Source organism: Panicum virgatum, chromosome 9N (assembly GCF_016808335.1).
Source record: "Panicum virgatum strain AP13 chromosome 9N, P.virgatum_v5, whole genome shotgun sequence".
Lineage (NCBI taxonomy): Eukaryota > Viridiplantae > Streptophyta > Magnoliopsida > Poales > Poaceae > Panicum > Panicum virgatum.
Genome location: NC_053153.1, coordinates 71,314,276 through 71,384,132, shown reverse-complemented (window position 1 = coordinate 71,384,132; position 69,857 = coordinate 71,314,276). Strand labels below are relative to the sequence as shown.

General features: G+C 46.1%; 7 protein-coding genes across 12 annotated transcripts; 2 read left to right on the top strand and 5 right to left on the bottom strand.

Annotated features, from left to right (window-relative positions):
* Window positions 1-5,635: 5,635 nt before the first annotated feature.
* On the bottom strand, window positions 5,636-6,907 carry LOC120692638 (probable carboxylesterase 8). Its single transcript, XM_039976019.1, has one exon. It carries the CDS (start codon window positions 6,746-6,748, stop codon window positions 5,750-5,752), a length of 999 nt encoding a protein of 332 aa, XP_039831953.1. The 5' UTR covers window positions 6,749-6,907; the 3' UTR covers window positions 5,636-5,749.
* A 3,975-nt stretch (window positions 6,908-10,882) lies between these two features.
* On the bottom strand, window positions 10,883-15,717 carry LOC120691273 (long chain base biosynthesis protein 1a). The gene is made up of 13 exons (XM_039974313.1): window positions 15,479-15,717; window positions 15,018-15,176; window positions 14,841-14,935; window positions 14,635-14,726; window positions 13,574-13,667; window positions 13,403-13,475; window positions 13,190-13,322; window positions 12,740-12,914; window positions 12,462-12,602; window positions 12,181-12,276; window positions 11,944-12,085; window positions 11,453-11,580; window positions 10,883-11,364 (listed from the first exon to the last, which is right to left on the bottom strand). The coding sequence occupies exons 2-13, from the start codon at window positions 15,127-15,129 to the stop codon at window positions 11,188-11,190; spliced, it is 1,458 nt and encodes a 485-aa protein (XP_039830247.1). The 5' UTR covers window positions 15,130-15,176; window positions 15,479-15,717; the 3' UTR covers window positions 10,883-11,187.
* A 3,126-nt stretch (window positions 15,718-18,843) lies between these two features.
* Window positions 18,844-19,870, bottom strand: LOC120692250 (protein RADIALIS-like 3). Its single transcript, XM_039975511.1, has 2 exons — window positions 19,296-19,870; window positions 18,844-19,183 (listed from the first exon to the last, which is right to left on the bottom strand). Exons 1-2 carry the CDS (start codon window positions 19,553-19,555, stop codon window positions 19,156-19,158), a joined length of 288 nt encoding a protein of 95 aa, XP_039831445.1. The 5' UTR covers window positions 19,556-19,870; the 3' UTR covers window positions 18,844-19,155.
* Window positions 19,871-30,383: 10,513 nt separating this feature from the next.
* Window positions 30,384-34,843, bottom strand: LOC120690735 (phosphomevalonate kinase, peroxisomal-like). Its single transcript, XM_039973520.1, has 10 exons — window positions 34,680-34,843; window positions 34,409-34,559; window positions 34,180-34,277; window positions 33,950-34,062; window positions 33,785-33,837; window positions 32,612-33,007; window positions 32,400-32,501; window positions 31,520-31,747; window positions 31,063-31,185; window positions 30,384-30,895 (listed from the first exon to the last, which is right to left on the bottom strand). The coding sequence occupies exons 1-10, from the start codon at window positions 34,685-34,687 to the stop codon at window positions 30,629-30,631; spliced, it is 1,539 nt and encodes a 512-aa protein (XP_039829454.1). The 5' UTR covers window positions 34,688-34,843; the 3' UTR covers window positions 30,384-30,628.
* An 18,814-nt stretch (window positions 34,844-53,657) lies between these two features.
* LOC120693089 (serine/threonine-protein kinase WAG1-like) lies at window positions 53,658-55,587 on the top strand. The gene has a single exon (XM_039976495.1). It carries the CDS (start codon window positions 53,707-53,709, stop codon window positions 55,279-55,281), a length of 1,575 nt encoding a protein of 524 aa, XP_039832429.1. The 5' UTR covers window positions 53,658-53,706; the 3' UTR covers window positions 55,282-55,587.
* A 6,014-nt stretch (window positions 55,588-61,601) lies between these two features.
* On the bottom strand, window positions 61,602-65,860 carry LOC120689599 (protein MOS2-like). 6 transcript variants are annotated; one of them, XM_039971914.1, is made up of 4 exons: window positions 64,400-65,859; window positions 63,842-63,965; window positions 62,210-62,312; window positions 61,603-61,949 (listed from the first exon to the last, which is right to left on the bottom strand). In XM_039971914.1, the coding sequence occupies exon 1, from the start codon at window positions 65,768-65,770 to the stop codon at window positions 64,454-64,456; it is 1,317 nt and encodes a 438-aa protein (XP_039827848.1). In that variant the 5' UTR covers window positions 65,771-65,859; the 3' UTR covers window positions 61,603-61,949; window positions 62,210-62,312; window positions 63,842-63,965; window positions 64,400-64,453. The 6 variants fall into 6 exon arrangements, with proteins under 6 accessions (XP_039827850.1, XP_039827848.1, XP_039827851.1 ...); XM_039971916.1 differs by lacking the exon at window positions 63,842-63,965 and having other exon boundaries at window positions 61,602-61,949; window positions 64,400-65,860; XM_039971913.1 differs by lacking the exon at window positions 61,603-61,949 and having other exon boundaries at window positions 62,061-62,312.
* A 164-nt stretch (window positions 65,861-66,024) lies between these two features.
* On the top strand, window positions 66,025-67,152 carry LOC120691964 (ubiquitin-fold modifier-conjugating enzyme 1-like). Its single transcript, XM_039975168.1, has 2 exons — window positions 66,025-66,444; window positions 66,568-67,152. Exons 1-2 carry the CDS (start codon window positions 66,112-66,114, stop codon window positions 66,781-66,783), a joined length of 549 nt encoding a protein of 182 aa, XP_039831102.1. The 5' UTR covers window positions 66,025-66,111; the 3' UTR covers window positions 66,784-67,152.
* Window positions 67,153-69,857: the final 2,705 nt, after the last annotated feature.

The following is a 69,857-nucleotide window of genomic DNA, read 5'->3' as shown; positions in this document are numbered from 1 at the left end:
GGGTAGATTTTCAACGGATTGGGTTGGGCGGGTGAGCCAGCAACTAATCGGCCATTGGCTTGATTCGGCTCGCGAGCCAGCTCGAGCTGGCTCAATAACAAACCGAGCTAAAACCTTGGCTCGGCTCATTAATATTTTTCAACGAGCCAAGCCGAGCCGAGCCAATAATGAGCCGAGTTGAGCGAGCTAGCGAGCCACGAGTTTTTCGTCCAGCCTTAACCGTACCGCCTGCCGCGTCGCGGATCTCGTGGCTGTCTTGCTCCGATCAAAGCCCACGCCCCTTGCTGACGTCCGCAGATCCGTTGGAGCTGAAGAGAACCTGAGGGCGCGAGTCACCGCTGCGGAATCATAGCAAACTAGCAAGGTGGCCCGCGCTAATAGCGCGAGTAGCTAGTTTTTATTTAATTCTTTAAAAAATTACATTGACAGAAGAGATGTATTTCGTAATTTATTTAACTCTCATTTGCTCTTGTTGACTACTACCTGCAGCTTTCTATGCATAGGAATTCATACCAATCATCAACTTTTATGTTGCATTGTTCTATATTATAGTTGCATACTTTAGTTTAACTTGCAAAATCTAAATTTGAGGATTCAATTTAATTTTGGGTCACCTTGAATATGGATGCCTACTGTACATATATGTATTTATATAAAGTTTTTATAAGTAGTTATAAAATATATTTATATGTATGTGTTAGTTATGTTTGCTAACAATCTGTAACTTAGATATTTGAGTTTGATTTGTATCTTACAATATTTTGATTATTATTTAGTGAAAATATATCTAGTGTAGTTGTTAGAGAACTTAAGTAGCATCTAGCATATCTAGATCTGACTCATCATGGGTGCGAAATAAAAATGATCATGGATTCGACAAAAAAAAGTTATATTTAAAAATAAGTTGGGGCCTCTTGCTGACTTTGTTAAATAAATGTTATGCAAAACTTAAATATAGTGTGCTATATAAATGCATATATATTTTAAATTTTTTATTTAACCGAACCTATTATTATTATTTTTTAATTTTTCTTACTGCACAATTTATAAGTTTTTAGCCCATATGACTACATAAATTGGCTTACTTTAGAGTTTTGTCATCTCGGTGATAGATAGTTTCATATATATTTTTGCTGTTGTTTCTAACTCTTTTCTTTATCTTCCATTTTATCTAGCTATTTCTATTGATTTCTCTGTCTTCCATTTTGTTCCTCCATATATTTGAAATCGATTAGTGTGTATCGCGTCTGATGTATCTAATGGAGAAGTTCTCTGTTTAGTATTGTGCCTCAGGGCTTTTGTTTTTTCTAAGCAAAGAGGAGCAGCGACAACGTACATTTGTTTGAATTATTTGTTTTGTACTGTAGGCAATCGAGTTTGGGATAGATAAGCAGGGCTCCAGGCCTATAGCTGTGGCTAAAATAACTCCGGTTGTGGCTTCTTTGATGGAGCGGCTTCTCTTATGGATATAGAGCCGTTTTGAAAACCGTTCGGTAGAACCGCTTCTCCTATTTTTTTCATGAATATATGAAAGATGTCAAATGTCCAACGTGCCATGGCTATAATTTACTATTTTTCTCATAATCTATATATGATTTCGAAGTAACATAACTTCATATAAAATCACATAGTAGTGACTAATGATATTATTTATAGACTAACCCAATAAATTCACTTTTGTCCTTTTCTTTTGCTTTAATTTTCTCATTTTTTCAGCCTTCTTTTTTCTATTCTTCTTTTTTCTACTTTCCTTACCCGTTCAACCCTGTTGTTTCTTTATCTTTTTTTTTCTACTCTTTCTCTATACTTCTTTAAAGGTATAGATCACATTTGTGTTCCGTGCCTAGTATTTTTTTATGTACTTATAGAAGATTAGACGGGGATAATAATGTTAAGAATTATTTATGCTATTTGATTCCTCACACAACTAAGTCCCAGATTTTTCCCCATGCATCTATTTAGATTGAGCTAATAATAGTCACATTTATTTGTAGGTTTCAGTGCTTTACTCTTTATCGCAACGATTATTACTTGTATGGAACTATTTGTATGCCCACATAATCATGAATCTTCATTGACCACCATCAAATTAGTTTGTATAACTGAAGTTCTTCAGAAATGTGCAATATTTATGATGATAATCCTTGTTTGGAGAAAGCATTAGTTCTTCAGCGGATATTTCTCTCACATTGACTGGCCTACGTATTCATTGGCCCACACTAACAATCATAAGGTGCCAATGGTCTTGCAATAGATTGCAATATCTGAAACTCTACACATCATCATTATTTTTTCATCCCTATCTTGACGTTTGGTTGCTCCAGAAGAAATTGATTGATTGAGCTCGGCAATGATTTTGAGTAGAATCCAGTGTGCTTCATGCAGCTGCATGTATTACAGGATGTTCTTAAGACTCAAAAAGTTGTGATTTGGAATCTCGGGCAAAGACTATGGTCGCACCGTAGTGCAGGGCGCTTCGAAGATTTTTAAAAGCAATTATCTCTTCCTATAGTATAGATATAATACAACTATGGTCACGTTGTCACGCTTATGCTCCTGCCATTTTTTTTTACATTTTTAAGGAGGGTTAATGCGGGACACAGATGGTAACGTGAGTTTTTATGTCATGCGGACTCTGTATTTAACTTTATTTGGATACAGACACTTTTGGGTAGTTTAGAATATTGCATCTTCATTAAATTGGACATGGACTCTTTTGGCCAATTTAGACTATCATATCTTCATTAAATCGAACGGTGTAAATCATATACACAAATACTATTTAGATCTTCATTAAATTGGAGTATTTATTAATTTTATTTGGCATGAAACTCAAATTTGGGTTTTTTATTAATGCATTTGGCCTATACTTTTTATTTAGCGATTTTCCTTCTTAATATGCTTCTAAATCACTACACACATCAACAATAAATTTTTTTATTCTTATTCTTGCATTTATCTATTTATTAGTCATATTCGATGCCAATTCTTTTTATACTTTTAATTTTTAATTTAGATATTATGCTAATATTAAATTTTGGTAGAGTGCTAATGCTATTTTTCTTAATTTTATAATTCTAAATTTGCCTATTTATTATTTGTATTCAACATGGATTCTTTGGTTAAGTCCAAATTTCCTTATTTTTGAATTCCAAATTAAGCTTTTCTAATCGTATTCGGCATGGACTCTTTGTCATGTCCTAATTTTTTTAATTTTAAATTCGAAATTAGCAATTTATTAATCGTATTTGATATGAACTTTTGAGTTAGTTTGAACCGTTAGAACTTCATAAAATCCAACGGTGTAAATTCTTTTTATTTTTAGATTAACGTAGAAATTTCTAGACCGTCGAGATTCTTTTTATTTTTAGATTAACGTAGAAATTTCTAGACCCTCTCGATGAACGTGGTGACTTCTTTTAATACTCCTTTAATAATATAATAGATTTTTATACTTTTAATTTTTAGTTTAGCTATTGGGTTAATATTAATTTTTTGTCGAGTGCTAATGCTAATTTTCTTAATTTTATAATTCTGAATTTGCCTATTTAGTAATTGTATTCAACATGAACACTTTGGTTAAGTCCTAATTTTTCCAAATTAAGATATTTACTAATTATATTCGACATGGACTCTTTGTCATGTTCTAATTTTCCTTAATTTTTTAAATTTGAAATTAGTTATTTATTAATCATCTTTGATATGGACTCTTGAGTTAGTTTGAACCGTTAGATCTTCATAAAATTCAATGGTGCAAATCCTTCTCTTTTTAGATTAATGAAGAAATTTCTGGACTCCCTCGACAAATGTGATGGCTTCTTTTAACACTCCCTTACTAATATAATAGAATTTTATACTTTTAATTTTTAATTTACTATTTGGCTAATATTATTTTATTGTCGAGTGCTAATGCTAATTTTCTTAATTTTATAATTTTGAATTTGACTATTTAGTAATTGTATTCAACATGGACTGTTTGATTAAGCCCTAATTTTCTTAATTTTTAATTCTGAATTAAGCTATTTACTAATCATATTTGGCATTGACTCTTTGTCACGTCTTAATTTTTTAAATCCGAAATTATATATTTATTGATTTATTTGATATGAACTTTTGGTTAGTTTAAATTGTTAGATCTTCATAAAATCCAACGGTGCAAATTTTTTTTTAAAATTAATGTGAGAATTTCTAGACTCTCTCGACGAACGTGGTGGTTTCTTTTAACACTTTCTTAGTATAATAATATAATAGATGTTCCGGGCTCCGCGAACTATGCTGCTTTGTTTAATGCAGTATCATGGGCGACGATGTTACTGTCAACGACCTAAATGCATTTTTAACTCGAAAAAAAACGACCTCAATGTATTGCCGCCACCTACTGCGATCACCATTATTGTTTTTGGTTGGTGCGTCCCTCGCCGATCTGATGTCTGTGTGACCCCGAAGGAGCGGCCATGCCCCGGTATCTTTAATTTAATTGGGCTGTGCCTGATGAGAGAGGTGGTTATCACATCAAATCAGTCCGGCACTGTAGTCACACTGTGCATTGATATTTTTTTGCAACTGTGGAAGGAATCCAATTGTACGGGAGCGAAGAGTCAGCCACTCCTAGAACTACTAGAAGAGAAGATTCTTTATTTATTTTACGAAGACTATGCGTTTATTTACTTATTCGCGTCTTGCATCAGAGATCGAGAATGATGGGAACGTTTCCTTTTTGTTCTCGTTGGCATGTTTGAGAAAGCATGGAAACTTTGCCAAAGGTATGGTTTGAGAAAGGATGGATGCCAAGCTCCAAGTACACAGACCGAGCACCACTTGCGATGAGCGAACAAGTCTTCACTTTTTGTATCTCTTATGTAGATGAGTTTTGAAACAATAGAAGCGATTTCAGTTATTCAGAACGTATAAACCAATCTCTATCAGCCACACCTTTCAGAGATTGGTTTGTACATCTGAGTCGCTGAAATCTCTATTCAGTCGTTCGTTCAAAAAAAAAATCTCTATTCAGTTATTTACTTATTTCAGTCTGACTTGCACTGCAGGGCAGCGACAGATCTGGACCTCTCTCTCTCTCCGTGTACTTCCGGTGGCTCGGACCCATGGTTCACAAAACCGGACGGGAACCGACGCGGTTTCCGCGGTTCCCGTTTCTCGTTCCGATTCAAAAACGAAAACCCAGTCGGAAAACGCCGGAAACCGCACGGAAACGCCGGAAACCGCCCGGTTTCCCGTTCCCGGACTTCACCGGGAAATAACTTCCCGACGGGAAGTTAAACCCTGCTCGGACCACGAATTCACGTCGAGATCGACTCGACGGTAGGAAAAAACAAAACAAAAAAAGAAAAGAAAAGGCGGCCAACCGGCGGCCCTATCCGGAACCTACCTGTCCGTTGGACGTCGTCGGCGAGCTCGCGCCAGTCGCCGCCAGGGTTTAACTTCCCGTCGGGAAGTTATTTCCCGGTGAAGTCCGGGAACGGGAAACCGGGCGGTTTTCGGCGTTTCCGTGCGGTTTCCGGCGTTTTCCAACTGGGTTTTCGTTTTTGAATCGGAACGAGAAACGGGAACCGCGGAAACCGCGTCGGTTCCCGTCCGGTTTTGTGAACCATGACTCGCCGCTCGGCATTGTAGCATGACGATGATGATATGATTGAGAAATGCCATGCCCCCCATAACCATCGCTGCAACTTGCACCAAAAGCGCCGTACAGCAACCTCCACTGCGGCCGCCCGATCGGGTTGACCGTCTGTCACAGCTTGCTCACACCAACCACGTCGCCGTCGCCGTCGCCGGCGCCGGCGGCGGAGTGGCGGCGGACGAAGTCGGTCACCTGCGCGGTGAACTCCGCGGCGCAGTTGGGCTTGAACAGCTCCATGGCGTGGTACCCGGCGCCGTCGAGCCTCGCCTCCACGGCGACGCCGGCCTTCTGCAGCGCGTAGACCAGCGTCCTCGTCCGGTCCCGCGGCGGGTCCTTGCGCCGGCCGAGCACCAGGCAGGGCGGGAGCCTCCGCAGCCGCGCCGCGCCGACGCGGGTCAGCATGGGCTCCGGGTTGCAGTACTCGTGGTCCCGGTCGGCGCCCACGGGCAGCGCGAGCTCCCAGAGCAGGTCGTTGGCCGGCAGCGGCAGCACGCGGTCGTCCACCGAGGCCGCCTCCGCGGGCGACCGCGCCGCGCCGCCGAGGTGCGGCTGGTTCAGGATCACCCCGCGCAGCTCCACGCCGGCGTCGGCCGCCGCCAGCGCCGCGCGGAACGCGATGCTGGCCCCGTTGTGGCTGCCCATCACGAACACCGGCCGGCCGGCGGCCACGTGCGGGCGCGCCCACAGCACCGCGTCGGCGGCGTCCTCGAACGCGGCCGGGAGGCGGTGCTCGGGCGCCAGGCGGTAGTCGACGGACGCGACGGCCGCCGGGACGGCGGCGGCGAGCGCCGTGCAGGTGTTGTGGAACGGCTGGGAGGCCGCGCGGAAGAGGACGTACCCGCCGCCGTGGAAGTAGACGATCAGCGGCAGCCGGGCGTGGCCGCCAGACGGCACGAAGAGGCGGAGGCCCGTGCCGGCGGCCTCGCTGAGCGGGACGTCGTTGGAGTGGACCACAATGCGGCGCGGCCCCTGCTCGCCGTCCCCGCTGCCCTCCGCCGCGACCGCCACGGGCTCCCCCGCCGGCGCCGCCGGGAGGAGCGGCGCCTCCCCGTACCGGTACAGCGAGCCGTCGGGGTTGAACCGGATCTTGAGATACTTGTACGGGTCCATCGGCCCCCACCTCTGCGCTGCGCAGCTCAAGCTCGGCGAGGGGCGGGGCGTTTACTCGCACAGTAGCCTGTGTCTGCTGGAAGCGAGCCGCTCGACCCGAGTGCACAACTGAGCTAGAGCGCGGCGTTTATATACCGCGCAGCCCGCTTCCTTGGCGAGCTGCTGGTTGGGTTCAGACGCGCGATGGGACGGTGCGATGAGAGCACGTCCAATAATCGGCGTAACGCCGAGCACATGACCTGCTCTTTCTGACAGGAAGAGAAAAAAAAAGGGCTGTGTTTAGTTCCCTGAAAAACACTGTAGCGCTGAAAAATGCACTTTAACACATTATATCACTTTTCGTTTGTTTGTGGTAAATATTATCCTACCATGACCTAACTAGACTCAAAAGATTCGTCTCGCAACGTACATCAAAACTATGCAATTAGTTTTTTATTTAACTATATTTAGTACTCCATGCATGAGTCATTTGCTACATTTAGTACTTCATACATGAGTCATTTGCTATATTTAGTACTCTATATATGAGTCATTTGCTATATTTAATACTTCATTATTTGCTAGACGTCGCAGGCCGCGCCGATCGCTTGCACCTGCCACCCTCTCCTCTCCTCTCCTCTCCTCTCCTCCCACTCAGTCTCTCTCTCTCCTATGTGCGCGTAGAACGAGGGAGTGTGAATGAATAAAAAAAGATAATCTAACTACTATACATTATCAGACAATATTTGACTTATAGCCAAGCTTATTGGCCATGCTCTGAAAGGGTCGCCGGCCTTCGCGCCAACGAACACCGGGCGCGTGCGCGCCGCCGCCCCGGGCGCCGAGTGGCCGCGGAGAGGCCACGCGGGGGCGTCCGACAGCGCGGGTACAAAGTGTACAACCCAGGATGATTGCGCGGGTGCCTCCCTGCTCTAAGCACTCCGCCCCGTCCTTGAACCAAGGCAGAACAGAACGTCTCAGCGCGCGATCGACGATCGAGGGGACAGTTTCCCGTTCGACGAGACGGGGACGCTGCACCGTAGCAAAAAGTCATGCACGGCCGGAAAAAAAAAGTGTCCTCTCTCCCCGTGGCAGAAAACAGTTAGCCATGAGAAAACAGTTGGTAAATTCGCTTTTAAAACGTGCAAACACAGCAAATTGTCTTGCCAATACGACCCCTGCTGGCGTGCCATTTAGACTTCACGGATATTTGGAGGGTTAAGTTTAGCTCCGTCAAATCCAATGTTTGGACTTTAATTAGAAATATTAAATGCAGACTAATGATAAATTAATTGCATAAGTGTAGGGCTAAATTGCTAGATAAATTTATTAAATCTAATTAATCCATAATTAGTATATGTTTTCTATAGAATCACATGGACTAGTTATGGACTAATTAGAATTAATAGATTTATCTCCTGAATTAGCTTAGGGGTTATGTAACTAGTTTTATTATTACTCTATGTTTAATATTTTTAATTAGCATCCAAATATTCGATGTGATAGAACTAACCAATGAAGTGGCACGATGTGAGCGGCAACCAAGATTTGAGGTGGCAGCATTATCAGCAGATCTAGCACTTCCCCGATCATGAACTAAAAACGAAAGCTTGCACTGTTTGGAATCGTTCAGAGTTCTCGCGGCGCGAAAGCAACCACCAAGGCACCAACCACAGAAGTATGGAAAGGAACTGGACGGAGCACGGTAGTAGGATCGATCTGTCCCGTTGCGATGTCAACCTTTTTTCCACGGAAATGATTCCAAAGCCGGCTGACCGAGGGTGTACCTGCGTGCGTGAGTGTTCGGTCCGGATAGCTGACCTGTCAGCGCAACGGCAACTGGGCTGGCCGGGGTGGCTTTTCCGGCCACTGCCGAAGACAACGCAAGCGACAGCCCGATCTCTGCAGCTGCACATGCTCGACGATCGCCTTATATCTGATCATCTCCTCTTTCTTTTCCCACCGAGGGAGAAAAGAGCCGGCCAGATGTCTCCGCCGGCAGGCCATGCGCCCGTATGGAATGGGTGGAGTCGCCACCGCCACTCACCGGCCGCTCCGAGCGCGGAAGCACCACCGCCCGGCCCGGCCGCCCCCATTTCCGGCATGCGGCCGTATCCTTTTCACGGGGGAAAAAAACGACGGGCGGGCTCGCCGAGTCCACACCGCCGGCAGTCGCCGCGGGCGAGACCGGCCGGTTCAAGATTTTCCAGCAGTCGCCGTCGCCGGGAGCGGCGGCCGCGCCTACTGTGGAACGCGGCCCGTGCGGCGCGGCGAGGACGACGACCACCGGCCGAACTCGTGCGCCATGCTGCGGTGTTCGGTTCTCTGTTCTCTCCTCCGGCTCCGGCATGTGGAGTGGAACAGAACAAGGCCACGTCGCTGTCGGAGCCGAGCGGGGGCACCACGCGCGGGCCGGAGGCGAGATCTTTTTTCGCCATGTGCAGCGTCGTAGCCTAGTAGCCCACATGTGCCGGGTCATCCCACTACGATGAAAAAAAAAGTCCACTCCTTTTCTCCTTTCCTTACCTATAAAGTGAAAAGGGCAAAGAGTTTGGTATATTCCACGTTTGTGTTTTCAGCATCTACTTGTATAGCTATTGAAATGATGGTAAGAATCTGCAATGAATCTTGGAAGATCTCACAAAGATGAGGTCAAACTCCCAAGTATCAAAGCATTGCAACTATGCACATTGCTTAGATGCCATAATATTTTCTTCGCTCACATGGCTGTAAATCAGAAATGAGAGGGGGGGGGGGGAATATATCATCATGAAGATACATTTTATGCATAAAATCTAATAATCGGAAATTGCACGATAACATTGGAGTGGAATTATCTTGTATGGTCCTTGTTTTGCGTCCATTAGCATAGACACAACATTCATGCAAGGAGTAAATTAGCTTGGGACTCGAAGAATCAAATCCATGATGCTATGCATTTGGAAAGTTGTATTAGACTTGTTTTATATGGCAGGTCATTTTAGAGAGTGCATGATACAATAGATAGCATTGGGGCGAAGAAGTTTCGTATGAATAGACACAACATCGTCCAACTTAAGTAGGTTCTCCAATAAGCAAGTAAAGATATCTCACATTGAGTCGTATCAGACCTGTATTATATGATGCTGCAGTTTTGGAGAAGCTAACATAATACAACAGATTACGAAGTTAGGATTGCTAAGTGTTTTATTGATGGTGTAGGATGCCATTTACTAAGTGCTTGCGCATCTAAAATTTCTGTTTTTCTGAATAAATTTTTCTAAGACCTGGGCCATCTTTGTCAATGAGAATATGTACACTCTTATCTGTTATCCCAGAAGAATTCGGAGCGACAGGGTGACTCTGCCGTTTTACACTATCGCTTCTTGACATGCGTCCCCGTCGGCCTCATTGGTGGGCAGTCCTCTGCGGGCTGACGTCGACACGTCGTTGTTTGCATTTCACTCAGCTTGCCTCTATGTTGGCCCATTATTTGTTTACATCGTGGGCCACGTTACGTTGATGTCCCGCTAACAATTTGAGCTCCTGTCATTGGATACCCGAACAGGCTTTTCGGCCCATAGGCGGCCGCCTTGCTGATGCTTTTCGTGTTCCTCCGTAAGTTTAATCTTTCTAGGTGAGCATGTTGGTGGTACTCCCCTTGATTGGAGGTTCTTTGCGTTCCCTGTAGTCCTGTACTGTGCCCGCGCGGTTAGGGTTCCAATGTTCCCTCAGGCCTCAGTGGTTCTTGATTTGCTTCTGATTTTGATACTTCCCTTCTCTGTGCTCTGCTTCATTATGCGATAATCACATTTTTTTCGATCTTCCAATATTTTTCTACAGTGTTTTCTTCACATTCCTTATGTATATTGATTGTGCACCTGTATAACTACTGTATTCAATAAATCATTCGATCTTATGAATGTGTTTGTAGCTTATGCATGCATAGTGTACCAGCGTTTTGTGATTAGTAATATAATATTGCATAGTGTTCTATGGTGTTTTGGTATTAGCAATACCAGGTGATTTGCAAGACAGCCAATAAAAAGAAGAGCAGTTGCTCTGCTATTAGCAAGAAATAGCAGAGGATACGGGCGCAGCGTAGCGCGCAGGCCGTCCTAGTAAATATCATCACAGGAGAAATACTGCATTCGTCTGAAAGTGTTGTCGATGGTCTTCCAATAAAAAGTAACAGCTCACTATATGGACTCAGATAGACAACGGCCAATGAGTAGGCTCAGGTTACAGGGAAAATCATTACTACATGGAAATCGGCAAGATGTACAGCACAAACGCTCTATTCTTCGACAACAGTTACTACAAAATTTTATTTGGCAAGTACTGTAGGTATGAGCAACAACAAGATCAATTCATCAGATGTAGAAATGTACAGGTTATGTACATTTACCAAACGCACACGGCCTAGAGTACACATCACGTCGAAAGGGTTCCATTTCGTCTTCAAGGGAATCTGGCGTGGATCAAAAGTGGTCTGAAAGAACTGACGCAGAAACCCTCTTCAAGGATGAGGAAAGTGTGGAGATGTCTGATTCTGTGTGGCCAGCTGATACAAACAGGCGGATTCCAATGGGAAGTTTACACCTATCAAGATTTGACTTCTTCGATGTCACAATGAAAACTGAATCTTCCTTCAAGACCTGTTGGGGAAAGAATGTATAAACAGGTGCCTGCAAAAAGTCATGTAAACTGCAGCTTGAAGTTTTATTAGAGTTGACTCAAACTTACCCTCTCAGCAATAGTTTCAAGAAGATCTAGGTCGGTGGTAGGAGAACCTGTCGATTTTTTCAGTTTAAGGAAGACAATAGGTGACAGAACATGGCTGGAAATTTCAAGCCCCGGAGTATCCGATAGTCCTGCAGAGTGAGTAAGAAGGGTGTCAAGATGCCACTGGTACGCTGCTTAAAAGTTGGCAATCATCTTGCGCATGGACAATAGTAGTTAATGCATGCCGTACTATAGTTAGCTCATATAATGGATTATGTATATCTATTTCACAACTAAATTCTGTTTTACCTTGTGGTTAGGAACCTAGGGCTCACAGGGGCAAAAATATTGCATAGCAAACTCATATAATGACTTGTGTATAGTTTAGAAGTCTACACTTATGTAGCTGACTAAGTAGCGTGCCCATATTTTTCCTCATTAACCCAGGGAAAAGAACAAACAAATAAGAATGGATCAAGCAAATAGTTTAATGACAATAAAATCATTTTTACCTTTATGCAAAAGAGCAATATTGCTCCTTAGGTTTGCAAGAACTGACGGGTTTTCCTCCAGGTAGTTGACGGCAGAAACAGCGGCACTGGCAAGATAAGGTGGCAGCGAGGCAGAGAAAACATACCCAGAGCTACTTAGACGCTGCAAAATTATATCTCCTTGATCAGATAAAAGATTAAAATGCAAGAATATCTACGTAAAAAATCGATGTTCCATCAATCTGGTATTGCATCTACCTGATGATCAACAACTCTGACACTTCCTGTACAGAAGCCACCATCAGTGGCCAAAGCATTTCCCATCCCAGCAGTGATGATATCGATTTTTTCAACCTGCACAAGCATGGTGGAATCTCAGAAAATGGAAGAATATGCTTAAGTATCCAGTTAAAAGTACTAGATCCATATTCCATGAATCAATTGGTGACGGTCCAGGAAGCTGTGGACTACGAACACTTTTTTTTTGTCTTTGTGTCACAGCGAAACATGTTTAAAATAAGCCGAAGCAAAATACTCACGGGAACTCCATAATGTTCGGCAAGGCCACGCCCAGACTTGCCAAGCACCCCAAAAGAATGACTCTCCTCCAGAATAACACGGAACCGATATTTCTCCTTCAACCTGACAATCTCATCCAAGGGGGCAATTTGGCCAGAATTCTGCATTCACAAATCACAACAGCAGTAAGATACGTTTCATGAATTGATTAGGTGTGCTGTCTCATGTTGCAAACTTTCAACCCTACATACAAAAAAGACAACACATATCTACACAACAATCGCAAACGGCACCACACCTGGTAAATGGATTCTACAACAATGTAGCGTCTGATCTTTTCAGCACGTTTATTTCCACGAGTAAGTTTTTCCAAAGTGCTTGCAAGTGAAGCCATATCATTGTGCTTGAAGTACACCACAGTACTTCTTGATAGATGGAGACCATTTTGCACTGCCCAGTGAACACCCTCGTCGCTGCAATCATATTCAATAATCAATATACATGGAAATTCAGCAACAGAAAAAATAGAAAGAAATAAATAAATGGAAAAACTAGCCAGATGGAGTGAGGAGCAATATCAATTAATAGACAAGAAAAAGGTGACAACTTTGCTGAAGCTTATGAGCTATAGACAGATTCAACGTGCCTAAAAGGTCAAGCATGTGGTCATCACTACAACAAGAATGTCAAAGTTTCATGATTAATTGTACATTTCATAAATTTTCATCAAAGAAGAAGGTGAACTTACGCGACTATGATATCTCCTTTCTTACAAAAGGCTGGTATCACACTAAATATTGTAGAAATCCCATAAGAATACAGAATGGAGTCTGGAGTTCCGAGGAATTTAGCTATTTTTGCCTCACAGTCAAGGTGGACATCTGCAAGGGTACACTGAAAAGTTAAGTTCCTACTCTATATTTGCAACCGAGGACATTTTTCTGTGAAAGATGGTACTAACCAATTGTTCCATAAAAGCCACGTGGACCACAAGACCCAACACCATATTTCTCAAGTGAACCAACGCAAGAATCCTGAAAGTCAACCACTTCGTTTAGATATTCCCCAAAGGCCCAAACAAACAAACAAAAAAACAATTGTTGAAACAGTGTCAAGCAATGGACTTTCTTACAATAATCTTCTCATTGCCAATTAAACCGAGGTAGTTTGCCGACGCAAAGTTGACAACTTCTTTACCATCAACGATTGTATGCGGTCCGGCAGCACTGTATAAAAGCAGAATAGAAAGGTTAATTCTGATGCTCAGAAGTTCAAATAATATAAGATGTCGAACAACAGCAGACATACTTCAATCATAACTACTTCACATCGTATTCCATACTGCATGCATCTATTCTGATAACAGAAAACCAGAAATGTCTCGAGGAAAATTTCTGCGAACTAGATAAAATGCGTAGATAACTTAAACGAAAGAATATTCCATGCACAGGAGTGACTTCAGATATAGCACTGCCATCATAAGGGATGCTCAATAGCTATTCCTCCAAAGAAAATATAAAATGCAATTATAGCATGCAGCTATGCGTGCTGGAGGGAATTGCTGACTAAGAGAGCGTAAATTGATGAAATTGACGTGTTATTAGTGAAATGTAATCATAGAAACAAAATAATATTGGCAACTACATGAAGGCAAGCTTATAACCTGATGGCAAGAAATCCTACTATTAGATGGATACTATCCAGCAGCATACATTAGGTGCACTGATGATTCTACTGATATCAGAGAAGCGAGAAAACAATCCAAGAAGCATGTAGGCATTTGGGTAGCAAGGGAAAATCATACTGTATGTGGTTCGTGGTGTTCTTTGCTGCTTATTCGTGAGTTCATGGTTTCATGTAGCATAAATGTATAATCTAGTGACAAGAAATGTTCCAGATCAATATTGGTCCTTCACATGGCACTATTAAGTTAAGTGAAAACCAATGTAAGAAGAGCACCAACGCCCCCACAATTTTAACAACGAATCCATCAGGTTATAATCCATAGATATGAAATAATATGTAGGCCTACTCATCATGCAACAATGATCTGGATTGAATTGACCCTAAAAGTACTTGTGAATTCACTTTTGAGAAATAAAGCCATTCCACTAGAATGAAAAATCTTTGACACCATTGGTTCAACTACTGTTTTAACTAGTATAGTCATGGAAAGCAATCCATCGCACAAACCTTTCCAACATTGGAGTGTCAATCCTGGCCCCGTCCTTGATCGGAGGACATAGCAGCTCTGGCTCCCATTCATCACATAGCTCATCAATCTCCTGCAGAGATCAGAATGCTAACCTTCAGTTATATGCTTCATGAAGCAATGACCAAACAAATACTATGTATCCACTAAGTGATCCCAGTAGTTAGCAATGAGAAGAACACCTCACCTTTTCAGTGAGTGGCTTCTTTGGGGGTTTGTAGCTCTTCCTGGTGAGCTGGAACACTATGACTGCAATAAGAAGCCCTTCCACGACCAAGTGCCCTGGCAAATCACAACGCCAGTGAACGTCAGACACTAAACCCAACCTAGCCAACTCATCCATCCAATAGGAAAGAGGGATTACCATCAATATGTACCCCGAAGACGACGGCACGGGCAAAAGGGGCATTGAACGCAGCCGAGACACGAGCGAGCACCGCCGCAGTGGCATTCACAACTGGCAATGCCATGTCCATGTCCCTCCCCCCAGGAGCTTCTCCAATAAACTACCAGCGCCTTGAATCTGCCAACCAGACAGTGCCAACCAGTCAGATCGATCGCTGGATAGCCGAATCCAATGCGGAAAGCAGGGGCCGTGGCGGCCAGTGCGTGGGAGGACTCGTGGGTTCAGCTGAACCCCTTTCGAATTCTCGAGAGATATAAACCACTGTTACTATCCCCCGCAATCAGCAAGGAATCCGCTACAAATTGGACGGCTTGGAGCGCCCGCCCCAGCAAGGGAGATTCGGATTTGATTGGCACCAGCGGGAAGATCCAGCGGGAGAACGCAGACAATTCAACCAAGCCAAGCTAGGGCTTCCTTACCGAGAGAAAGGGGGGGGATCAGCCCCACCTCCGGCGGGATCTCCGCCCCGCGCCGTCTACAGGAGGAGGACGGCGGCTACAATTCCTCCGAGGTGGCGCGCTTCGCTTTCAGCGGGAGGAGGCGGCGCGCCTTCGCTGGCGACGGGTCGGCGAATGGGCCCGGGAGCCAGGCGGCGGTGAGTCGGATTCGAGCAGTGGAGGGCGGCGGGTCCGAGGCGGCGAGGCGGTGGTCAGTGCAGATCCAATGACTATTATGATTAGAGTAGTCAAATGGATGGTCAGATGTTTCTAATTTTTGCGAGAATTTTTAGAATTTCTCTATTTTTTTAGAGTGTCCACCTAGGATCCTAGGTGGCTTCACGTGAAGGCTTCAAAGGAGCCTCCAATTAGTAATAGTAAGATTTTTGTGTTTTGAATATAACATTTGGACCAAATGCATTATTTCAACACTGTGAATATACATGTCCAACGTTTAAAATATATTGTTTTGATATTTTCATGTAGATGTTGAACTAGTTTATCCAAAATATTGAAGAGTAAATTGCACCCACCATACAACAACTTTTGTGGGTGCAAATTAGTCCAATAACTTGTAAAATGCTCAATTTAGTGCAATAACTTGACAGGTGGGTGCAGATCGGTCCAACAACTTGTAAAATGCCCAACTTAATGCAATAACTTGATAAATAGGTGCATTCACAGTCTAAACATTACACGACAATGTAGCCAACGCAAAGTCTCAATAAAGAGTATATTCATGTTAGGACAAATTATTAGATATTATTTGACCATAGATTTTTTGTGCTGCGCCTATGTGGCAATATATTTGGTCAGGATAAAAACCCTCACAGTTTAGAAATTAATGTTATGTCTTTATATTAATTATTTTTGTATAGTGATTTAATTTAATTTAAAACTATTTAAATTAATATTCAGTATTAAAATAATTCACCCTAACTGTTTCCGATATGTTTGATTATATGCACTATTAAACTAAAAAAGCCAATATGTTGATACAAACTATTGATACCTTTTAGGAGCTTGGTTCATATATTTTAAAGCCTCATATATTCATTAGAAAGAAAAAATGAGCTAAATAAACAGAAACAAACATAAGCATTGTTGAATACATGAGCAGATGTACAGAAGAAACCTAAGGTTTTAGGGTCTCTCTTATTGACTTCAGTGTTTGAGTGATGCTAATGGTGTAATTCTAAAATTTGTTTGTATTTGAACTAATAAAAAATTGTACATAGTTGAAAAGCAACAATCAGATCACCATCAATAATTTTCATTTATAAAATTTAAGAATTATTGACGTTCATCTACTTTGATTAATATGTTGCTGTTGTAATAGTGGTTAAATAATATATTATTTTTATTAAACCATAATTAATTTATTCTGAGAATAAAATTGTTGGTGTCCATTGTGACACAAAAATCTACAGTCAAATAATACGTTCCGACGTGAATATACTCTTCATTGTAACATGACATTAGCAAATATATTTCCGTGTAATGTTTGGACTTTGAATGCACCAATTTACCAAGTTATTGCACTAAATTAAGTATTTTCTAAGTTGTTGGCTCAATCCGCACTCAGCTATCAAGTTATTGTACTAAATTGAGCACTTTACAAGTTGTTGGACCAATTTGCACTCGCCTGCCAAGTTGTTGTACGGTGGGTGCAATTTACTCAATATTGAATTAGGTTCTACAAATTATTAGATCAAATTTGATAAACCATGTACAAATGTACAAGGCATGCATAATCTTGAGCAACTGGAATAGAAAATACAAATCATAAAAAAATAACAAACTAATCTACTTGTTTGTTTCGTGGTCTTTTGTTGGTGGATTGTAATAATTAGACCCAATGGATTATTGGCAATCTGATGTAAGTAGACGATCTTCCACAAGATAGATAACATAACCCAGCTAATTAGCGTAAAAGAGCACTACTTGCAGGTGATACACTACTACTTGCCCAATCAAACAAACAATGACTTTCATTTAGAATTTGTAAATAAAATTTAGAAATATTCTGTGTCAATCTCATATGTGTCAATTTAATTTATGAATGTTCCGCTCAAGCAGAAAAAGTTCTGCTCAACAAAAAATAAATGTTGTGTTCAGTCCCATCCGTGAATAGCTCAAGAAAGAAAATATTCCTAATTTAAATTATGAATGTTCTGCTCAAGAAAAAAATATCCTAGCTGCATGATAAAATGCTCCAATTTGAATAAAATGATCTGTTAAAAAAATGGTAAAGTAGTCATTTTGGTTTCTCAACTTTATTGAAAGTGTCAAATTCGTCCCTTAACTTCCAAATTGGTCAATATAGTCCCTCAACTTTTATTTTAGGGTCATACCCATCCTTATGCTGATATTATACTCCATAATAATATGAGATAAATGCAAGAAATCCTTTTTACCCTTGGTTTCTTTTTCCTCTCCTTGATTTCCACTCTTCATACGCCGCAATAAAATGTGATGCATGGATAAATAAAATTCTATGTTCCAAATTTAACACTTGTGCATACACTTATTTGCTTGCATTGGCTAAAATTTAGAAGGGCAAGGAGACAAAGGGTAAAAAGGTCATTTTGCATAAATCTTATGTTTTTTTTGAAACCCCACATTCCCATTACAAGAACGGAAATTCCACAAAAGATTAGTATAATAAATCTTATGTTATCATGGAGTATGATATAGCACAAGGATGAGTTTGACACAGAAACCGAAGTTAAGGGGCTATAATGGCAAATCTGAAAGTTGAGGGATAAATTTGAGCCTCAAATAAAAGTTGAGGGACAAAAACACCTATTTTGCCCCAAAAAAAACGATATGTTAGTTGATCTCTAGATTGTTCGGTGTATATTCAATGCTTAAAAAAGTGACTGACAGGTAAGCAAAATATCAGTCACAATTACCTCAGGTCAGTTCGGCAAGACACAAAAAAAGTGAATGCTGCAGAAATGAATGATTCTGCTGATTGGTCAAGCCCTCGGTCGAATTAGGGAGGTGAGGTCATATGGCCGTGATGTATTCTCCTCCCTGCACCCTCAGATGGCGAGTCCTACTACTGGTGGAGGAGGTGGAGAAAATGAAAAGATTGCCCGTCCAGCAGCAGAGATATCTGTGTAACGGTGGAATATGCGAGCGCTGCCTTTTTCCTTTGCATTCCAGAACCTGTAACTTTTGTATGCTCAAGATGCAAATCTTGTGTCCCCAAAAATGAAACTTGTAATCTGCTTTTCAGTAAAAGCAGGCGCTCGAAATGCTTTCCCGTGGAAAAGAAAATACTAGCGAAATCGATCCCGTAGAGCTCGCAAGAACAATCGGCAGATCGAGCAGTCACACAATGTAATAAATTAGTTGATTCTTGATCGATTATGAGCAGTCACACAATAAGCTTTACATGCACTGCAATATAAGATGGTCGAAGAGCATTGCCGCCGGCCGAGCAGCTGCTGCTTTATAGCTAGCAAGCAGGCCATGCGACGCACACTACTACGCCGCTACGGAACAGGCTTTCTTCAGTTCCCGACAGACACACTTGTGCACACCTGCATGCATCATGCGTATACACACGGCATATACAAATATATGTATATATATCTGATGACATGGCGAACGATGGAGCTGCAGCTTATGCGCCGTCGCGCGCGGTTCCGTCAGGTCTGCGGCCGGTTGGCTCTGCCCCTGCGAAATCGCACCGCGCACAGGTGAGTCGACCGGGCATTCAGAAGCCAGAAGCGAAGCGTGTGTCAGTGTGTGTGATGGGACTTGCATTGGGAGCGTACGCACTACGCACCTGTTGTTATTGTCGTTGTTGTTGTTGTTCCTGTTGCCGTTGCGGGCGTCGCCGGAGCGGCCGTTGGGGTACCCGGCGTAGCCGCCGGACTCGATGTCGCCGACGTCCACGATGAGCTGCGCGTAGTGGCGCCTCGCGTCGTCGGCCGTCTTGCCGCCGCCCACCGCGGCCGCCACGCGCTCCCACCGCCCGGGGGTGTCCTCGTCGTAGGTGGCCAGCGCGCGCTCGAACCGCGCGTTCTCGCTCACGCTCCACGACATGATCCCTCCTCTGCTCACCTCTCGCCGCTTCCTATCACAAGGCGACCACCAACTTCTCAGCTAGACTCTGGCTGGCTACTAGCTCCCTGCCCCGCCAATGGATGGCTCGATCTGTGTTGCTTCGAACCAGGCATTCGAGGCCTGACGATATTTATAGAGGGACAGAGAACGGCTTTTGTCGCAACATGGGTCTAAATTAAAAACATCCTACATGCTACGCTGCAGCAAATCGATCGGCATGTAATGGTAGTGATGCTGCTAACAATATTCTAAGAGGCGAGTTGCTAAAGCTCAATGCAATGCAAGGGGGGTGGGAGGGATGGCAATGGCAGGTAGCTGATGAGCGAGCCGATTGGCGGGGGTTTTATTCGACAGACGTAAGAAAGTATCGGGGCTTTAGACGATGTCGCAATATTTTAACAGCAACTTGGCTTTCTGTTAAATGGGTGCCAGATCAGAGGGATCGATGCCCTTACCGACCGGGCTAATAGCTTAGCGCTTAGGTTGCCGGCTTCTAGTACTGCAACTTCATGTCATTTTTTTTCTGTTCAATGTTTGAAAAGAAAATGTCAATTCAGTTTATATTTGAGCAAAACTGGTTCATTTGGTGTCGACATTACAGAACAATCTGCAAAAGGAATAATACTTAACCTGAAAATTTGAGATTTTGATTTTTCCTTCTTTTTTTTTTCCTTTTACTTTGTTCTTTCTGTATTGTACATGAGAGCTTGTAATGTTTTGGCTACATGTTTCTTGGAACATGTGGCTAACCTTGTAGCAGTAACTAATTTCAGATGCAGGATGCTTGAATCCAAAAATGTATCATCAGTTATCCAAAAAAAAAAAACTAAAGCTCAAATAAGGGAAAACAAATGCTTTTAAAAAGTCTCCGTGATGCCAAACAGAGCCAGAAGGTAGTCGGCAGCCGGCACCACATGAACAGTTAGCTGCCACTGGATGCAACGAATGAACCAGATAATCTAGAATTTTTTTCCTTCCTCCTGTATACACTAGTTAAAGAAAAAGTTCCAATAAGCTAGATTTGCATTCTGGATTGCTTGCCTTATATTGAAAAGAGGATAGGCCAATCATGTAGTGTCATCTAACAAATTTGGCATGCCATAACAATGGTGCCATCAGAGGAAAAGGATTTTGGTCAAGTTGTGCACCTGACTATATGCCCAACATTTGTATATGCACACTGCATCCCGGCTTTTGGCTCTGGGCAAAGCCTGCTTAGGGATTGTAACGAACATGACACCATTTATGCCATTTCGAGTGATTTTGGTGATCGAATGACAACGCAATCAATGGGACTAATGGTTTTGTTAAGTGAACATTTCTAAATCCCAGGGACGAAGTAAAAAGACCATGCAAAGCAAAACACGAAGAAAGAACTCAAAAAACGCTGAATTGGACGAGTTCTACTGAAATCAGTAGCACCGGAAGAAACGATGCATACAACATCGGTGCATCCGATGGTTGTCGGAAGATCCGACACCCTGGCTTTGGCACAAGCCTGTGCGCCTCTGGAGATCAAGTGAAGAAAGAAGTGAAGCACCTGATGAACCGACGGTGTCAAGAGAGGCATCGGTGCATTCAACGTACTATGTTCCAGAGACGTTGTCAAGCGTGCAGCAGCCAAGCCTTCAGCACCGGTTGAACCGGTGGTGCGTCGGAGCAAGGCATCGGTGCAATGACGTCAGCAAGGGCAACAGCTACATGAAGATCAAGAGGCACCGGTTGAACCGACACCAAGTCATCGGTTAAACCGGTGGTTGCCAACTCAGCTGCAGAAGTGTCAAAGCTGCCAACTGCTACTTCAGAGCGCAGAGTGACCGGAAGAACCGATGCCCTATGCACCGGAAGTTCCGATGCCTACGCAGAAAACTGGCCAACGGCTAGTAACGGCTCTCTTGAGTTGGTGGCCTATATATACGCCTCACCCCGGCCATTTTGAGATTGCTGGAGTTGCTGAATATACCACACACACCCAAGAACATCTCCAAGACATCCAAGAGCATAAAGATCAAATCCTTAGTCCTTAGCACAAGCTTTGTGAGTGTTAGTGCAAGGTTAGCTCTTGAGTGAGTGATCAAGCAAGGTTTAGATCCTTGTGCTGTGGTTCTAGAGTGAACCATTGTTGTATCTTGGTGCGCCGGCCATCCTTGGAGCTTTGGTGGCTCGCCGGCAAGTCAACGACCCTCCGGCTTGGTGTGGAGCGGCATCGACGACATTGTACGGGGGACGGAGACCCCTCCTTCATGGGCAATCTCCCTTAGTGAAGATCGGGATCAAAGTGACCGTGATTGTGTTCACGGAAGAGACTTGATTGCCGGGAATGGATACTCTTAGTGAGTGCTTCAACAACGTGGACGTAGGGGGCGCCTTTGTGGCAAACCGAACCACGGGATATATCCTCGTGTCGAGAGTTCGCTTTCTCTCATCCCTCTCTTTTTAGCTTCCCCATTTCATATTGCAACTTGTGTGCCTTTACTTTCTTAGTGTAGTATTTTGCTAGGATTAGCTATAGGTTGCAAAACTCTTTTGGGATGAGGGTTTCACACTAAGGTGAACCATAGTTGCACATCTAGATAGCTTATTTTAATTTAAGTTTTGTGCAAACTAGTTGGAGCCATAGGTTAAGGTTTTAATAGTGCATAATTCACCCCCTTCCCTCTTAGGTTAGAGCACCCGATCGCTTTCAGGGATCATGAACAAAAAGCAAATGATAAGGAATAATTGTATTTGTTATATGTAACACAGCTGCAAGTGCACTAAAGGCAGCAGGGGACTTAGATTCCTCCAACAATACTATGCGCACATTAACAATTTCACAGGTGGGTTTGTTATTGCATAATTGCACGGCACGGTGATGGATACAACTTTATTTATCTGAGATAACCAAGCACCAGATAGCATATTAGCATCAAAGAATAGCCTCAGTTTGTAATGTTGGTGGCATGGAATTTGACTATATATAGTCAGTCTACTGCAACGACACAAGTAGTGCTTCGAACACTAGTCAATATTGTTGCCCTGTCCAGTACTCCGGTCAAGTCATATTTTGGGCATCGATACAGTAGTTATCAAACACACTAATTTGACATGTAATTATCGACACAATATAGAAATTCTGCGATACGGTGGAACTATAGTTGTCATGACAAATCTAGCTATAACATTTTTTTGAAGTTTTATTGAAATTTTGAACCGTTGCAGTATTTCAAGTGCATGCTATATGATTTCAGTAAAACACTCCCCCAACTGGAAAATATATTTTTACAGGAATCTTTTGCTTTTGCCGTGAGGCGGTCCGCCTTCTTGCTTTCACAACTAGAATGTTTTTTTTTTCATTTGGCATCGCTCCATTAACATCCTTGCTCATTTTTGCTTCTTCAAACTTACTGAAGGTAGCGGCAAAACTGAAAAAAGGGTAAAAATTCAATGGGAAAAGGCAAGAAGTAGGACCTAGCTCTTTAGCTGGGGAAAAAAACAAAGTTTTTCACTTTGTACTGTACTCGTTCGGTGAATCGTGACGTATCTTCTCAAGATCGAAGTCAGAAGAATCAAGGAAAGAATCTACGCAGCTACTGGTTACTTGTATAAAAAAAATTATAGCACTGAAAGAAAGGTGGCAAGCATCCGTTGGAAGCTCCTAGATAGAGAATTTCAGTGCAATTTACAGTCCTGTGTATTATACCATTTTGCGATTGCTCCACAACGATGGACTTTTCCCTCTAATTTTAATTGTGTGGGCGCACGCCGGAAGATTAGATGCTTCAACTTGTAAGATTTTGTCTATGGCATCATCTATCGTTCACTAAATAACAAGATAGATGAGCACACTCAAGTGTCTGGGAAGTTTAAAATTATCGGAGCCTTTAGCTTGTTCCCATGTATTGATATATTGCATCACTGCTCACACAACAGTATTATATTGTCTCTACCATGGTTACTGGAGCTAAGAGTGCAATGCATAGTGTTGGTAAATATGTTCCATATGACCATATCAGATTCTCTTAAAAGGAATCTTCCGTAATGCAAGTCTCAACTCTCAACATATGTTCATGAGTGTGCTGTGCTGTCGCCTAGAGACATGCTGTATATGCTTACAATACAAGGCTGCAGCTTTAATCCCACTACTTCCCAACCTATCTGCTGAAACCCTAACTTTACACTTCATCAAAGCATGCCTTCTTCTTCTTCCCACAAGATTGTAGATACCACGGGCGGGCCCAGGAATTAGGAGGTGGGTATTCAAAATTTCAAAAGGTGTAATTTTTTTTATTGTTCAAAATTTATAAATTACAATAATAGTTTTTAAAATAAAGATCAAATTTATCACTAGTCAGCTCAGCTTGATTTCGCTCAAACTGCTTCTGTTTGCTCGCCCATGCTCCACAAGGCACGGACTGCTGGAGTGTCAGAGCTTTGGAGGGCCTGCCATCATGGCGAAGTGGCAACACCTTGCCTTGGCCGTGCGCACCATGCCATGCACGGTCGAGCCCTGCGCCCCTGCCTAGCTGAGGTGCTGGCCTGGCCGCTACTCGCATCTTGTGGCCCGCTTGGTTACCAAGCCCATGACGACGTCTATCTGCCCGGCCGCGGAGCCCCTACCCTTGTCCGTCCTCGCGGTCGACGAGCCCCTCCATTTGTTTGTCCATCTGGCTTCGTCGTGCCCTCATTGCCGGGATTGCTGATTCGAGGAGCTAGGGTTGCGGTCTTGCAGCTGGGGATTGGAAATCGAGGGACCGAGTGGACGCATGAGCGTTTGGCCTGCCTATCAGGCTGGCTCACTAGCTACCTGACCACTAATGGACTTGTGGACCGTCGGGTAGGGAGGGGTAGAACATGGGCTGCTATGATTTTTCAGCACGAAGCAGAAACTAGAAATTTGAAAACCTATTATGTCATGTAATATTTGCATTTTTTGCATCATATGTATATGATACACTGTATATAAAAAAATTACCAGAAATAATGGGTATTCGTCTGAATACCCTTGCTACAACTTGGGCCCGCCCCTGGTAGATACTCATCAGCACCTCCTGGATGGTAGCTGTAACACCCCTGTGTTAATTGTGCTCGCTAATCGTGGACTCAAGTTCATCATTAGCGTTAATCGTGTTCGCATAGTAATCATTGTTTTAGCTATGTTTGACCCCGTTTTTCTCGATGATCCGAGTTTCGAATCAACTTATGCCCAAAACGAAAGTTGTAGCTCTTCTTTTGCTCTACAACTTCTATTTTGGCCAAATTTCAAGTTCCTATATCAAAATTTGAGTTTTGGATGGTCAAACACGAGTCAAATTTGAGTCAAACAAGTACACAGTGGTTCACTGTGCTCGGCACTGTGACGCCCATACTGGCGTCGGCGATCGCGCCCGACCTCAGCGTCTGAGCGCCGCTCTTATCCTCGCGGACGCCTCGAAGTTTCCCGTCCCGTCCCGTTCATCCCTTCTCCTTCCTCGGAGCACGGCGAGCCGAAGCGAGCAGAGCTCGTCGCGCCGGTCGCCCCTCGCCGCTGCAGCTCGTTTCCTCACGCCCCAAGCCACTTCACCTCGCCCTTTGCCTCCTCCAAGCAGTCCCGAGCTCAGCCGCGCCCTCCGCCGGCCGAATCAAGCCTGCAGACGCCGTCCACCATTGAAGCTCCACGCCGAGCTCCGCCCTCTCCGTCGACGACCCCCTTCCGGCCCTCCTCCACTCAAATCGAGCCCGCGGTGAGCTTCCCCACAACCCCCTCATGCTCCCCGTCCATTTCCCCTTTTGATTCCGGCGCCACCGCCGCCGATTCGCCGCCGTGGACGCTCCGCGCGCCACGCGCGCACGCCGCCGGCCCTCCCTGCGCGGGGCCGCTCGCCCTAGGGCCGCCTGGACCCCCTGGCCGCGGTGCGCCCCGCCTCCGCCGCCGGCCGGCCCTGGCCGGGCCGGAACGTTGAGCGCCGCCGCGCGCCCTGGCTTGTGTCACCGCGGGCCGCCGCGCGCACGTGCCCCCTCCCTCTGCGCCTCCCTGCGGCCGCCCGACTCCGCCTGTGCCGGCCCCGCCGGGCTGCCCCGGCTGCGGGTGGCCCAGGCCGCGCCGCCGGCAAGCCGCCGGTCGGCCGCCGCCGCCGTGGCCACGGCCTGGCCCTGCACGGGCGAAACAGGGGAGGGGGAAAGGGGAACAGGGGCGGGCTGGGCTCCCTGACGGGTGGGACCCGGCTGTCAGCCCCCCTCTTTATGTTTTTCTTTTTAGTTATTTCGACTGAAGTTTCAAAATTGCATAGAAATTCGCAGAAAAATGCTAAAAATACAAAGTAAATTTTGTTAGTTTTCTTAGATCCAGATCTTCAGAGGAAAAATACTTGTGCTTATGAAATGTCATTTTTTTCTGATGAAAATTCAGTTTGAGTTTAAGCTAGTTTAATTATTACCGGTTGTTCTAGGGCTCTAAAAATTATGAAAACTTTGCAATGGCTTACTCTTTATATGTGTAGTCCACTGAAAAATTTCCAGGTGCATGGCCTTTGTGCATGTTTGTGGATCTGTTAGTATTTGATTTCTTTTCTAGGGTTAAAATAAATACTCTCAATCATCAATAAATGTTGGAAAATTTGGGTGGCATGCTTTATTGCTATCACATTGAGCTGGTAAATTTTTGTTGCTAGATCATGTGTGCAAGTTAGGTTTTTGTTTATAAATTATCCCTAGCGATGCTCTTTTCTTTATTTAAATGTTGTTAGTTAATTATTTCATGCTTGTGTACCTCAACAAAGCAAGCGTCTGTCTTAATCCATGCTGTTGTAAGCAAGTTTACTAGTTATTGTTTTGAAGGAAACACTTCAGGCTAAAACGAGTTGAATTTCTGAACTGCATGGCATTGCATCGTTTTGAAATGCATCACATCTTAAGCCCTCATGCGTTGCACTGTGTTCTAACTGTTGCATGACATTCTTTTTCATACGTGTAGACGCCGCGAACGAAGTGGCCTACGAGCTGATCGCCGATCCGATCCAGGAGCCGCAGGCGGGAGAGCAGCAGGAAGACGCAGGCGAGCCCACTTGCGAAGAAGTTGCTGACCCCGCTGACCTGCAAGGCAAGCCCCGGAGCATAATCATAATTTAATTATTCAATGTTTATTTAAGTATTTGTGCATTTAAGTTTTAGGAGTTGTATGAAACCCTAGTATGCATGTTCTCCCTAGGTACCTGTGAGTCCATACTAGTGTGCAGGTATCGTTAGCAATGCTTTGCTAAGTAGGATCTCGGTAAAAGTCGAGTGATTACTGTCACTCGCGTGTTTTAGGATCTTGATTCCTTAGCTATGGCTTTGAAATGAGTTGTTGAGTAAAAAGAAATGGAGACCGGGCGGAAATGAGTTGGATTATTGGTATGGAATGGATGAAAAGAAATCTCCGCCTGTGTCGATTGAGGACCTTACCGTTGTTGGCCCTGATGACAGAGGATTGAACAGTACTAACCACATGCCGGAAGTAGGAGGTAGTCGAAACCGGTAAGCTGTGTACCGCTTTACAACGATAGTTTGAATTCCGACCTGCTACGCTGGGCGTGGAAGTTGGCGGGTGTTGGATAGGATGCCGCCTTCGGGTTCTCTGTGAGTTCACCGGGAGGGGCCCATCACCTGGGTTTTATCAGGCGTGGTTCAGATGTCGTGGTAATGATGGAAACAGTTGACGCGCGTGGCCAGACGGGGCTTACATGTGTCGTGTGAGTTAGGTCCACCTTGCAAAGTTAAATCGGATCGATTCGCCGTGACTCGCAGATATGAGAGCCTTGGTCACTGCGTCACATCGTAGTAAGAAAGTGGAATGAAAATGGAATGGAAAAGGTTGGTTTGTGAGTTACTGAGATTAATCTGATCTACCATGTGTGCTCTAGATGGTTAGGCGAATTTAGTTAATAATCACTGTACTAAATGTAGCTAAAATATTGAAAGTAATGATTCACTTCTAGCAGCCTTTCAGCAAAAGAACTCCAGAGCCAAAAAGCTTTGCATGTCTAGGTAATGGGCTAAGTATACCCAGAGTCGGGTAAGGCTTGTTGAGTATTAGTATACTCAGGGTTGTTGTTGTAACCCTTCTGAGCAGGTTGTGTCCCCGCTGACTTCGAGGAGGTCTGTGCGTCCTGGATTGGACAGCCGCTTCCTCTGGGTTGAACCGTCGGGTGGGCCCCGTCTTCCCCGTGAAGATCGGGCAGGTTGGCATCACATCGGTGGGCAGGATGTGGAGCTCACTTTGTATCGTCGTCGTGGTTATCGTATTGTATTTCGAACTCGGTTTTAAACCTCCGCTGTGCTTTTGAACTCTGTCGTTTGTACTTAAATCTTTTATGTAAAACCTGTGTTGTAAATTAATTTGAAGATTTCTGTATACTGGTATCACCTGTGCTCGTCTTCGTACGGGTCTGCTAGTGCAATTGTGATCCTGGAGTACAGTAGTTTAATCGGGATTTACCCGACTGTCAGATTACACCGTTTTAATTGCACAATAACTTGATTAGTATTAAGATGATGGTTAGCGCACTTAAGCCGGTTTAATTTGGGCTGTGCTGCTACAGTAGCCATTCGAGGAGGAGACTACTTCAACCTGATCGAATCAAATGGAGAAAGTTCATGGTAGTGTGCTTTGGTACTTCAATCAAGAGCCTTTTACTTACCCTTATAATTTAGCTAGACCCTTATGCTCCAGACATGGAAGAGCATGGGACAATTTTATATAAATTGGGACATATATATGCACCGAGTAATTATTTAGGCTCAATTCATCTTTTTAATATAATAGGCAACTCTTCTGACTGTTTCATTTCAAAAAATTAATTAGCTTCAAAAACCTAAGGTGCCATCAAAAACACGAAATTATTCTGACGGTTTGGAAGAAAGAATTTACACAAATTAAAGGATCGAACAAGAAACAATCCTTTCAACCAATCTATAGTAGTATTTGATTTCTCCTCGTTCCAAATTAAGAGGCCTTCATCTAATACCTCGGATAAGGCCATGTACTTGACTGTGAGAAAAGTTGAGAGCAACTGAGCTGTTCCCACTAGTGCTGATCAGCACCTTCCCTCCGACTCTGCAGCACACCATACCTCGGAAACAATATGATAATCTAGTCCGATCCATGAGTCAACTACGAAGGTGGCGTAAGGCTACATTCGCCTCTTTCCCCCAAGAGCTTTTCACGTTTTCTACGAGCAAATACTCGCCATATATTCCTCTTCTGCGCAAGCAGATCTGTCATGCAGAGGGGCCGGGATGCCCTTCAGCGAGGAGCCAGCAAAAGATATGCATTGCACAGGATATATGCCTGAGGTACAGATCAGCACAGAGTTAGTTTACATGGGACGAAAACGAGATGAGAACGACGCCATGTGCGACCTCCCCTTTCGATTTATCTAAAGTGCCCCGAGAATGTACTTGGTGTACCATGACTGTACCCACATGCAGATATCTTAATGATGAACTTGGTGAAGGTAGGCACAATGTTCTCCAACCAGACGCCTGCTTAGTGAGCTCAACTTTTCGTCAGGGTAATCCCTGCTAGCTCTAATCTCTCTATGTTTATTCATAAAGGAGAGGGCTCGACGCTTCCACCACCACTTTTGGTTTGATGAATGGGTGTTTACATGATCGACCTAGGTGGCGCCCCAAATGATAGACAATGGGCGGGGCGGCCTCAATGGGGCAAGTCGATACTATAGCCACCGACCCAACTTTCTCTCAACTCCATCTCACCAATAAGAATTCTTCACCACCATATCGTTCCTCCTTCAGGTCCCTTCTTTTCCCCTTAACACCCTTTCTTTCCTCCCTCTCGTCACCTCTCCCTTTTCTAGACAGGCTCCGTTTAGAAATTAGAATAACTGATTAATTTCACAGAGCATCGACTCCTTTTATATTGCAAAAGGTATAAAAGAATTACCTAAGATTTATTTTACCGAACTATGCGCCTTTTTTTATTGATGTGCACGAATATGGTTTGGAGTTTATTTTGTGGTAACTTGGCCTAGTTGTTTGGCAACATAGTGCCGTGTAGAACGATGGTTCGAAGCAGCCTGTTCGGCTGGGTGGGAAATCCGCCAGCGCTGGCTGGAGCTACAGTGAAACGGCTGGAGCTATAGTGAAACGGCTGGAGCTACAGTGATTTCCCCCCTCACAGCCGCAGCCGGTCCCAGCGATCCGAACAGAGGACCACTGACTTATGCAGCCAAGGGCCAATAATAATAAAAGTCATGCATATTTTACGAACAAATTGAAGTTGCACCGATTGGTGAATGGCGAATACCTAGCATTCCGGCCGTGACCTTCTTCATTTCCCAAAAGCCAAATTCATAGGCTACAAGCTGACCTCCTCCAAGGCTCAAACTTGAAATACATAAAGCATCCGGTCCTAGACCTTCCACATTTGTGGTCTTCGCGTTCCCTGACGAAAGGCCAAAGCGAGCCCTATCCCAGCTAGGATAAGAACAAGGGAAAATTCGATTCATGCCACAACAACTCCGTGAATTTGGGTTTCACGTTGAAAATCATGCCACTCAATGGCATGGATTTCAACATGAAATCCAACTTCAAGAAGTTGTAGTGGCATGGATCCAACTAACCCGAAGAACAAACATCCTGACCTGCAAAACGGCTTTCTAGTTACGAAGGATCAAAACGACCAGCCATGCTGAATTGCTTACTCATGTGGAGGGTTCAAAACTAGAAGCTTAGATCGACACTCCATCATGTACAATCTAAATGTACTTCCACGGGATGGGACAAAATTTCTTATTCTGCACCATCGACAGTCGTAAACATGCTGAAGTCTCATGTAAACCATGGACGATGCGTTACAATACGGTCTATGAATTTATTAAAATAGTGGACATTTCATATCGTACATTCCATTGCTACAGGCACTGCTAAATCCACGGAAATCTCTTAACATTTCTCATTTTCTACGCTCATGGACGGTCCCTTTGAATAATGTGCTATCTTGCTGCAAGTGCAGCACTTATTTGCCATAATTGGGTACTTCTCAATGAAGAGATATTAATGTTACACCTTAAACATAATTTATTAACAACAGTATCAATTAATTTGAACGGATGATACAGCTGCTGAAACCTCCCTGGTTCTTGGGTCAGCATCTTCCAGTGAAACACCCCGGTGGTCTCCTCGAACAAGAAGTGGCAGAACGCCAGCTGAGCTCCAGGCACTTGCTACAGCATTACTTGCATCGCCCAAAGTCACTGAAAAAACTGCATCAAAGCCACCAGCTCCAGGAACTCCAGCTAGTAGAACACCCTCCATATTCATAGTGGCATCTAGTAGTTGTGTTTGTGACTCTGGCTCAATCTACAAAATTAGGGCAAAAGGACAAACAAGAATGAATAAGAATATTGACACTATTGACATACCAGTAGTGATTCATGTTGCTGTGATTATGCTAAACATCACACCCAAGATACTTCTTAGAACATGCTATACTACAACACTTGCACTTTCATAAGAGGGGGTCTTACTGGAACACCGGCTGCTATGCCCATCTCACGCATATGAAGCCTTATCTCAAGGAAAGCATCCCTTGCAGCCAGCAGTGATCTAACAATTGCTTCTTGATGTTGGTTAGTAGCCACCTCTGTCCACTGGTGAGAACAAAGAGAAGAGTATACTTTAAAAAATGGCTGCAATTTTTTTTATAAAAAAAAGCAATAGAGATTACTTTTTTACTTTCTTTTCCCCTCAGATTTCAGAATAAAGTGATAGGTGGCGATTAAAAATGGTTTTTTAAAGCTCTGGAGAAACAAAAGGGCAAAAATATTAATCTTTATCCTTTTTGCGAGAATAAGGTTTATTCTAACGCAGTCATTTCCCTGTTTATCAATCTATTACTCCAAACAACGTAGGTTGTTTTCAGAAATTTGAGTGCAACCTAATAGATATCGATATAAGTATGTAACAAAAAAAAATTGTAGTTACCTTTCCATGTGCAAGACGACTACAGGACCGCACTACGGATTCATATGCCTCCTGGTGCTCTTCAGAAAGTTTTTTTAAGATTCTCAGTTGGTTCTCCAGCACTGTATTGGCAATTCCCAGCTTACTCCATGTATCTTTGGATTTCTCAGGGTCAGACTTCTGCCACCGTTTCACAGATCCAACCATTGATGGAGTAGATGTTCCTCCAGTTCCAGGTTCGCCAAGGAGCTAGCAAAAAAAAACCCAACAACACTCTATTAGAATTCTAGAAGACATCCTTACGAATCAACAAACAAAAACAACACCAAATAAAATGACAGAAAATACTGTTGGTTCATTAACAGAGGTTTCCCTTCTGGTTCTTACTCTGTCTTTTGAATAGAAACACAATTTTTGAATTGCATGCTTCAGAATTTTGGCTAAGAAATCAATTGTGCAAGGGCAAGGCAACAATTTTTTTAAACCCTGTGCTGTTACGCAATGCACGACACAGAAGTCTTATAATAGAAATCATGTGAGGAAACAAAGATAGAACTTTTCAAGGAATTTTTAAGCGGAGCAAAGCCGTGACAGATCCACCATTCTAAAACTTATCAATTTTCAAATCTGCATGGCATCAATATTAACATGACGTGCAAGTGTAACATATGTGACATGAGGTTATAACAGAAGTCTCATCCCATATGCTGTCACTATCAGCAAAGGCATGGCCTAATGGCTATAGCCTATAGGCATCATAGCATTGCATGTATTCAGTAAACAAATTGTCGCATATCACTGATAGAAAACCAGTAGTTCTGGTGGCCGGTGATAACCTGTAAAATGATTTGATTGCCATTTCATAAAACCCGACCATAAACCATGAGGCATGGCAACTTACAAGGGTCATCAGAGGAGGCAATGAAAATTGTGTATTCTCATGATCCCACCTTCGTGTAACAATATCTGATACTACATCGGACAAGCAAGTCCCACCTGTAGCCTGTAGATATTGCAGTACATAAATTACCGGTTCATCAAATGTAGTGAGATTCTAGTATTCTACTGACAAAGTAGATGAGCTACACATTATCTAGCACTGAAGTTTCTTACCTGAGCTGAGGAGAGTATTTCTGGAGAGAACCTTATGTAGCGCTGACTACCATAGACAGCAGCACTAACATCAAAACCACTTCCAATTTTCCTTTGTGCTATACAATGTGCACTTTGGGCGATAGCATGAAGCAAGTTAAGATCTCGTCCCGTTGCACCATCTCTGGAAGATTGTCCAGGACATGAAAGGTCAACAGCACCAAGATAGTGAAGAAGAGCTGCAACAACTGACGTGGTCATGGCAGCTGATGACCCAAGTCCAGTTTTGGCTACTTCAGGTTTACATGTTTCTCCAGTCATTGTTCCATTAGCAACTTCTGAGTTAAATGTAATTGAAGAGAATGGAGGCAATGAAAGCAATACCTCCGGAGTAAGAGGGAGACCACGTGCTTCAATCTGAACAAATAAAGGTAATTATTTCCAAATGATATAGTGTTTCCTGGGTGAGCATTAATTGTAAACATAAACTATGTCAAACAAGGAAACTTGATATGGTCTGTAGGATATATTTATACTATGTAAAAGAGAATGTAATTCAGATGTTGCCGTTTATTAAACAATTCAAGGAGAGAAACTTCTGAATGTTTTACAAATTGCACCCAGTAGTCCAGTTCATCAATTTGACATTTTACAGCTGGCCAATCCTTCAAATTTCATTGAATCTTTAGTTTTACAGTGCATAAAGCATAAGAAGAAGAAAAATCTACACAAACTTTATAAGAAAAAGAAATCAAACATTACATGCACATCATATGTCACTTATAAATATTCCAACACACTTTGAGTTCTGCATCTGATTTCCCTCTCTATAGTAAGAAGCCCCCTATACCAATTTTGGTCATAAGTAAAGTGATACTTTCTATCACAAAGGTATGATCACCATGGAGAGAAAAAATGCAGAATTAAAGCTAGTTAACACTTTACATTTTAAATTAGACTCTGACAACCATACTATTATTTTAGTTCAACATGTAGAGATCATAAAATGTATGTTCAAGATTAGACAGTTCATTTTTCAACTGACTGTTCAAATTAGAAAGCTAAAAGGAGCTACAAGGGTTATGTTAACATCAATTATCTCATCAACTATCTCTTTTCTTGACCAATTGCATTGGGCTTTCGGGTATAGTAGAGTTCTGCAAAAGGTAAGTTTATACAAATAAGAACATTTACCTGCTTTCTATAAGAGTAGAAGTCATTGCAACCCAGAATCGTAATGCTCAGACCTGCAAGAACAAGTTGAAACAGTTTACGGAAATGAAATGAAAATATGCTCCAGTATACATCAAATAATGTAACCAGTGTGTTGCTTTAGAGGTACTAAGAGAAGCTTCACACCTTGCAACAGCAGCTTATCTAGCGCATCCTCGCTCTCCTTGTCAGTAATGGTCGCTTTAGCGGCTGCTATGGAGAATTGTATGGCCTGCTCCACAAAAGGGTTTGCAGATTCCCTGAAATGCAATACTAAAACTATCAATGATACTAAAACCAAATTTGAGTTTCAGCAATAATTCAACAAAACACGAGCACTTTGCCATCATAATCGTAAGGAATCATGAGGAACTCGCCTTGCCGACGTCAATTGCAGCGTCGATTTCTTCAGGGACAGCTTGTATGTGGCCTCCCGGGAGAGCTGAGGGGACGCCACCTTGACATCCGTCCATGCCTAGCATCAGCAGTCAGCACATAGCACACAGGGTGAGGAGCAGGAGCAACTCGCTGTGGCTTCTGTTCTGACAGCAGCGGAATGACAGACAAATCTGAGAAGGGGGAGGAACGCAGTTAACGAAGGCTCACCCAGGCCCAGGAGTCGTCGGGGAGGCTGTCGCGGAGGGGGCGGACGACGGCGTAGAACCGGGCGGTGGTGCTGAGGACGAGGCCGGCGTTGGGGCGCTCCAGCACGAGGTAGCCCCCCGCGATGAGCACCTTCCCCGGCGCCGACGCCACCCTGCGCCGACGCGGCACGCGCGGCGGTCAGATCGGAGCCCAGAGAACAGAGATAGATGCGGAATCTAGCTGACTAGCGGACTAGAGGAACAGTGAGATGTCGGTGCTAGCGAATACTCACACTTCCATGGTCTTCGAACTGTCGCCGGCCGAGAGTTGATCGCCTCCGCTGGAGCTTCGCGGGCAGTGAAGAGAGGACGGGCTCCAGCAGCGCGCGTGGTACACGCTCTCGCGATCGGCGCGGGGGGAAGCGTACGGGTGCGGAGGAACCGAGGGAGGAGAAGTCGGCGACGTGGCCCGCGTGGCGGCGTGGGGACACCGCGGCGAGCTGCCGAGGGTGACATGACAGCCCAGATTCAACTGGACCAGGCCTCTCTCGTTGAATCTTGCGCGAGCCGTGTGGGCTAAGACCGACTAGGCCAGCCCGCGTCACTTCGGCCCGTCAGTTTTGGTAGAGGAATGGGCCGTGCGAGCTGGCTTGGGCTGAACGACGCGGCCGGGCTCTCTGCTGCTTCATGATGTGCCCTTTTTCCTTTTTTTTTCTTTTTTTCAAACAAGCTTTGGAGGTGTTTGAATCCAAATGCTAATCACTCTTTTCGCTTGCCTTGTAAGCCAACCAGTCAACAATATTTTTCTCTTATACTAAATTAGCATCAGTCACCAGTCAACAGTCAGCCAGCAGTATTTTTCTCTCATGACAAATCAGCACCAGCCACCAAGCATAGCCAAGCGAACAGAATGAATATCCCAAAATACTAAAGTCTAGCACTATCTTATCAAAACGAAAGTGCTAATAAGGAGGGCTCAAATTTATTCAAAAATCAAAAACTTTAGCAAAAATATAAGTGCCCATGGATGCCAAAAACTTTAGCACTCAACTTTGATCTGCCTAGCTACTTCTACTTGCTTCGAGAAGTTTGTGGAGTTTCCTCTCAAAAAGAGAGAGAAGTTTGTGGAGTTGAACAGTGGAAAAATACAAGGGGATCTGCAAGTGTAGTTGGGAAAAATGCGGTGCGTTTTCTGCAACTTCGTGAGTCACAGACTCGATTTTGATCTACTCTTTGACCGGGAGTCCTCATCTGCAAGACCTTGAGACCCCCCTGGAAGGCGGATAGACTGCCTGACACTGACAAGCCCTAATAGAGACAGATCCAGAAGAACTGCCCGGGGTAGGTGCGTCCGGTTATGATGCAGTTAGTTGGAGGAATATCTCAATCTCCCTGCACGCGAACCACCAGCAGCAGAGGCCCCCATCCAATTGGCAATCGCCCACGCCATCTGATGCGCGGTCAGATCGATCGTTAGCTGCAAATCAAGCCCCCTCCCTGCCCACTGGTCCCCATTAAACAAAGCCCGGTCAATGGGGGGCGCCGCGGGCAGGCGAGAGCGCGAGCTCCCTCCCGGCTCTGGCTCTTCCGACAGGGACACGTTGTGGTCCATGGCCTCTCGAGCCTGAAGGGCACCCGGCGATCGATCCATGGATCCATCCATCGACTGAGCAAGCAGCTGCATTATGAGCTGCAACCTCCAGCAGGAGAGCAAGGCATCTGCTCTACCTGATGGATCGATCAGCTGCCTCTCTGAAGAGAAAAAAATATATATATGTGTATATACAAGTGGCCTGCTCCCGGCCTCTCCTTGAGTATTGTTTGAACCACCGATCACCTGATCCTCAGAGGGAGCCTTGTTACAAGTATGATATGATGGTTGGGGACGTTGTTATCTTTTTTCTCTCTCTCTTTTGGTTGGCTTGTGGGGGCTGGTGGAGTAAAATAGGACAGGGATGGCATGTGAGACAATGTGGCTTTGTTCCCTATTGAATTATCGCTCTAACAAATTATATTCAGTCATCAATGGTTTCTTAATTCGGGGGGTCAACAGTTGAATTTCTGAACTTTCTGATGATATATATGGACACAGCGATGCTACTGACTTACTGAGTTAAACCGAAGTCCACAGTTACTAAAAGACCCTTCTACAACCATAGGTGAAAGACCTCAGTGCTCAACGCCTCAACTGAAAGAACATTTCACAAGTTGTTTAGGATCTGTACTGTGTTTAGTTACTATAAATTGAATGGCAGGGATTCTTCTCATTCCCATGCCTTTTTTTTTCTGAACAGCTTTGCAGGTTATATGTATTATATATAGTTGTTTCTAGAACGGAAAGATCCAAGTACAGAATGCTGAATGCATATATATTACAGGTATGGGCGTAAGAAAGAAAGAAAGACCCCAGACCGGGCCATGGCGCCGGAGCTAGGTTCATGAACCTAGCTCGACAATGATTGGTTCGTTGGGCCGAGAAAGAGACGACCGAACAGTTGGCGCGGTCTCGCGGGATGAGAGTGAGGGCGACGACGAATGATGGACGCCCGCAAGCTTTCGTCGCCTCATCAAAGTTTGCGAAAGCGTTAAAGGATCCCCTTGAACTAACCTTTTTTTTTAAATGCTCGCTTTTGTTGCTGCTAGATGAAGCAGATGAAAAGGAGCGCTCCTTGTTGTTGTTGTAAAGTGGGGAAACAAAAGTGCGCTGCACAACTGTAAATAAACAAGAGCCAGCTCCCAGCTCTCTGTTTGTTCGAGTGTGCGTGCCTTGCCTTGTCTTGCCTGCACGTCGCCACTCGAGCCTAGTGTCGTTTTTCTCCTTGGGGAAAGTCACTTGAAGCCATGATAGGACCTGGGATTTGCGAGTGTGTGTGACTGACATGATGAGCAATGATACTACAGCCCTTTTTTACTGTACTAGGTTAGTAGCAAATCCTAGGCACATTGATCGGCCGGCAGCTGCTTGAAGCCCGTGATTGCCGGCTTTGTACCCAAATAGACCGGATCACGCAAAGCATCAGACTTCGAGTAACCAGAGGATTGGATTGGAGGCCGGTGGCGTGCCGAGCCCTCAGGTTCAGTAGCGCCGTGCTGCTTTGTTCAGGCTTCGGTTTCTTTTCTTCTTCTTTTTTCAGATTCAAAAACTTGCCCGAGCGAAGGCGCGAAGCAACGTTCCTGTTGCTGGCCTTGCGGCCGGCCGGTCACGTGTCCGTGCTGTCGTAGCGTAGCCGCGTATGTACAGAGCTACAGGGCGCGCGGCGCGGGGGGGAGCATGCAGGCAGGCGCACTACGCGGCGGCGCCCTGCAGAGGCGCGCCGCGGTCGCCGGCCGGCGCCGCGCGGCGGGACAGGCGTGCATGGCCGCGAGGCCCGGTGTCGACGCGGCCGGCCGGCCAACGTGCACGTACATCTCCGCGCGCCCAGCTCGGCTGGCTAGCTGCAGCGTGCGTGTACACAGTACACTGCACGCGCTCGTAGTGACTGGACTGGGCGACGACTAGCTCAGCGTACGTGCGCTACACGACGCCGGCCCGGAGGTCGTACGCCGCGCCGCGCCGCGCGTTGCCGGCGGCGGCGACGTACGCGTTTGGAGCTATAGCGCCACCACTACTACAGAACAGGGCTTTGTTCCAGGCCATTTGTCCCGACAGCCTTTGGGCCCGGGACAATAGGTGGCTTTTGTCCCGGGTCCAACGGCTAGCCGGACCAGCAGGGGGGACATGTGCCTTTTGTCCCGGTTGGTGTCTCCAACCGGGACAAAAGGCCTTGGGCCCCTTATCCCCTTCCCTCTCCCCACGCCCGAGCCATTTAGCTCACTTGTTTTCTTGCTGTTCTTGGCTCGGGATAGAGGAGTTCTTGCTCATTTCTTCACCACATTTGTGAAGATCTTTGATTCCCCGTCCATCCATCGGCGCTAAAGGTTTGGGGCTTGTTTTTCTCTTCGTCCTTGGCTTGTATAGCTCATTTCATGCTTTAGAAATAGAGAAAATGTGTAGCTAGCTCATTTCTTGGACATTTAGCTAGCTAGATTGCATATGTAGGTGTGATTTTCTTTTAGATTTAGATTAGTATGTGGATAGTAGAAATTTTTTGAATGAGTGTAGACACTTCATGTGATGTACTTGTATATATGACCATATTGTGGATAGTTGATTTTTTTATTCATGAATGAATTAATGAAATGAGTATATTATAGAATTTTTTATATTATGAATGGATTATTTTGACACTCTAGTGATGTATTTAATCAGGCTCACATTGAAACCATCTAGAAGCTAAAAAAATCTTTATTTTGAAACAAGTATATGTCGTTAATCTCCATCCAACGGTGATGGCACTACCTTTCAGGGATACACGATGCGCTATAAGGACGTCGCAAATCGGTTGGTCGCATCACCAGCACTTCCGATTGATAAGAAGACAGCATTTGACACAGTCAGCATGGCCGTTGTTGTACTGAGAGCATATCAACAAGCATGCTGTCTGTGCCAAGTGTTGTGCCTATTAATCGTAAATGTTGGTGCTGCGACTGGCCGATTGGTGACATCCTTGTACCGCACCGTGTCCCCCCGAAAGGCTGTGTCATCACCGCAGGGTTGAGGTTAGTGACATATACATTTTCAGAAATAAAGGTTTATTTTTCTTCTAGAGGGTTTCTGGATATTGAAAAGAGTGTACTCCTAGAACTGAAGGGTGTCAAAGTAATTAGAAGTTATAGAGAATTCTTTCAATTAATTAGAGATTTCTTGAGGATTAATGATATATTTCGTCTTTTTTATATGATTTCATTGTTATTTACAAGAGTTATTAATCTGATCATTGTAATTGTAATAGTAAATAATTTGGAAAAAGAATATAGAGAATGCTTTTCATAGGGCAGCGCTCCGTTATTTGGAAAAAGAATATAGAGAATGCATGGCAAGGGGCGAGGAACCTCCGTTTGATCTTGAGGATTTATTGCGGCGTTACGGTTCGTCACCACCAAAATCGGAGGTTTCAGCTCCGCCATCTTCTTCTGCGCCAGCAAGAAATCCGTTAGAGCATTCTGCGTTCCAATGCAAGGACGGTTGAAAACCTATGTGTTGTTGACCGAATTTTTAAATTTCATGTATACTACTCCTTTGTTAAGTTCTGTAATGGATTAAGTACTCTTTTTAATTAATCAAGATGTATGATGGATATTACATATCTTTTAATTATTCATGTTATGTTACATTTAGTTTAATTTAGGTTTGATATATTTTATTTATTCGATACGTGTAAAGAATTCAAATCGATTTATTTAAAATGCAGATGGACCGGCAATGGATGTACAATGCTGACCGACGTTTGAAAGAATTCATTGATGGCATGCATTATTTTTTGTCTGTGGCTGAGGCAAACAAGCAGAATGGTTTTATGTGCTGCCCGTGTGTTCATTGCAATAATAACAAGGATTACTCATCTTCAAGAATCCTACACAGCCACATTTTCGCAAATGGTTTCATCAAGAAGTATGTTTGTTGGACGAAGCACGGAGAACAGGGGGTTACCATGGAAGACAATGAAGAAGAAGATTTTGACGACCACTTTCCCGGGAATGCTGGAATCGGTGCATTCGATGACGATATTCCCATGGAAGAGCCCGAAGTAGATGTAGCAGAAAATGATCGCAGCGACGATCTGGGGCAGGCATTGCACAATATGCAGGCAGACTGTGAGAGTGAAACGGAGAGGTTGAAGTTCCAGAAGTTGTTAGAGGACCACCATAAGTTGTTGTACCCAGATTGTCAAAATGGATTTAAGAAACTTGGCACCACCTTGGAGTTGCTGCAATGGAAGGCGACAAATGGTGTATCCGACAAGGGATTGGGTGAATTACTCAAACTTGTTAAAAAAATGCTTCCTAAGGACAATGAATTGCCTGCCACAACGTATGAAGCCAAACAACTTGTTTGCCCTTTGGGGCTGGAAGTGCAAAAGATACATGCATGCCCCAACGACTGCATCCTCTACCGAGGCGAGTACGAGAATTTGGATGCATGTCCCGTATGCAGTGCATTGCGTTACAAGATTAGAAAAGATGATCCTGGAGATGTCGAGGGGGAGCCTCCCCGGAAGAGAGTTCCTGTGAAGGTCATGTGGTATTCGCCTATAATACCACGTTTGAAGCGTATGTTTAGAAATAAAGATAATGCTAAATTGATGCGATGGCACAAAGAGGAACGCAAGAAAGGCTCGATGTTGAGACACCCCGCTGATGGGTCGCAGTGGAGAAAAATAGATAGAACGTACCCTAAATTTGATTTGGATGCGAGAAACATAAGGTTCGGTTTGAGTACGGATGGTATGAATCCTTTTGGTGAGATGAGCAGTGGTCATAGCACTTGGCCTATGACTCTTTGTCTGTACAATCTTCCACCATGGCTCTGCATGAAACGAAAGTTCATCATGATGCCAGTGCTTATCCCGGGTCCAAAGCAGCCCCGAAATGACATTGATGTGTACCTAAGACCATTGGTCGAAGAACTCTTATTGCTCTGGGGCGATGAAGGTGTACGGATGTGAGATGAATACAAACAGGAAAACTTCAACCTACGAGCATTGCTGTTCGTAACGATCAATGACTGGCCTGCTCTTAGTAACTTGTCAGGACATTCGAACAAGGGATACAAAGCATGCACACACTGTTTAGATGATACCGATAATATATGGTTGACTCACTGTAAGAAGGTTGTATACATGGGTCATCGTCGGTTTCTTCCCGTCAGGCATGCGGTACGAAAGAAGGGCAAGCATTTCAAAGGCCAAGCGGACCACCGAACAAAACCGATGCACCGTAGTGGTAAAGACGTCTTCAACATGGTAAAAGATCTAGAAGTTATTTTTTGGAAAGGGATCTGGTAGCCGCCCTGTTCCGAACGAAAACGGAATGGCGCCCATGTGGAAGAAGAAATCTATATTTTGGGAGCTACCATATTGGGAGGTCTTAGATATTCGTCATGCAATTGATGTGATGCACCTCACGAAGAATTTTTGCGTCAACCTGATAGCATTCTTGGGAGTGTACGGAAAAACAAAAGATACAGTAGAAGCACGTCAAGAATTGCAACGTATGGAAGAACGAGATGCGTTACATCCACAACAGCGAGATAATGGACGACAATACTTAAGTCCTGCCAGCTATACTCTTAGCAAGGAAGAGAAAGAAACCATGTTTGACTGCTTGAGCAGTATAAAGGTTCCATCTGGATACTCATCCAATATAAAAGAAATCTTAAATTTAGCAGAGAAGAAATTTACAAATCTCAAGTCCTATGACTGCCATGTGCTTATGACCGAACTTCTTCCGGTTGTGCTGCGGGGGATTCTGCTTGATAACGTCCGGTTAACCATCGTGAAGATATGTGCCTTCCTCAACGCAGTTTCTCAGAAGATAATTGACCCGGAGAATTTGATAAAGCTGCAAAACGATGTGGTGCAATGTCTTGTTGGCTTTGAGCTGATATTTCCACCATCTTTCTTCAACATCATGACACATCTTCTAGTGCACCTTGTCAAAGAGATTGAAGCAGAAACGGCCTCCTCCATGGTCACCCCCTCCGCCGCCGGCAAAGAAGCAGAAACGGCCGCCGGCAAAGAAGGTAGCTGCACCGGCTAAGGAGCCTCCAAAGACGAAGGAAAAGAAGAAGAAAACCAAGGAGGCTCCTATTAAACCCTGGGACATGAGCCTTGAAGAATGCGATCGGATAACTCAAGAAAGAGTTAAAGAGCACTTCAAGCCGAAGCCGAAGCCGGAGCCCAAGAAAGTCATAAATTCGATAGATTTGAAATTTTTTAAGGGAATGTGCGAAGCAAATAAGAGAAAATTCATTCCGAGAGACCCCCCTCAGACTACGAACGCACAATTATCAAAACTACTGAGAAAAAGAAGAGACAATCAAAGTCGTCGTCGTCCGATGTTCCACAGCTCGGAGCCAAAAAGAAACAATCAATAGAGCCTCTCGTAGTGGGACAGACGACGCAAGAACAAGACTTTGTTACATTTTTGAAAGAATCAAACCTGACGGCCGCTCAGATTGCAGGGGGAGAAGATATTCCAAAGGCCGATGTGGTCGTCAAATGGACGTTTGAGATCGGCAAAACTCTTGTACCCCCCGAAGTAGTGTCTGTGCTTCCAACGCAAATGTATAAGCTGCACCAGCACTACATGCGTGCGATGGCCGATTGCATCTTCATGCAGGGCGCAAAGATTAAAGATGACGATTTCTTACGGGGGGAGGCCATTATATGGATAAACTGGGAAGAAATTTACCAACTATTCCATCAGGAGGCCCTCGACATCTCTATGGTCGGCTTGTGGGTTCTGTAAGTATTTTAGTCTCCTTACGTATTGTTTTGCATGATCTCAACATACTGATCTCTTGATTTATTCGGTATCATGTAGAATGGAGATACATACTTGCAGAAGAAAGGGATACTCTCACCTCGGCTTCATCGACCCAATTACTTGTAATTGGAGGCTTCTACGCGACAATACCGATGAGATATTCCAAAACTTGTTCAAGTACATAAGCGTTCATCACAACAAGCAAATGATATTGTTTCCTTACAACTTTGCGTGAGTGATTCCTTCCGTCTTACTCTTTCTATTCTGTAATCAAATTGTTTAAACCTTAACTACCAAGAACTACCTCCGTATAATCTTGCAGTGAACACTGGGTCCTAATTGTCATAATTCCCGAGAAGAGCCTACTCATGGTTATGGACTCATTGAGGAGACCTCCAGAACAATACGAAAATCTTCTTAACATGATGAAAAAGTAATTCTACCACTACTCCGTCGGTGACCGATAATTTGAATCACTTTGTTACTTGACTATAATTGTTCTAATCATGCACAGGGTTTGGAAAGAATTCGCTAAAAATCATCCAGGCAAATTTGACAAGGAATTGAAGATCAAGACAGATTTTCCGGTACGCACTTGGATGATTCGTTGCACGATTCATTATTTTTATTATATATTCATGTAAATACCTGATAATTTCTTCTCTCTTAAAGTTCTTCTCTCTTAAAGTGTATGAGGCAGAAACCAGGCACTGTATTGTGCGCATACTATGTATGCGAGAACATCCATGGTCTGGTAGGTCTTCCAAAGGGCTGGATAGATTGGGAGGAGGAAGTAAGTAAAAAACTTGTTAATATTTGAACTCGTATTTTAATTAGTCGAAATTAATTATCCCCTTTTTCCATAGGTCGGGGAGATGCGCGATAAACTCATACCGGAGGAAAAGATTATGACGATTCAAGAACAATTCTCCGGATTTATTATTGAGCAAGTCCTCGATCCAAAAGACGAATTCTACTATAATGGAATATCTAATATTGACAATCACAGCAAATATGACAATATACGCGTATATATGTAATTAAGAACGAATATAACTATGTAAATATATATGTGTGTCTATGTATTAAATTTCTATTTATGAGTATGTATGTATGTATTAAATTTCCAAAAGGCGAATTCTACTATGTAATTAAGAACGAATATACCTATGCAAATATGATGGAGTATGTATGTATTATATATATAAGCACTCCAATAATATATGTGTGTATATATATATTTATATAATATTGGTCCTAGACATTTTCATATGTAAAGGAATTCACATGTATAGATATGTGTATACATATATATATAAGTGAATTAATTTATATATGAAAACTATCTAGGACAAATATTATATAAGTAACTATATATATGTATATATTAGTGGAGATCATACACACTGAATTCCAATACATAAGTTTAATTGAAATGCAAAAGTATAATTGAAATAGAAAAAGAATTGAGAAAAGAAAAACATGAAAAAAAAGAGACCTTTTGTCCCGGTTGGTAACACCAACCGGGACAAAAGGGTGCGCCAGCCACGTGGGCGCTGGCTGCACCTTTTGTCCCGATTGGTGTTACCAACCGGGACAAAAGGTCCTCTTTTGTCCCGGTTGCCAGACCCGGGACAAAAGGGCACCCCATTTTGTCCCGGACTGGCGTTCCCGGTTGGGAAACCGGGTCAACAGCGGTTTCCCAACCGGGACAAATCAACGTTTTTGTAGTAGTGCACGTACGTGCAGGGCCAGTGCATGCACTTGTGTGGGAGACACGCAAGGAAAGGCGCAAGCATCCTAGCTAGCTAGATGATGCTAGTTGAGCTTCATCAGAATGCTTGAGTGTAACGAACATGGCACATTTATGCCATTTCGAGTGATTTGGTGATCAAATAACAACATAACACTTGGACTAATATGATTGTTAAGATGATCATTCTCATGCTTTTAGGTTTAAGTGATGACAAAGAGAAAGAGAAGATAGGCGTAGCAAGGTCCAAAGGGCCACCCCTACGGATCAGGAGCACCGGAAGAACCGACGCCAGGGCATCGGAGCATCCGATGGTAGTCGGAAGAACCGACGCCATGGTACTTTGGTGCAGAAGGGAGTCGAAGACAAGTCAGGCTATAGGCATCGGTTGAACCGACGGGTCAAAAAGGGGGCATCGGTGCATTGGGCGTCCTATGTTACAGAGACGATGTCAAGACCCCAAGAGAAGATTCTTCAGCACCGGTTGAACCGGTGAGGCATTGGTGCATACCATCAGTGTAATGACGTCAGCTGTCAGGAGAAGATTTTTAAGCACCGGATGAACCGGTGATGCATCGGAACAAAGCATCGGTTTATGAGTCGAAGCTGTCAGGACTTCAACGGCTACTTCGGTTTATGAGTGACCGGAAGAACCGACGCTACCCCTGCCAGAGGCATCGGTTCTTCAGGTGATACGCAGATTTTCAGCTAACCGTTGGAGCAACGGCTACAAGACTTGGTGGCCTATATATACGCCTCACCCCGGCCATTTGAAGTTTGTTGGAGTTGCTGGACATCCCACACACACCTAAGAACATCTCCAACCCATACAAAAGCATCAAGGTCATATCCTTAGCCCTTAGCACACTTTGAGAGTGTTGTGTAAAGGATTAGCTCTTAGTAAGTGAAATTGCAAGGCTTCGTGTCTCTGTGCTGTGGTTCTTTAGCGAACCAAAACAAGAGCTTGGTGCGCCGGCACCTTGGAGCGTGAAGCTCGCCGGGAACGTCATCGACCCTCCGACTTGGTGTGGAGCGGCGACGACATCTTTGTGCGGGGGACGTGGAGACCCCCATCCTTTGTGGAGAAGCTCCTTAGTGGAACCCGGGGTCAAGGTGACCGTGATTGTGTACACGGAAGAGACTTGGTGTCCGAGTAGCAATACTCTTAGTGAGTGCTACAACAACGTGGATGTAGGTGTGCTTTTGTGGCTAACCGAACCACGGGATAAACACCCGCGTCAAGAGTTTGCTATCTCCTATCCCGCTCTTTAAGCTTCCGTATTTCATACTAGCAATTTGTGTGCCTTTATTTTCATAGAATATTTTCTTGATAGAAAAGGCTATAGGTTGCTAAACTCTTTTGGGATAAGGGGTTTCACACTAGAACAACCTAGTTGCACATCTAGATAGCATGTTTTAGTTTAAGTTTTGTGCAAACTAGTTGGAGCCATAGGTCTAAGTTTTTATTAGTGCCTAATTCACCCCCTCCCCCTCTTAGGCTAGAGCACCCGATCACTTTCATTGAGCTGTGGAGCACGAGTTGGCAGCAGTGTTCGCCGGCTTGCGTGCATCTACAGGCACTGCTTGGACTCAGGACTAGTACCCCACGTTTTCACTGTACAGAGAGAGAGCATGCCCATGCATCCTCCTACCTATAGATGAGTTCTATGCAACACGAATACGGATACGTGTATCGGTATTGGAAGGATACGGATACGCGGATACGGCAATTTCATAAAAAACCCGATACGCGGATACGTTTTACTATTTTTTAAATAAATAAATAATAGCACATATTAAGTTTGTAAAAGTAGTAAATTACCTTGCAACAATGTTCTGGGAACTAAAATGTGAGGGAATATAAGTTTTAGGGACTAGATTGTGAGAAAATTGAATTTATAGCGACTATATTGAGAGAAAAAAGAAGTTTCAAGGATCAAAATGCGTCACAACTTCATATATTGATATGTCCTATAATAATTGAAAAATAGAAGAGGTAAAATGAAAATCCCTCCCCCTCCCTCTCCCTCTCTCCCCGCCTGCCCCTGGCGGCCATGGAGCTCTTCCTCACCGGCAACTCTCAGTCCGCGCTCCCTCCCCCTCTGCCTACCCTCCTCCTCCTCTCTGCTCGGCGCAGCATCCGCCGCCACCGGATCTCCCCCTCCCCCGCTGCTTACCCTCCTCCTCTCCGCTCGGCGCGGACGGCCGCGAGCAGAGCGGCGCGGCGGAGCGGCGGAGGCGCGAGGAGCAGCGCAGGTGGCGCGCATGGCCATGGGAGGAGCGGAGCAGCACGCGGCCGCAGGCGAGCGGAGCAGCGCGGACGGACCGAGCGGCGTGCGCGGCCGGCGAGCAGGGACAGAGGCTCGTCGCGTATCGGCACGCGTGGCCGGCGAGCGGATACGTATCGGCTCGCGTATCCAATATTCATGAAAATAATAAGAATTCTGATACTCGGAGGATATGTATCCAAGGCGTATCCGACATGTATCCGTATCCGATACGTATCGGATACGCGATACGCTACCTTAGCGGCGTATCCGTGTTACGTAGGATGAGTTGCAGTCTCGCAGACGCGACGGGAGTGGTGAACAGCACACGCGTACACTTCACCGACAAGCTAAAAGGCAGGCTCCAGCGTGCGTACATTTGACTCGATGCTAGCAGTAGCACGTAGTTGCTGCTGGCTCGTATGTTTAGGAGATCGACCAGCTAGCGCTAGTGTCGCCTAGAGCAAGCTGGCTATTACAGCATTACTACCAGGTTTTTTTTACCGACCGGTGAGCCCAAATCGCAGCTCACCGATTATGGTATACTGGACTGGTTTGACCGGTTACCGAAAAAACCCGGCCAAATTTAAATTCCAAATAAAAAACGACAGTTCCACCGGTTTCTACCGGTTAGCCGCCCGGTTAGGCCAGCAAACCGCTCCGGTTTGAGCGGTAACCGGTGATTTAAACAAAAAATCCGACGGTTTTAAAGTGGTTCTCTGGTGTTAAATAAATGAAAATTTTGGCATAAGCTATGCACATATTAATGTAAAAGACCACACCAAAACAACAATTTATAATCATACATACAAATACAATACTAATAAGCGTGCATACAAATATCGTAGTCATAAGCGTGCATACAAATACCATAGTCATAATCGTGCATACACTGATACACATAAATAAAAGTTCAACGTACGAATGGAAAGACCCCAATTTGGGACGCGATTTGGTATTCGACGGTGGACATCACAGCGATACCTCGCACTCTAAGCAGCTCAGCCTTGTAGTATTGCCAAGTTTGGCTCGTCCACGCCGATGTTGTCTCTCATTCCTGAACTAACATAGTGTAAAAATGGGGGTCTTCCCATTCGTATACCCATCTCGTCGGTGGCTGCATGCTGATGTCAGGTATGGGATAGTGAAAAGACTGCGAGGTATTCGAGTTCATACCTTGGGGCTGGCCGGGCCGGCTTACCGGAGCTTCCGCCCGGCTAGCCGCGCGCTCCGGGCGGCTGGCCGGCTGCGAGCGCCGGTCGCGGCGTGGGGGCGGCGGAGGGGTCGCGCGGTGGGGGGCGGGTAGGGTTTTGGGGTGCGGCGTGAGTTCTGGACTCTTTAATAGGTCGCCGGCGCATTCGGGCCAAAGTGGGTCTTAATGGGCCGGTCCATTTTTTTCTTTTTCTTTTTTGGTTTAACTTCACATGCCCGCAAAGTATACTAAATGGACGAATATTTCAAAAAAATTTGACACTATTAGATTCGTTGCAACTTGAAGTATTTTAAAGATTTTTTTGGGATTTTTTTATTTTTTGAAATTTAAATTTGAAATTTTGAATTGGGCCGGTTTCAAACCGGCCGGTACCGGAACCACTCCGGACCGGTTACACCGGTAACCGCGGTTTCCGGACCGGTTCCGGTCAAGGAAAAAAAAACCCTGATTACTACTAGCACCCCACCTGCAGGTTGCTTGCGCTGACTTGTGCGTGGAGACTGGAGACGGAAGGAAGGATCGAGCAGCCCGCCGAGTGGGTATGCGCATTGCGCAACTCCAAGCTCTGCAGATCCGCGACGCCCAACACACGGATTCGCCAACCCCAACATCATGCACGCGTGGATGCGCCGATCGACACTAGCTAGCAAAGTCATCCATCCGGCTCACGTGAGAGTTGAGACGTGAGTCAGTGTGTGACCTCGTTCTTCTCTCCAACCTCCTAAGAACCCGTGACCAGTTTACTAGTACTAGTACTCTCTGGTGCTGGATAAAAGTAAGGTTAATACTCCCTTCATTCAATTTTAATTGATATATTTTTAAATTTCAAAAATTCAAAATTGATCGATATATTAAGGAGCAAACCTCGAGAGTTTGGTAGGAGTAATTTAGTCTACTACTGCATATCCAGTTATGTATCTCATAAAATTTCTTCCTCTCCCCTCTCCTTCACCTAAGCATCCTCTCTCTCCCCTTCATTTAAACATTTATCCAATACAGTTTGTTATAATACTTCCTCTAAAAATTACTGAAGCAACCTACACGCCTGATCGAGCCGCCTCTCTCTTGCATCATCCACATGTAAAGATCATTTCTTTATCCACCGTTTCGGTTTTACCGGTATCGCGCACGGGCGTGCACGTGACGATTGTACGGCGGACATGATTCTATACGGCTTCCCCAAGATCATGTTACAACAGACTGCGTGCAGGGCGGTTGATCTGACGACCTAGCTAGCTGAGCCGGTGTATCGGTAACCCCACACTGTTCAGCAGAAAAGTGGATGCAGGTTACTGCTAGGTGAGTCAGCGCAGAGACGGAGAACGAAGCAGATCGCGATCAGCATCTATCCAGAACACAACACATGCATAGTCAATTGGCTGGGGTAAGCCGTTAGTTGCGCGCGGTGATGTGGCCAGATCGAAGATCGCGATGGTGGCGGATAATTTGGCGGTGAAAAACTGCCTGGTCGGTTGCAACTTGCAACCGGCCGGTACATCCATGTGGGGCTCTGACAGTGAGCAGCTGGGCGCGGCCACTAGTTTTTATACCTTCCCAGGTACGATCACAACTGTCATCTCCGGCGATCTCACTTAGGCCGTCCAACGCAAAAAAAAATTTTGCAATGGAATCTTACTAATTTGAAGTACTAAATGAAGTCTATTTATAAATTTTTTTGCACAGATGGGTTGTAAATCGCGAGACGAATCTAATGATGTTAATTAATCTATGATTAATCTATAATTAGCGGATGGTTACTGTAGTATCACTGTTGCAAATTATGGATTAAGTAGGCTCATTAGATTCGTCTCGCGATTTACAGCCCCATCCATACAAATTTTTTTAAAAATAGACTTCATTTAGTACTCCATGCATATGTCAAAACATTCAATGTACTCCATGCATATCTAAACAGTGCCTGTGCTTAGTACTGCTGCCATCTGCAGCAGGTGCGACCGTGCGAGCTGCACCTTCATTAGAGAACAAAAGAGTCGTTTCAAACTTTGAAATTTGAACGCAGTCCATTTCAGATCTCGCTCGTCCGAAATCCAGCGTCGTCACTACCTTCCACACTGCATGCTTCTTTGTTGGCGTCTCCCGTCTGATTCTCGTTGTGTTTCTCAGCCACCACGCTGTGTTTGCTTGGCTGTGGCTGATGGCTGATGCTTATTTGTTATGAAAGAATAGTACTGCTGACTAACTGGTAGCTGGTGGTAAGTACTGATTTAGTATGAAAGAACAGTACTGTCAGCTGGTTGGACGACTAACACTACACACCAGCTGCTACCCAGTACCCTCGACATTATATTAGCTCGATCGAGAGCACTAGCGCCACAACAAATCCAACACTTACAAAACGATCGAGCGCGCGCCAGGTGGGTCGAGCTCGAGCCAGCCGCAAAGCGTCTGCCGGGTTCGGTGTCGAACGGCCGCCGGGCAAAGCGATGGAGCGCGCCCTCGCCCAAATCGCAGCATGTGGCGGGCGCCCCGGCGGACCTGTACTCGCGCGAGTTTTCTTTCTTTCACCGCGCGCGGCCTCGCATGCGGATCGGGAGCGGAATAAAAATCTGGCCGGCCGGAATCTTGCCGCGGAAACCCAGCACCAGCTAGCTGCAGGGGATCGAGCGATCGGGAACGAGCCTCGCGCGCACGAGACCGGTGCACGCGCGGATGCCCGCGCTCAACATGCGAGGCGCGCGGGGATCGCAGAATCTCAAGGGTGGGCGGCGCCGGCGGCGGAGCGGAGATGCCATTGCCAGAGTCAGAGAGGGCATCAACGCATGCACGTCCGAGAGCGTGGACGGCCGAACTAGAGGCCCTGTTTATTTGCAACTTGGGAGGGATTCATACTGTTCTTACTAGCTAGTTTCTACGGGAACTAGACTGTTTCCTCCGAATTTTTCACGTTTCAAACGTAACCTAGGCAGAAGTAAATGTTCGGTATATATGTAAGGCCGGTATGTACTGGCCAGTCACTATAGTATATTATTATACTCACTATAGCTATAAGGGACTTAATTGGATTGGTGGGTTGGGATGAGTTCTGGTGTGGCACAATTTGCGTTCGATTGACTTGTTTATTAGTCCTGGCTTTAAAGCTATTCAGATGTAACAGCTTAGCTACATACTTATAGGTCAGTGAGAGGGGTCGGAGAAGACAAGCGAATAACAAGTTCATCCATCAGCCAAACGAAAGGTGTCGCGTTTGGTAGACGGGCGGGGGCATCATTCAGCACTAGAATTACGACCGGGAATTGGGGCTTTTTTTTTACCTACTTATATTCCTCTAGCCTGGCATTGGGCGCATTTAGCCACTTCTTCTCTCCCTAAAAAAAAACATACTACTATTCTTCTTGACACATAATTAAGTCGGTCACAGTGAACGGCCGAGCCATGTACATGCCGCCTAACCTAACTCGATGCATCTGCATTATGCGTCGTATATGTTTTCCATGTACTGCAAGTTGACCACCTCAGGGTCGATCGGGAAAAGTTAGGACTGATGCGTGTTGGGTACTTGGGTGCATCATCTATTCGCGACGAGTGTGGCACACGTCCGCCGGTACTACCGTTGCAGACAATGTCCTTCAAAAAAGAAAAGCCATTGCAGCCAAACCTAGCCTGCCTGCCTGCCGGTTTACTGCTGAGAAGAATACTTAATTGTCATACGGCGGGGATGCTTCTATATGTTGATAACAGCTTCGTAGACAAATGCGTAGTCCTTATTTTGGAGCAGGCAGTAGCAGTTCTAGTGCGTTTTGGAACTGCGAACTAAACCTGGTGTAGTCTTCTTCTTCTTCTTCTTTTATTTTCTTTTTGAGTCATCCTAAGTTCGTAACCCAGGTTTAGTAGCTAATGGGACATGTAAAATTGCATCTTCTCGCATGAAATTCGTGTGCTCCAAATCGACTCTGAATCGAAACAAGTCGCGTTCTAGCAGAAAGTTAAATACAGGTTTAGTTTTTTCGGAAACGTGTCTAGTAGCCATGCATGTAGGAGTATTTCATTAAGAGAAGATGCGATCACGACTGAGCACGAAACACAGGTAAAATGAGCACAGTACACGGACTTAGTATTCCATACGCTAATATGATAGGGATTAGACCTGAAATAATGGCGAATGTATGTAGTATTAAAGATCCACGCTAGCTGCATGTATCGGATAGGATGATATCACTCCGCCGGCCCCGGCGGACGGCGGTGCTGGGAAGCTTCAACACTCCGCGGACGTCAACCCCACACCCCCAACCCAAGCCTCGAAAAGCGGATCGAGCTACACAGCACAGCTAGGTCTAGGTGGCCGATCATGTCGACGCCGACGTCGCTCTCGCTCTCCCGGCCGGGGCCCGGCCGCCCCGTGCGATGCGAACATGAACTGATCCAACTGAACAACGCAAGCATGTCAAATCAATCATGCGCGCGCGCGGCCGATCTCGATCTGTCATCCCATCCGATCCGAAGCCGCCCCCCATTCATTCCAGCCCTCGTAGGAAAAGATACCTAGCTAGCCGCGAGGGTCAGATCACCGATCGGCGTCCCGTCACCATGTTCGCTTGTCCAGTTCAGCAGCTAACAACGAACTGTCAGCTCTTCACAGTTGATCGGCCGCGCCGCGCGCGGGAACAAACTGTCTGCTCTTCAGGATCTTTGATCTTGGCTATGATTGGTTACCCATCAAATCAAGATTGCACAAAAAGACGAACGTCCGCATGGAGTACTAAATGAAGTCTATTTGCAAAAAATTTTTAGGAATGGGTGTAAATTTTCGAGACGAATCTAATGAGCCAAGTTTCATCATTATTGGCTACAGTGATGCTACAGTAACCGTGCTCAATCATTCTCTAATCATGCGGCCAAAGTCCTCATTAACTAGAGCAACTACCATAGTTGTGGAGGTAATTTTATAATTAGACTTTATTTAATACCCCTAATTAGTGGTCAAAACATCGTTTCTCTCTCATCAAAATATTTTCACTCCTCATCCAAACATGGCCCTTCACAGCTTTGGAGGAGCTAGCGAGGTAGCTACGCAGTCCTCCACTGTGCATCGCACGATTCGCACGGCTTGTCATCAGCGGGCGTTGGACGGATCGGATGCGGCGTGCAGATGGGACGGTCGAGGTGAGGTGATCTGGAAGACTGGAACAGTGGAGAAGAGCCCCTGAATTTCGCTCGTGGCAGAATCTCTGAGGGCTGTGCTGTGAGGGTTGCAGCCCTAACCTCACCTGTTAAATAACAGGTGAGGTGATCTAGAAGTGATGTGTGGTTCAACGGTCAGAATGTCTGACGTGCCGGCCGATCTCTTCGGGGAACCTGGTTCGACCGGCTCATCGGCAACAGAGAGGGAAAAAAGGAGTAGTTCACTGAACCGAAGATCTTACTTTTACCCATGCAGATGCAGTTATTATTCGTGAAAAAAAAACAGCATGGCAATCTCGTCCGTTTAACAAAATTTTTGACCGACCATGCGTCCGTCTCCGTCCCCTCCCCGGCAGAGCAGTAAAAGTAGAACACCCGGACACCGAGACCGTTCGAGGGAGACCGATCGACGACGACCCTCGGCGCCACGCACGGCCCACGCGGCCACGCTGCCCCCGGTGATCTCCCCCGTCGTTCTCACCGACGCCGGCCTTTATAAGCGCCCCACCCCCGCGCGCTCACACAGACAGACTCGACGCGCACCCATTCCCTCCTCCCCACCCCCGGACGCCTCACTCGCCATGCACATGGAAGCGCCGCCGCCGATGGACGCGCCCCACGACCCCGCGCCCTTCTCCCCGCTCTCCTCCGACGCCGCCCTCTCCCCGCACTTCCCGCCGGCGCTCGCGGCCGCGGACGCCGGCGCGCTCGACCTCTCCTTCACCTCCACCGCCTCCGCCTCCACCTCCTCCTTCACCACGGCCACCACCTTCAGCGCGCGGAGCTCGCTGTCGCTGCCCTCCTTCTCGTCCTCCACCTCGCTCTCCCCGCGCCCGCACTCCTCCGCCGCGTCCCCGCACTGGGCGCACCTCGCCGCCGCGCGCGCCGCCACGCCCGACGGCGTGCTCCGCCTCGCGCACCTCCACCTCATCCGCGAGCTCGGCCACGGCCACCTCGCGCGCGTCTTCCTCTGCCGCCTCAAGAGCTCCCCGCCGGCCTCCCCGCTCTTCGCGCTCAAGGTCGTCGACCTCCGCGACGACGACCCGTCCAGGGTCTCCCACGTCCTCGCCGAGTCGCGCGTCCTCTCCTCGCTCGACCACCCCTTCGTGCCCACCCTCTACGCGCGCCTCGACGCCGGGAGATACGCGTGCTTCCTCATGGACTATTGTTCCGGGGGCGACCTCCACGCCGTGCTCCGGCGCCGCCCCGGTGGTCGCCTGCCCGTCGCCGCGGCGAGGTTCTACGCCGCGGAGGTGCTGCTCGCGCTCGAGTACCTCCACGCCCTCGGCTTCGTGTACCGCGACCTCAAGCCGGAGAACGTCCTGCTCCGGGGCGACGGCCACGTCGTGCTCTCCGATTTCGACCTCGCGCTCCCGGCGTCCGTGGAGCCCGCCGTCCGCCGCCGCCAGGTGCGGAAGCAGAGCCGCCGCAGGAAGAGCATCCTGCTGCCATCGTGCTTCTCTGGCGCCAATGGCGGCAGCGGCGACGACGACGAGCTGGAGATCGACGCGAAGGAGCGGTTCGAGTTCGTGGCCGAGCCGACGACGGCGAGCTCCAAGGACTGCGTGGGCACGCACGAGTACCTCGCGCCGGAGCTCGTGAGCGGGAGCGGCCACGGCAACGGCGTGGACTGGTGGGCCTTCGGCGTGTTCCTGTACGAGCTCGTCTACGGCCGCACGCCCTTCAAGGGCCACAGCAAGGAGGTCACCCTCAAGAACATCCTCTCCAAGCAGGTCACGTACCCTCAGCTCGACGGCGAGGCCGACGCGGCCCAGCTGCGGGACCTCGTCGGGAGGCTCCTCGAGCGCGACCCGCGCCGCCGCATGGGCGCCGCCCGCGGCGCCGCCGAGATCAAGCGCCACCCGTTCTTCGCGGGCGTGGACTGGGCGCTGATACGGTGCGTGGCGCCCCCCGTGGTGCCGGACAAGGAGTCCCCCGCGGGCTTGGACAGGAAGGCGGCGAAGCTCGGGAGCTGGAGCAGCATGGGCAGCAAATCCAGCAACAAGAAGCGCAAGAGCAGCAGCTTCAACGGGAGGAGGTCGAATTGCGAGGAGAGGCAGGGGGTCTTCCGCAAGCTCATGCTCATGAGCTGGAGCCAGGAGAGCCGATCCAGCAAGAGCAAGACGACGGTGAACAAAGTAAAGATGACAGTCTGATGCGGCTTCTTGCCCCCTTAATTTTGGTGTGGTTTTGGGGTCCTGGATTCGGTTTAGCGTCGTTTATTTAGGTTATTACTCTGTTACTCTAGCCCATGTATAGAGTGGTGTGGGTCATGGCATTGATCGAGTTGTACAAAGAGCGAGGCGATGCATGTCACTGAGCTGATCAGTCGGCAAGGTTTGGTCCATGTTCAGAAATGGAGAAACTTCATCCCTTGTTTAGTAGTAAGAAAAGTTTTAGCTTCCATGTTTTTGTGTCATATCCGTACTTGTTTAGTAGTAAGAAAAGTGAGGTTCAGTTCCGATGATTTGACTGACTGACTCGTCAGTTACGAGTTTTTCGCTGAGGTTGTGTTTAGATCACTTTGCATTTTGTGTTTTTGGAAGAGAATTTTTAATATTTGAAGTATTAAATGTAGACTAATTATAAAACTAATTACAGATTTCGTATGTAAACTACGAGACGAATCTAATGAGCCTAATTAATTCATCATTAGAGCATATTTACTGTAGCATTACTGTAGCAATTTATTATCTAATCACGTCATAGTTAGCCTCATTAGATTCGTCTCACGATTTACAGTCCATTTGTATAATACAATTTATTTTTCGACTACATTTAGTACACCATGAAAATTTTGCGTTTTACGTTTACACCATCTAAACACGGCGTGAGCAATTTGTATCTGAAAGTTACTGAACTTGCGGCATCCGGTCCCCTACAGGCAGGGGCGGGCAGGGGCCATGGCCCCCCTAACGTTGGTGTAACTACACGTAAAATCTCCTAATCTCATTGCTAATGTTGCTCATTAATAGGTGTTGCCCCTCCTGATTGTCGGCATTAGTAAATTAACCCCTCTATGTTTCAATCCTGGCTCCGCCACTGCCTGCATGTGTCTTATGTCCCGAATTCCGAAACCCTGTGTAGTAATCCTGAGTAACGATGCAGGTGTTTTTTTAACAGATGCCCGTAATAACATTACTGTAAAATCTTTCGACTCAACTTTGTGCAGTAATTTAGTAAGTTTGAGAGCAAGATAGCTTATCATCCATTCTGAACTCGTGGCCGCCGCTTCCAGACCGGAATGAAAACGAGGGGGCGTCGTCAGTTCGCGCCCGCGCCCCTCGACGGATCATCGGCATGGAACGAGAAGCGTGGCCCTACTGCACCAGAAGAAAGCTACAGATTCTCAATTCAAAGCACACACTTCAATTCCGATCCGAGCCATTGGCAGCATGATGTCTACTCCTGCTACGCGATGTGCATCCATCTGGCTGGCTCGCCGGTCGCCCAATCATGGGGTGGTGGCACGGCGGCACCAGGTCGTCGTGCATGGAACGCGTCAGTGGGCGCGCGGGGCGGGGGTCGCGTCCCTGTTTGGTTTGGAGGAGCAGTAGCACAAAAAATTTGACTAATAATTAGGGTTACTAAATAAAGTCAATTTACAAACTAACTCCACAACTTTGCGCTACTTCGCGAGACGAATCTAATGAGGTCTTTGACGCACGATTAGAAGATGGTTATTGTAGCATCACTGTAGCCAACCATCGATTAATTACTGCCATTAGATTCGTCGTGAAAAATTACACCTATCCGTGAAAACGTTTTGCAAATAAACTTCGTTTAGTACTCCATACATGTGATATTCTTTTCTCGGGAATCGTGTGCGCTAAACAAACAGGGCCCATAACACCCGAACATGTCCGATCCGGAGCGAAGCCACGGCGGCGCCATTTCTCTGAAGCGCTCCCCCACATCGTTTTCGATCGCGTACGTTCTGGCGCTGCGCTGCGCTGCGATCTGCTCCAGCTGCGAGTGCTGTACTAGCTCAGTACCTGTAGCGAGGGCCAAGGGTGCACGGAGCTGCGGGTGCTGTAGCGCGCTGGAGGCGCGCACGTCGCCGGCCGAATCGCCGGCGGCTTGACCTGAGGTCCCGGCGGCATCGGCACAGTGTTCCGTCTGGCGCGCGTACCCTGCAAACAAGGGATCGATCGACCAACGCGGAACCTGGCGAGACGCGCGGGTCGCGCGATGCGAATGAACTTGCGGAAAGTGGCCTCTGCCGGTGCCGGGCGAGGAATGAGAGGGGGACGGCAACCAAACCGAAGCGTGCAGCAGATAGGAGGAAAGAAAAAAAGGTCGGAATTCTGGTGCCCCTGCTGCCTTTGCGCGCGCAGCACTTTCGCCCACTTCTATGCGACGGAATGCACGCAACGGCAACGCCCCGTACTGTATATTTCTATCTAGTATCGTCTACTTTTGTCTTTGCATTGCTCCCTTTTTTTCCCAGTCGCCTGAGCAGCTGAGCTGAAGAGCACGCGCGGCCTCAAATTCATGCCCGCATGCGGGTGTGTGCGCACCTGACCGCTTCTTCTTCAGTTACACACACACACACACCATGGTGTTGTGACGACGGTATGATGCGATGCGACGAGGGAATCGGGGCTGCAGAGGGTGCTGCCAAACTCAACAATCGTTGCGAAATGATATGCATGGCATGAGCCATCGTGCTGGGGATTCGAGGCACTGCTGCTGGGTCTCTCACAATTCACTATTACAGGGTGTCAGGCGACAGTTGAACACGTTCAGCGAGCTAGGGGAAGTCGGAATCTGGTCATCTGGACGTACTCAGTTACTTGAAAAACTTATCGGTTTTAGCTGCTCGTCACGAGCACAGCACGAATACACATTGAGCTCATCGATGATCGATCTCATAAGGTACGAGCACTGAAGTCTACGGACCCAGATGATTAAGCCTGTCGAAACCCCGGGCCGGTGCATGCACGGTCGCACACCATGGCGTCGGATGGATGAACACGAGCTCAGCTCCCGCTCCCCCATGGCTGCAGTCACGAACTGTGCCCTGCCCTCCCGCCGGACGACCCCACGACGCACGCAATAATCGAGCGGGGGCAGATTCAACCGAAGCAGCTCCGGACAGTGGATCCATCGGCACGAGACACGGCCGGGGCGGGGACGCGTCACATGCCGCTCCCCCACCCCCTTCTCTCCCTCGCTAATCATATCATACTATGGCCGGCGCTCCTCGTTGCCTGAAAACTAGTACTACTCTATATGCTTCCTTCCTTTTCTCCTCTCGCAAAATAATTAGCCTGGAACTGGAATCTCCATCTCGATCAGTGCTCTTGTTCGTTCCTCTCGCTGGCCAGCAGATGCTTCGTCTGAATCGCGCGTGATCCATGAGCGAATGTGTTGGCCGCGGCGAGGAGACGCCTGAACGTGACGGGGGCCGGCGATCCGGGGGCCGGCCGGCCAAGCTAGCAGATCCCAGTGGCACGCCGGCGCCGGGCGCGCGCCGGCCCGGGCTGCCGGTTCCTCCATGAGCAGGCCCGGACGAACAAAGAGGAAAGGACGGGCGGGGAGCGCCGGCCGGCCGGCCACACCGCCGCGCTTTATTCCGGTAGAAGCAAAAGGGCACCGCGCGTGACGTGCGCTCCGTTTAACAGCAGAAAATGGGCGTCCTCCCTTTCCTCCTCTAGTCGCTGCAGCTGCTTCCTTCGTTTTCGTTCCCAGGACCCTTTCCTTCTTTGTTCTTTCTGAACCCCGAATGTCGTCTTTGCCAGCAGCACATTCCCGTCGCCTTTTTGGTCCAGTGCAGGGCTTTATACCGTCATCTCGATCCGGATGCCTCGGCACAGCATCTCGGTGCGTTGACAGATACCCTAAACCTTCTCAGCCGTCACAAAAAGGTATTTTACTATTTAGGAGTATTAAATAAAATCTATTTATAAAATATTTTTCACGGATGAGTTGTAAATCGCGAAACAAATCTAATTAAGTATATTAATTTTTGATTAGCGGATAGTTACTATAGTATCACTATTGCAAATCATAAATTAAGTAGGCTCATTAGATTCGTCTCGCGATTTACAATTCATCTGTGTAAAAGTTTTTTAAACAGATTTTATTTAATACTTCTAAATAGTAAGGGGTGTAAAATTTTTGGAGGGCAACAAACCATTAAGAGGACGCCAACAACCTATTGGGAGTGGTATTAATAGCTTAAAGGACTTGACATGTTTATATATATGGAGAAAATGAAATGGTCTTAGGGTTCTCTGGCATTGTTTGCCACATGAACTTACATGCTTCTAGCTGTATTATACTCCATTCTGACATTGAGAAACGCTGTTTCTGCAGACCTGGTCACAAAGAATTGGAGAGCCGGCCGGCCGTCCACAGCAGTTGATCAGAGAAGAGAAAAACTAAACTAAGCAACTGGCTAACGAATTCTGTACCGTTAAGCACGAGGGAGCACCACGATCCACTAATAATTCAGAGATCATTATGATACATGCATACAGATGACTCTCTCTCTCTCTCTCTCTCTCTCTCTCTCTCTCTCTCCTCTCTCTCTCTCTCTCTCTCTCTCTCTCTCTCTCTCTCTCTCTCTCTCTGCCCTCTGGGATGTGCTGCTAGCTACCTGCAAGCAAATGCCACAGCCATTAGGCCTGCATGAGGGAGGCCGGGGAGGCACGGCGATCCGAGGCGAGATTCCCCTAATTTGACATTCATCTAATCATTTCTCATGGGACTGCGCCAACTTGCTATAAACATATCGGTCCGTGTCTTTGCGTGTAGCAACACCGGGACGTGCTAGCTGCGTGGGTGAGGGGTTAGTTGGATGTTCCAGTTCGTTGCGACTAGTTTATTGTGATGTTTAGACTTGCATCGGCCAGGAGCATGCATGCTAGCTTAGCTTTGTCCTCGGATGTCCCCCTGCTTCAGTTCCTCGCTGCAACAAGTAAATCTGCCGCTTGATCATTTGTGGTTTATGGCTGAGTCCAACTGATACGATGTAAATTTCAGCCTCTTTTAGGAATAACTAGCACAAACGCTTCCAAATCATTGCACTGAAACTGATTAGCAGGTGGTACATCTTTTCTCTGCTGCTCATTTCCTTCCGTGTCATTAACAACCAGATTGGTGTCACCTCGCAGCAACAACAACAGAAAGGGAACAAGTTTTAAAGTTGGGGTTAATTGGCAGCTACTAACCGACCACCAACATTATGAGCTTGCCCTCTCAGGCCTAGCTCAACTGCGCCGCAAGCAAGTGCGTTGAGTGAGCTCGGGGGGACATGATTAGCTTGCAACCGTAGGAATTATGCGGGGGCGCCAGGTATAGTTGAAGTTGACATCCGTCCGTCGCTCTCAAGGCCACGCATGCGGAGACGGACCAGGCGGCCAAGGGCTCTCCAACGAACGATTCTCTATTTCTATTCAGAAGAAGAAAGCAGGGTTAGTTTTTGCGAGCACCTGATGAAGTAGTTGGAAAATGAAACGCACTGGGGAACAGGTATGGATGCAAGCGGGGCGGGTTGCGGCTGCCCGCCCCGCGTCCGCACAAGCCGCGAGTCCTATCGCGGGCATATGCGGCAGCCCGCATAGCGCCGCTTTGCTTTTGCGGGTTTTGCGGCAGCCCGCATGCGTCCGCCGGTCGCACAGCATACAGAGAAGCCATCGCGGTCATTCAATGGTGGAGACGCGCCGCGAAGACTAAGAATAGCATCGCTGGTCTCGTGCCCCTGCAGCTGCAAGCTCCTGCACCGTGATCTGACCTCATGCCGCCGTCACGGCCATTGGCAGACTCTACGGCGAGCTGCCAGCTCCATCGCAAGGGAAGGCGCGAGGGCCGGGAAGCTCGTGGTGGCCTTGCCGGCGAGGACGAGCTTGCTCCTGGCAGAGAGGTTGTCAGCCCCGAATACGTGCTTCCCGTGGGCGGATGCCAGTGACGGTAACTAAGAACTGACAGCAGGTTCACGGCGAGAACGAGCTTGCCACAGGCAACCAGATCTTGCCGCCGGCATCCACGATCTATCTATGAGGCTAGCTAATCAATGAAGAGATGCCCGATCCAATCCGTGGAGCTCGATCTGCACGGGAGTTGCAGGTTAGCTGGCCGCTGATGTAGTGTGTTGGAAGGGACGGGGCCGGGTGCAGGCTTGCGGCGCCGCCGCCGCTGGATACCGCGACTCCGCGAGTAGAACATCGTGGTTCGCTTCAGCGATGCGGTGTCGGCACGCAAGTGGACGGCGGCGGCAGACTGGGCCACGACAGCGAGCGGACGGATGCGACGACCACACGCCAAAGAGAGAGACGACGGCTTATCGTTTTGTTTTGCGGGCTCGGCGGCGCCGTTGGCTCTCGCGGGCTGTCCGCGTAGGCCCGCTTCACCAACGCGGGCTGAAATTGCAGTGTCTCGCGGGCACGCGGTGCGGGTTTGCCCAGCGGGTTAGCGGCAAAACCCGCCCCGCTTGCATCCATAGGAACAGGAGAGTAATAGAGAGAGAGGGAGGGCGCTGGCGCGTGAGCCCCGACATCGGCTGACCCAGCACCGAGAGAGCCAGAGGAACGAAGCAACCGATCGATCGAACCTACACAAAATGGGCCGTGGCCCGTGGGAGTTTGTCGGGCCATTTTGGCCGGTTAATTCGTTCGATACTAAATCTGCCCAGCCAGCACCGAGAGAGGAACGCAAACTGTTTCCGCACGAGAAGGTTGGGCCTCCAGATTTGGCCACAAGAATGCAACAGCTACAAGTACAAAATTTCATACCTTCGATATGCTTAGCATATATGAACGATGTAAAATCGATACCTCAGCAGCACGTAGGAATAGGATCCTAACTTGACATCTCAATACTGCACAAGAGAGAGAACGGCAACGGAAATCTGCATGTTAGATACGACAAGCTAGTATGAAACTAGAATGATATGATAAAATGTGAGATGATGAAGGCATGTCAGAACTAGTTAGGATGAGATATCTGGAGGAATCATAGATTGACTGAAATTTATAAGTCCAACATTTACTGGAAGCAGCCATCACATTTTGCATACAAATACAATCCATATGAATAAATCAATAAACACATGTACCAAATACCATATAGAATGTTTACATTTGATGTGATATTGTTGTTTGAATTCAGCTATAGGAATGTATCTCATTTCCACTTTCCCCTTAAGCTGCAGGAATAATAGGAGCATCGACTGTACATATTCCTAGAAAACATAATCCATGTCCATAACAAAAACAAGCATAATTAGAAAGAAACCAAACAAGAAAACAGCATTAAGTACAAAAAATATGGTTACTGATTGCATTCTACAAGTAAAATTTGTGTGAAAAACCTCCAACTTGATTTCACTAATACAATAGCAAAAGAACGATTTATATCCAGACTCTAAGATGTTGGCTCAAACATTAAAGATCCAATTTGGACAGTAAAATGTACAAGACGAAAATTTAATAAAGCCTGAGAGATTTTGAATTATGCTCACGAAGAATATTCTTGTGGCCAATAGATTTTAAACTCTGGTCATGGTGTCATGGCAAGTAAAGAAAAAAGAACTTCTATGTAATCATAAAGAGTAAATCTGTTTTTTTTTTGAAATTTTGGTCAAAATTCTTACTTTACAGGGATTGAAAAACAGTTTGTTACATATATTCTCTGCTCTGCAACAAGACAAAGGGGCCAAAGAAGGCAGGAGGTCAAGAATCAGGTCAGAATGTCAGATCCACAGAAAGTTCACACTTTCAGGATGGCAATAGGTGTCACTGAGTTGTAATAGCTGCCAAATGTTAAGATCAAGTGGTCAGTGAGTGAAGAGGGAGAAAAAACATCCTAGAGCATTATCAATTGGAAGTAAATCCCATACAAGGTAAGAGTTGAAAGTAAGCATAAGAAGGAACATAGTTGTAGAAAACTAAACAAAGCTGATGGCTAACATCCGTTTGGGTTCTACTGAATCGTACAAGAACAAGTGAGCTAGAAATGTCATTTTTAATTATGATAATAGGCACAAAATATTATCGAGGCCGAATCAGAGGCACAAGTCCAACAGAGCTACTGAAAGAATACTCACTGCAAAATCATCAAACCCCATCACTAACAATACAAGCCTAGGTGGGCATTGGATGGCAGTAGGTGTGATGATATGGAAATGAAGGACCCAAGAAATCTTCCATGAAAAGCTAACAGCAGAATATGCCATGGGCTTAACAGCAAGTCGACAATGGAAGTTCCAGACTAATGTTGAAAGATGATATACCATGGAAGCACATATGGCACCAAATAATTTCTATTTGATAGCCATGGCAGCACACTTGTGCCATTAGGAGCAGGCTTATCCCGAGAACCTCATGCAGGAAAAACCCAAAGAAGAGTGATAGCTATAGGTGCTATCAGTGGGATAACATGTCCCGATACACTTTGTTCACAGAACAAAATAAACTATAATTATAAGTTATATAGACGAGCGCATAAAGCATCTAAAAGTATTCAGTTCCGTCGAGTGTATACAGCTCCCCACAGCCTCATCCATTTTCAGTTTCCATGGCAAATGGGCTGACATATGCATGGTCTAAAAGCAGTAATCCTTACATACAATGACCGCACAATGATCTACATTAGAGCATGCGAGTATTCGAGGTCACACAATAAGCCACATATACACTAAAATTCACACAGGTTCTAGACATAATCAACAAAATCAAAGGTGAACAACGAACATAAATTTAAAACGCATACAGGGTTGTTCTTTCATTATGTTTCAGATGCAGGTGGTCGTTGAATTGATCCAAATGTTTCACATGCAGGTCATAGTTGAATTGATCCAAGGTTAGAAACCTTCATGTAACAGCAAGAAATGTACCTGATGAAGTCATGAGCATAAAAATAAGTGAAATTAATAAAAACAAGATGATTGATGATCCAACAAATTCATTCAGAGAAGCCCATCTTCAATCTGAGATCAATTCCAAAAGATCATCGATGGAAGCGAGAAAGAGAAATAAATAAAATTGGTCCACACAGAAGCTACTAGAACACAAAACTGACAGGTCCATTTGCCATGCACTATGAAAGAACAAACTTTGATGTAAAGAAACATTCCACAATTTATTCAAAGAGCCCCACATTAGTACAAGAGGTCACCTCCCAAATCATCGATTAGCACTGAGGACTGACATTTAAGTAGCAGCCTTACATATACAAGCAAATGCATACCATACTGACAGTTCATTTGAGATTTTACATTGTCGAAGCAACTATTGTTTGTGATAGAAAAAAAAAGGAAATGGACATTACCTAACACAGTGGATGAGCTCCTGGTAAGCAAATATTTGCTCAAAAAGAAATTAATCAGTAGCCAAGGAGCTCTGGGTCTCCAGTGTATTCTGCCATCTGGTCATATCTAATTCGCACTATATCTTTTGTATCTGCATCCTCCACCAGTCCAATCTCCTCTACAGAATTCTTCTCAACCAGGTGCCCATACATACCCTTCTGCTTCCCATAGAGCACGAGAACTCGCCCATTTGTCCGTGGAAGTACAGTTTCAAGCATATCCTGTTCAACCCCCTGCGCCAGTGATCCATCATCCATCATAATGTCACATGTTGTTGGTCCTACTACATCCACGACCTTACCCTTCATCAAGTACAGCCTCTTACTCAACTTCTCGCTAACTACGCGAACCCTGATATGGCTCTGTAACCACCGGATGGCCTTGCTACGAGTATCATTGCCATTACTTGTGCCTTCTCGGCTATCCTGTCCATTCCTCTCCTTTCCACGGGCCTCCTTCTCAGCCCTTTGCTCACCTGATCTCTTCTTCCGGGCGCTAGAATCACTATCATCCATCCTATCTCTACTATCTCTGTCCCTCTTCTTCGCAGACCCATTCTCAGACGCCTTCTTCTCGCCAACAATCCAGTCGCCAGAGCGGGTCTTGCGAGGGTCAACCTCGGAGGGGTTGTAGCCTAACCCCTGTGTACCAGCACGGCGGTCGTACTCAACAACCTTGGTATCCCCGGTCTTATTGTTCCTACCAATACCCTTACCCTCTGTCCAGCCGTATCCAGCCAGTAGCGCTGCGCCGAATCCCTCCACAGGCATCTCGTTGAACTCATCAATGCCACGGTGGTCCGGAAGGCTAGCCATGTCCTCCTTGTACCGCCGCAGCATGAGATCGCCGGCCGGGGTGGCATCAGCTGCGGCTGGAGGAGCCGGAGGCGGTGTCGGTGGTGACGCCTTCTCCGATTCCTTGGCAGCGGCGGTCTCGGTGGCGCCGTTGCGGAGGGTAAGGCCGTAAGGGATGTTGGATGATGGGTCGGCGGGGGCGTTGGAGGTGTCGAGCACGAACGAGGGTCCCCCGCCGCCGGATTCCGCTGCGAGGGCGGCCTCCTCTTCGGGGGTGGGGAGCGAGGACGGCTTGCGGGGGCGGTGGGTGAGGAAGTTGCCGGAGTTGGGGAGCGGCGCGATGACGGCGCGCGGCGCGCCGGAGGCGGCTAGGGTTTGGGATGGGTCGAACTCGGTGACGAACTGCTGGGCAGGGGCGGACGCGGACCGTGGGCCAGCGTCATCGTCGTCCGCGGCGGCCGCGGGGCGTGAGGGAGGCTTGGGCGGCCGCTGCTTGGAGGAGGAGATGGAGAACGAGAGCTTCTTCTCCTTCTCCATGGCAGCGGCGGCGGCGGCGGAAGCGAGCGATCCGGGCAAAATGCGTGCCTGTTTGATGGAGGAAGCGCGTCGTGTGGGCCGTGGGCGATGGGCGAAGTGGCGGCTCCGGGTGCGGCGAAAAAAATATAAGTCGTGGACTCGTGTCCCGTGACCGAGTCGGAGGCGGTGTGTGTCCGAGTTGAGAATTTGGGCCGGCCCATCTAAAGTTTGGGCCCTGGTCCCGATTTGCCTGGCCTCAAAAGCCTCTGCCTCTCTCACGCGGGTCACGCGTCTCCCACACGCAGCGAGCGCATCTTCTTCTCTTCTCCGCTGCGTCGCCGCCGGACAGCAGCGCCGAAACGATGGAGGGTTGGGACAAGGGGACGAAGAGCACGGTGGGTGAGATCCCGCTGCTGGCAACGCGGGCGGGTCCGCGGGACGGCGAGGCGTGGCGGCAGCGGCTGAAGGAGGAGTACCGCGCGCTGATCGCCTACACGTCGGTGAACAAGGCCAAGGACAACGACTGGTTCCGCATCGCCGCAGCCAACCCGGAGGGCACCCGCTGGGAGGGTACCTGCTGGTACGTCCACAACCTCCGCCGCTACGAGTTCCCGCTCCAGTTCGACATCCCCGTCGCCTACCCCCAGGTCGCCCCCGAGATCGAGCTCCCCACCCTCGACGGCAAGACCCACAAGGTAGCTGATCTGCCTACTGATTACTAATTTACTATGATACTGCCTGTACGCTTGCTTAGTTTTCTTGGAATTGAGCAATGGTTCCTGACTTACGTTGCGATGGATGGCTGCTCGCGGGAGCAGATGTACAGGGGAGGGAAGATCTGCCTCACCGTGCACTTCAAGCCGCTGTGGGCTAAGAACTGCCCGAGGTTCGGGATCGCGCACGCGCTGTGCCTCGGCCTCGCGCCTTGGCTCGCGGCGGAGGTCCCGATCCTGATCGACTCGGGCATGGTGAAGCACAAGGATGACGAGGCGGCTCCTGCCGAGGCATCTGCTTCTGCTGCTCCATCTTCCTAGTTGCAACTTGCAACAGAGTTGTTGTCTGATGAGCCAAGTAATGATTGGAAATCAACTCGGTGGTGAACCACCAAATAAGAGCAATACTTGCATGCCTAAACAGCATGTTCCATGTTTGCTGATTGCTGACTGTGATTTGGTGCTCTTGGATGCACTAGTTTTGTAGGCCATCTGACTAATACCATCTGAGAAAACTGAATTGCTTAACAAAGTAGTCCGGATAGTTTCATTGGTTGGATGCCATATCTGTTCGTGGATTTTAGTTTTTTTGCAGATTCTTTTAGTAATTCACCATTTTTTGTTGGATGTGTAGTCATCTGTGGTGCAGCTGTATTTGAGATTTGCAATTGCTTAATATTTTTCTAGAAACTGTTTTCAACACCGATTCTGGTTTCTTTCGTGCATTCCTTTATCTTATTCTCAAATGGTACAATAAGCATACAACTCTTTCTTTGATTATGCATTTTCCGAGTGCTGCAATTGACCTGATGATGCATGGTTAAGTTAGCTTATCCAAACCAAATAGTTCTTTTTATGAGAGCGACTTGGGTGTTTGAGGCAGTTGCTAGTCATATGGTTGAGTTAGGCTTAGGCATGGTGAAGCGCAAGTAGGCTGAAGCAGGCCTGTTGAAGAATCTGGCTCTGCTGCTTATTGCTGATGCTTCACAGTTGCGACAGAGTATGGTTGCTGTCTCTTGAGCAAATGATTAAAAATACATTCAATTCATCAGTTGTTGTTTGGGTTGTTAAGGAGCAATACTTTCACATCTACACATCTTCCATGTCTGCTGATTACTGACTCTGATTTGGTGTGCGTCAATGTATAGGTTTGTGCCCAACTTTCTGAATTATAAAATTATTCTAATGCAAGAATATTACCATCTGATAAAACAAAAGTGCTTAGCAAAACTAGGCTGGATAATCAATTGGTATGTTAATTTGACAATATTTTAGTGCAATGTTGTTTTTAACAATTCTTTTTGAGTTTGATGCGTAGTAATTTGTTATTTTTATTTGAGGTGTAGTCTGTGGTTTATTTGCACAATATTTTGCTGAATATTCTAACTAGAACTATTTTCAACACCTATTCTGGCTCTAGCCTATGTATATCTACTTCCCATGTGGTCAGTGAATCATATATGTTCTATGTTGCTTCGATTTTTCTTATATTAAGCACTAATTAGTAATCAGCATTTGACATTTTTCTTATATGTCTGTGAATCATATGGATGCATTACCTTGTCCAAATGTTGGAACTAACTAGTTCATATAGTCAGTGACTTGGATGTTTAGGGCAGTTGCTAACAAGTCAGAGATGTTTGTTCGTGCATGAATTATTTTCATAGGGTGAACCGAGACATTTCTGTAGGTAAAAATGTCAAATGCTGAAATGTTCTACGTAGTCTGAGCTCTTCAGTTATAAATCTCAAATGAGGAACAATGGAGGAAATATTTGCTTGCCGCACGCCCGCATCTTAATGGTTGAAATTATCAACTTGTCACTCCTAAATTGCTCTCTGCCAGTGGTTCCTTCCTTGGATATGCTATGCTCCTTCATCTTTATTCTGCTCTGCTGGTGCGTTAGCTTAATTCTGCTGGCGTGTTAAGCGTAGGTTACCAAAATGGACATACTTGTGAGTGGAAGTTGTGCACCACATCTCACCATCATTCAGAACCTTACAAGGCTCTGCATAAAAATAGCGCCCACTGTCGTACATCATAATCAGAGTATCCCAATGAACAAGTTAAACATTTCAGCCTGAGGTTTCTGCATCGTTCAGAATTTCAGCATGGACTAGAAAATTTAGCGTGCTCACCTCTCTAGATGTATTTTTTTTTCCAATGCTCAGAAATCATGCTGAGTAATGGGGGAAGAGATTAATCATAGCTAAAGTATAAAAACGCAATTGTGGAAGAACGAATAATGGTTTAGATGATGAATGTGATGCACAGAGAATGTGCAGAAGTATCTTGGCTGAGAGAATTTGCAGTACAACCTCAGAACTTATGTTGTACTAAGAGTTGACCACGACAATCCATTTTGTATACAATAGACACTGAATTTGAATCATAGCTGGGAACAAAATGATCCATACAAAAGCAGCAGCTGTCTACCTCCTGGTGGGCAGACCGAGTCCGACGAGTGCGGTCTGTTTGACGCCCAAGACTGATCTTGTTGAACACTAAAAAACAAATGATCAAAGTGGATAAAAACTCAATTGGCCATTTGGGAGATCAGTATGTACTTCACTGGAGAGAATACAATCATCCTGAATCTCCAACAGTGCAATTCAGTGGCTGCAATTCGCACCAACAATCGGTCGCAAACGCACGTTCAGGCAGAGGTAAGGAAATGCAGGGTCGAGCAGCACAAAGAGATAAGGGCTGTGTTTAGTTCCAAAAAACTCCCCCCCCATTCCAAACTTTCCATCACATCATCACATCGAAACATTAAATATAACAAATAATACATGCATGAAGCATTAAATGTAGATAAATAAAAAAACTAATTGCATAGTTTTGATGTACACGACGAGACGAATCTTTTGAGCCTAGTTAGGTCATGGTAGGACAATAATTACCACAAACAAACGAAAAGTGCTACAGTATGCTACAGTGCCCGATGTGACTTTTCGCATCCCCTTTTCCCTCCATCTAAACACAGCCAAGGAAATGCAGGGCTGATTTACCGGCCAATACAGCATAATCCCTTGCAAACCGCGAGCCATGCGGTGGCAGACCATCTGCTCTATGTGTTAGAATTAGCCAGGCTTAAACATTAGAGGCTAATAACCCAAGATCTTAACATAACCTAGTTCATGACAAATCAATCTAATGCGGAATAAATTGGTAAACATTATACCAGCGTTAGCAGTAGCAGCAGCCATTTACGCCTGATCCGTAGAGGAAGTAGGCGTTCTTATCGGTGTAGAAGATGCAGCAGCGAATCGGCGTCCTCCGGGCGCCAAACGGGAGTGCTTGGCCTTCCAAAACCCCTCCAGTGCCTTTAGCGATCAGACTAGCGGTGGCTAGGGTTTTAGAATGACGTGAATGGGTGTTTAAGGTGCTAACCA

Excerpts from the sequence above, each read along its gene's own strand:
- LOC120692638 (XM_039976019.1), bottom strand. The coding sequence starts at position 6,748 with ATGGACCCGTACAAGTATCTCAAGATCCGGTTCAACCCCGACGGCTCG.
- LOC120691273 (XM_039974313.1), bottom strand. The coding sequence starts at position 15,129 with ATGGACATGGCATTGCCAGTTGTGAATGCCACTGCGGCGGTGCTCGCT. Across the intron at positions 13,476-13,573 it reads TTGGCAATGAGAAGATTATT|GATTCTTGCGTTGGTTCACT; the intron begins GTAAGAAAGTCC and ends GTTGACTTTCAG. Across the intron at positions 12,277-12,461 it reads CCGAACATTATGGAGTTCCC|GTTGAAAAAATCGATATCAT; the intron begins GTGAGTATTTTG and ends ATGCTTGTGCAG.
- LOC120692250 (XM_039975511.1), bottom strand. The coding sequence starts at position 19,555 with ATGTCGTGGAGCGTGAGCGAGAACGCGCGGTTCGAGCGCGCGCTGGCC. Across the intron at positions 19,184-19,295 it reads AACAACGACAATAACAACAG|GGGCAGAGCCAACCGGCCGC; the intron begins GTGCGTAGTGCG and ends GCGATTTCGCAG.
- LOC120690735 (XM_039973520.1), bottom strand. Across the intron at positions 32,502-32,611 it reads AAATACTCTCCTCAGCTCAG|GCTACAGGTGGGACTTGCTT; the intron begins GTAAGAAACTTC and ends CAATATCTACAG. Across the intron at positions 31,748-32,399 it reads TGCCTCCTCTGATGACCCTT|CTCCTTGGCGAACCTGGAAC; the intron begins GTAAGTTGCCAT and ends TTTTTTTGCTAG.
- LOC120693089 (XM_039976495.1), top strand. The coding sequence starts at position 53,707 with ATGCACATGGAAGCGCCGCCGCCGATGGACGCGCCCCACGACCCCGCG.
- LOC120689599 (XM_039971916.1), bottom strand. The coding sequence starts at position 65,770 with ATGGAGAAGGAGAAGAAGCTCTCGTTCTCCATCTCCTCCTCCAAGCAG.
- LOC120691964 (XM_039975168.1), top strand. The coding sequence starts at position 66,112 with ATGGAGGGTTGGGACAAGGGGACGAAGAGCACGGTGGGTGAGATCCCG. Across the intron at positions 66,445-66,567 it reads TCGACGGCAAGACCCACAAG|ATGTACAGGGGAGGGAAGAT; the intron begins GTAGCTGATCTG and ends TCGCGGGAGCAG.